Below are 65,252 nucleotides of genomic sequence, written 5' to 3'. Positions count from 1 at the left end.
ACAATGTGACATTTGATAAGCACTTTTCAACTATAGAAATAATTTTTTTCAAATAGCGAAATGTGTTCAAATTTCTACGGCAGTGTGTGTCTTAGTTTAAAAGCAGTAGACCTACAGCTAATAATTGTTGCAGTTTACGACTGGCTTTGGTCTTACAACTGTTAATATTGTACGCTTACCGCTCTACAACACAACTAAGTTCTTTACATTTTATAAATTTTATATCGTATGTAAGCTATACGTCATCACATTATTACCCAATTTATCCTCACTGTGTTATGCATGAAAGATCATAATCGGCACCGTTTTTAAACTCTTTGGTATAACTGGACCTGGAATCGAACCCAGATGTACCAGCGCTAAAGCCAAAGGCGATAACTGGCCGGCCACTCATCTGGTAATTTACAAATGTTTCCAGTGAGAATAACTTCTAGCTCACACTGATTAGTTCAATGCATTTTTGCCGTAGTTGATTGCAAGAATGTTAATCTTTCCTGAAAGTGGTAGCATAATAAGCATTGGAATGAAACCTTTCCTGACAAATCTACCAACTCGCCTGATTTGCTGTTTAAAACGTATCCAAGCTGCTGATTATAATGTGAACCCTGGGGAGAACATGCCACTTAGACCTTCTGAAAACGAATGATGAGGTTACCGAAGAAACCGCTGTTATAAAGCTACTTATAGTAAAGTAATAAGGTGATGTTTGCTCGTGTACAGTGTGTTTTTGTCACTAGTTGTTTATACGTGACAACAAAGAAGATACAAAGAACATACAAAAATACAGTACAGAAGGCTTAGTTTAATTTTATCTTGCAAGGGGCAACGGAAATTGAGCTGAAAGTCTATAAACTTGATTTTGGCATCTGGTTCTTTTCCCTATAACCTCATGGTAGTTTAAAATTTTGCCTCCTTTCCAAATTTGTTCTTCCATGCCTAGATTTTGTTTCAAAGCCAAGGTTTCAACAAAGCTACACGAACCAAATTTATAAAGTTTCTAGCAAAAATAACTACCACTAGGAATGTTCGTGAAAATGTTGTGTTGACCCCGTTGCGTATGAAAACCAGCTTGGTTTCGTTTTAAACTCGAAACAAAAACGAAACAATCTACAAAATTTTCAAGGTTACGTTATTCAGTAGCCCACATAAATGCATTATTTCATGTCGACAAATATTCGTCTGTGAAGAAAGGGGCGTTTCTTACGCTGGCGCTCAAAACAAAAAACTTGTTTCGAACAACTCTTCTAACAACTTGCCTAGATTTTCCAACTAACATTATTTTGCAACAAACGTCAGGCGCCAAACGACTTGCCTACTTCCTTTGCAATGTCGTTAGACCACGTGTTGCCACTTTATATGAAGCTGGTGTGCTGCTTCAGGGTTGCTAGGATTTCGAAAAACATTGTTTACGACTTATATAGGCTTGTGGTGGAATCTTCGCATTGTCGGTCTTGATTTAACGCGTGAAAATAGTAAACAATCGCTTCACCTTTGCTGTCAGAGCATAAAATTCTAATTGATAGGTTTTGAGATAAAGTTCAATTCTCCCGAGATGAAGCTGAAATTTAAATGACCTGTTTTATACTGATCCACATATTCTCGAACTTTTAGGCGTCGGCAACATCTTGACCGATAGCTAGAAACTAAATTGTCAGTAAATCCAAGCAGAAATGACAAGGCTTACAAAAGAACGTTGATGTGATTTTTTTTTGATGTGATGAAACCGTATTTTTAAACGTGTTACGACAACGATTTTAATCAGATTATCACGGCTCTATCTGTGAAACGCCTACAAACGGCTGCGTTCGTGTGTAAGATGGGCACGCAAATTGCAAAGCGAAAATACATTTTCCCAATAGAAATGACTGACATTATCTAGCTTCGTTTTTCCTGTTGCTTTGATTTTTAAAGGCTTCCTACCAATGCTACCATTTATTATAAACATACAAAGTTACAGGCTATAGTCCAATTGCTCTAACCCCAGTTTCCGATCTACAGAGTAAATTTTGAAAAGCACCATTTCGTTTGTCAAATAAGCGTTGCGAAAAAAAGTAAAGAAAGCACAAACAAACTAACCTGAAAAGCCGTTTGAGGTCTGAGAGCGTTTTTCTTTTTTTCATAAAAATGCTGTCAATTTAGCTTTATCATAGATTATTGATTTTTTCCTCTTTTTTCAAGGGAACACATAACCAAAAATTCAGCAGGGCACTTGGTCACGAAACCCACCAAAACCAAGAAAATGCATTAATATTCATACGCAGCATATTTTGGATTTAAAATTGCTTTTCTCCGTTGCTTCTCTCCACTCATTTCAAATTGACATAACTTCTATTTAACTCTCCAAACATTCATACTGGATCAAACTTAGGCCTACTGGATGTTTACAATTGAAATAACTATGAGGTACATATCATAACCAGATCTTCATCAGATCCATACCCGATCTGATGAAGATATGTGCCAGATAAACTCGTTGTCTGTGTGTACAGGCGAAAGATGAAGTGTGTTTTGAACAAGGATATCTAAAGAAGGGGATGCGAAGGCTTTTAATACGTCTGGCAGTAGAAGGGCTTCTGTTTATCGTAAATAATCTCTGTTTACCGTAAAATAACAATTGGCACCGGTAGTAGTTAACTCTTGTTATGAAAACCTGCATTGCGCTTTAAGCATCAGGCTTGGATACTCACCGCATGCTCATGGTTACTTGTTAATTCAGCTACCCGTAGGCTACACTTGCTTTACATCTAGCCTACTGCAAAGGATTTGTTAAGAAAAACAGCTTAGCCTACTGGTAACTTTTCAACTGTCTTTCCAAACAAGTATTCTTTAAATATGCTCTACGTAACATTCACTAACTGTCTTCTGCAGTAGCGTAGCCAGGAATTTTCAATGGGGGGGGTTTTGACGACCCAGCGGCGGGGGGTCTGGGGGGCCTCCCCCAGAAAATTTTGAAAAATTACTTTGAATTTGGTGCATTCTGAGAACATTTTCAACAAAAATGTGGGTATGAATATTCCTGTAAAATGGTGCTGTCCGGTGGCATAGCAAAAGGATAAGATCATGTTTTCTTCGGAATTTTTCGGAAATAAAGCTAAGTCTCTATGTTTTCTTGTTGCTAATTTCTGGCTGAGATGTTTGAATGTTTGGTATTGGCAAAACTCGCTCATTTAATGCAGTTTTGTTTAAAATTAGGCAAGTTTTTTTTAGACTGAAGCCATCATTCTCAATATCGTGACGTCACACGCGTGCCAAAGGGGGGGTTGTAACCCCCAAAACCCCCCCCCCTTGGTTACGCCACTGGTCTTCTGTAGGTGACTGTACCAGCTGCACTACAAAACTTTCTGCAATTATGAAAAGAACCTTCATCACGGACCAAGACTTCGTAAACACAGGGAATATTTTTCCAGCTCATCGTCATGCTGTGTATACCGTATACAATCAAACAAAAAAGGAGAAAAAAAATATCAGTTATAAGCTACAAAGCATATTACACAGAGATACTTTTCATTTTTGGACAAGTTAGTTAGACATAGCTAGTTGAAAAGAAAATTTGGTAGTTCTGACTGTGTTTACTTCTAATGTTTCCATTTTGTAGAACGAGATTTTATTTTGTTCTCTTTTCAATGCTGAATTTTATAAATAGCAACCAACCATTTCCACTATTTACATTGTTTTCTAAAAAAAAATCCAACGCTTCGGTAATTTCCCGACAATGCTGCTGCAAAGATTTCCGTTTTTACGCGACAAAATACTTTTTTTTCTAGGTTGAAGTGCTGAAGTAACAAATGATCAATTGGCAGCCTATTATGTTTCATTCTGTGGTAAACTTTGCAGTTTTTTTGAAGGTGTTCTCATGGCAGGCAGCAAATAACATTTTCATCAAACTTTTATGAAGATGAATCAGTTGGCTAATTACAAACACCTTGATACACTGCACGACACAGGTAACGCTGGAAAATTTGCGAGCTCAACATCTCAAATCTGGATTCCGATTTATCAAACGCCGTTTTGGCTATGACGCATATCAAGATGAAAAGTATCGTCACACGCTATGACTGACCTGGAATTGAACCTAAACTTTTGAGAACCAGAGAAGAAAACTTTAGATTTAAATTTAACTTAAACTTAAAGGAAAAACTTTTTAAATCCACAACAATTTTGTTTTTGATTCTGTGATCATGGTCAAATTTAAAGTGTAGCCTATGTTTAAACAACAAAAAACAATATTGCAGTAAAAACACTGTTAAAAAACGTCAAAAAATACCCTTTTTTATTTTCTAGGCTAACGGAAACTTTCCTCTTCAATATTTACCCTTTTACGACAACATTTTTGTTGACCATTCTCTCGCATAATATGTTGACTTTACGAAAGTATAGTTCCCCTCTTTCACTTAATTGCTGTTGTAGATTCCCCACTGCAAGTGTTTTTTTTTAACTGTAAACCCACTTGAAATCGTAGCCACACAAACAGATTGTTTACTGTTAAAAAACCCGATTTCACCAAATGTTATCTCCTCAGTTACAAGCAACAAAACAGATTAAACGTCGACAGCTGAAAGTAACCTTTTAGGTTTAAAATCAGGAATATAGGTTGAGCTTTTGCATCCTTCAATTCGACCTCTGATTGCAGTGTTTCTCAAGGTTGGAACAGAAAATCAATGCGTTTGCTAAAATTAAATAAAACTAAAGAATTACGGATATCTCACCTTCAATATATCTGTGTGCTGTGAGGTAGCTGTGAGGCAGCCATCGAAAAGGAGAAAAAATAATTGTCAAAAATTTAATTAGCACGCATGTGCAAGTGCAACAGAGCTTTAGAATTTTATTACTATCGACATTGAAATAAAATACACAGGAATCTACTAAGCCACAAAAACAAAGGTTAAAAGCAAAACAAAAAAATAAATTGAAGGTGGCCATGCTAATAAAAGCACCAAACATACATACAAACGACGTCTTCCTTACATTTTAAAGAACAAAATTTTTGATCACAATTTAGTTTTCTTCCACAAATGTCTGTTCAGTTTTGTATTGCTACCACAGCCTGGTTTGTCACATTTTACTTAATTTGACTACCCCTACTACTACAGTACTGTCTACCTGAAACTTTCAATAACTTTTTTACTTTTTGCTAACTCGTAATGATATAAAAGCTAACCAAGGAATTTCGAAATAAAACAAAAGTTGAAACATTTTTGTTTCGAACGTCTTTTTGTTTCGAACGTCTTTTTGTTTCGAACGTCCCTAATTGATTATTATTTCTTATGCTTTATTTTTGGACACACAATAAGGCAAAAACTTGTTACAAAGATCATTAATAGAAGGGAAGATAAACAGTAAAAGAAACAAAGGTAGACCAAGAATGATTTGGACATCAAACATCACTAAATGGACAAAATTAAGTTATGAAAAATGCAGTGCGAACAGCTCATGGTCGAGAACAATGGCACATTGTATCCAACCCTCAATACGAGGAAGGAACATAATGATGATGACGATTTCCATTACAATTAGCTCCCTGTTGTTCTTCCTCTTCCTGTGGATTCGGATTTGTTGAAAACAAATTTTTAAAAAACGACACAAAAGTTTTCATCGATGAATGAAATTTCAGACGAAACGAAATTATATCAAGAGAAAATATTTTACGTCAAAGCAAAATCCAAGTTTTTTTTGTGCTTGAATGAGTGAATGATTAAACTTATGATGTGCGTTTTATTTTCGATGTGAGTTTATACCAGGGCTACTCAACTGGCGGACCGCGGTCCGAATCCGGACCTTCTGGGTGTTGATGGTGGACCTTGAGCTTTTGGAAGAATAACCTCATTGCCACGTTTCAGTGCTTCTTTAAACAGATTTCTACTAGAAGCAAGCAATTTTTACTGTGATTATCCTAGTTGCTGGGGGGACTTTGACTCCCCAACACTTTCTCAGAAATCCGATTCGAGTTACATTTTACCTAAAAAAGTGGTTTGGTACAGATAGTTTAACATTCATGAAGTAACTTATTCACCGGACCGCTAAAAATATTCAACTTGTCAAATTGGACCTTTGTTAACATGAGTAGGCTAGCCTTGGTTTATACCAATACGAAAGTGACTTTTTTTCGAAACAAAACATTTTACTTCGAACACAATATTTTGTTTTGAATATTCTCACCATTTGTCCTCAAAAACATATCCCAACGTGAAATATCTTCTGTTTTGTGCATCTCAGATGTATTAACGTTTCAGCTCTTCTCACGAAGCATTAGCAATGCTACATAACAAGGCAGTTAGAAGACAAGGTGGGTCGTTTGTGTGTTCTGTGGTCTTTTAAAAGGTTTCATTGATTAAATTTTATGTTTGAAAGTGATCTGAGGAGGATTATATTGGCTTGAGAAACATCGATTTATAAATTTGCTAAGATGATTTTATGACATAAATTTAAACCCTTTTGTTCTTTTACTGTAGAAAGCAATCAATTTGAATAATAATAATGACGATGTTTATTATTTACGTTACGCCCATGATAACAATATACAGTGCGGTTGCTATGCAACACTACAGGAAGCAGCAAAAAAATATTTAGTCTTAGTCAGTTGTTCCGAATATTTAAGCTTAAGTGTCTTGTCAGGACACAGTTGCGTGCTCTGAAGAGATGTCTGACCAACGTTCTTTGGAGTACAGACGTTCTCACCCATCGGCCACCCAGCCTTATAAGGGTTATACATTCGTGTTAGATAAAACGGTGGAACTTGTTGCCACGTTTATTACATAAAGCACACATTGGAAACCTAAGTGGGGACTTGGTTACGTGCCCCTACACAATTTTAAAAAAAATCCAACTTTAGGAGAAAAACAATCAGTATTCAACAAGACACTATTGAAGATGCTTTGCAGAACACTCTCCTCTATTAGGCTGTTTAAGGCTTGTGTCATTGTTTTCCTTATTCTTTCTTGCACTGAACATGCATTTTGGCTATTTTTTGTTGCTTTTCATAACCCCACACTAACCAGAGGTGTATACGGATCCAAGATTTTTAGAATCGTGATCGGATTCTGGTTTTGCTTTTCGAAACCCGATCCGGCAATTTCTAGATATCTCAGTTCCGTATCCGACACAGATCCGAAATAATTTTATATCTAAAAATTTATGATGAATGTATATTTTACCACACGACAGATTCATACTTTTTTCTAAAAAAAAATTGCGAAATGCGTGCATGAAATTCTGTAGCCTAATACTTAGTACTGTTGATGTATAGCGTAGAAATATAGATTTTACAGTCTGAATCGCTACAATGGAATTTATAGTCTTTTACATCATACATTATCCTCTGATCATCTCTCATACCACTTTTAATCCTTAACAAGAATCCTAACTTGCTATAACTATGTTATCTTCCTTCAATCAAATGCGTAATTGTACAGTGTATACCACAAGACGCAACCACTATTGTTACTGAAATAACCATACATTGCATAGCAAAACAATAACAATAACTGAAACATGTAGGCTATAATGTAATAATTGAAAGTTATGGTCAACTTAATGTATGCCTAGTAGCCCACTTTATAAACTACATTACAATCCATGCATGTTTATCTCTCTAACATCAAAAACTTTCAATATATACTGCAGTAAACATGCAACGAAGAACTGTGATCTTACAACATCAACTTTGACCTGACTAGTGATCACAATGCATATCTGTGTAGCCACTAATGCAATCGCTCAAAACTTTCTCCAGGTTTGGAAACGTTGCCATGGGTGAATGGAAAATTCATATTTTTGCGTTTAAAATTTAAAAACAAAAAGCTTATGCAAATTTTGGATCCGGATTTGGTTTCCACGAAAAACAAGATCCAGATCCGATCTAGACCCAGTGAAAAACAGTGAGATCTGGGTCCGGATCCAGTTCCTATATACCTCTGCTACATACCCACTTTAAATGGCCCCTTCCCCCTTTATCCAGCACAACCTACACCAATCTTTTAGGATTGTGCCCGTATATATTTATTCAACATTTATAAAGACCAATTAACTTGCTAAAAAATTTACACAATTTCAGTTTTGTGAGCACGTTTAATAAAGTGATCATTGTCAAAACATCCATTCAATAAATTTTATGCAAAAATTGCAGCAAATCTTTCAATAAGCACATTCGCAGTTTTGTACATGAAATACTGCTCGGAAAAAATGATGCTTCACAAAAACCAAAGCTAAAGACAAACATTAAGTAGTTTTAGATCACTTTGCAAATTGACAATTAGACAAATCCGATTGACCTTTATCCTGCCTCCAAACGATCACGTGATATTGAAGCTATGACCCAATTATCAAAATCCGCCCTTTTACATTGCTGTTAAAGGGACACATGACTCTGTTGTAAAATTGATGTCTGCAGACGTTGAATTAATGCAAAAAAACAGATTTTGACGGCTAGAAAAGACCATATTGTCAAATGCAGCCATTAAAATGTATTGATCGAAAACTGTTCTAACGGCTTGATGTATTCCAGGATCACGTTTCTTGGATTTGTTGAGTTAATTTGGAAGCTAAAACACGTTTCTTGCTGAACTGAAACCATGATTTTAAATTTCGGCTTTGGCCAAATGGATGTGTTAAGTTGAAAGAAAGCATTCTCTTGCAGTTATTGTTACCAACGTTATCATACGTTGAACTGATATAAAATTATTAACGGCTTTATTAAAGACTCTAAGCCAGGGGTTCTTAACCAGGGGTGCACTCTCCACTAAGGGGTGCGAAACCTGTGCCTAGGCGATGCGGGGATGCTAAATTATTAAGGTTTGTTATATTATAACTTAAGAAGCAAAGTTGGTTTACCAGGCTTCAACAAAAATTTCGAACTGTAGGCGACTATTACTTTTCAGCCAATCGTAGGAGGGGGTGCGAGAACTGGTTTGTAATTTCAAGGTGGCGCCGACAAGGCAAAATGTTAAGAACCACTGCTCTAAGCCATCATCTTTTATTGTCTTGGCAGGGGTTTTGTTCAAATGGAATCTTTCTTTAAACCACTGAGCTACAAGAAACACAATGAGGATGAGCTACTAATTGAAAGAAAACAATTCATATACGAATATAATCCATAAAATGAGACTTTGCAGCATTTTCATGATGAAGCGTTCAAATTGTTTCAGAATAACAACAATTTGTGAAATCATGTAATACAAAAAATGTAAATGAATGTAACAGAATTAAACATGATCCGTATTCAAAGATCAATAAAAAAAGATTGGACTTGTCTCTCTTCAAAATTATTCAATCCGTAATCAGCCAGATTTTTTGTTTGTCGTATCCAGGCTTACACCAGGTGGTTGAAGATTTCAATTAAGTGGACGGGAAGGCAAGGAAGCCAATCTTCATGTCCACCTTCAGGCATGCCTTTAAGTGTCCTGCCAAAGACACAGCCGCATGCTCTTGAGCGGTGTCGAACCGGCGCCCTTTCGATTGCCGTTCCAGGGCTCTCACCACTCGGAGAAATAAAAACAAACTGAACTGATGTCCATTGCATTTTCATGAAAACCTGGATCACTTAAGTTGCCAAGATTGCCAGATATTAAAGCCTAAACATGTACATTTTCAAAATTGGCATCTTTATACCAAATTGGTAGCCTAACCCTGCCTGACCGAGGCCTCCAAAAACGCTGCTCCTCAATGAAATAACTACGAATTAGGTAAAAATCTTAAACATGATACAATTGTTACATAAAAAGTTATATTATATTTAAAAAGGAAAAAGTAGCCCAATTGGGCGCCAGCCAAAAAAGCGCGCCCAACGCGAATGTTTGGCGCCTGGAGAAATCAAAAGTAGCCCAATTAGGGGTTAAAGCGCCCAATCTAGCAACCCTAAGTATGACCACATCAAAAAGGTAACGCCTAGAACATCACACAACTAAGGCGAAAGAGAAAATTGAAAAAAGAAAAATAGATGTCATGAGTTACCAAGGGGGGTGGGGGGGGGACTTGTATACCTGGGACTAGTATACAAATCCCCCCCACCCCCCTTGGTAACTCATGAAAAAGATAGGACTCAATGGACATGGCTCTTTCGCCTTAGTTGTGTGATGTTCTAGGTTTTTCCCATTAAAAAGGCGCAACCAATCAGTGTTGTTTTAATGCTTCAGTTGATTCAATGTTTGACTTTGTTCAGGGCTACAAAAATAAAGGGGGCTCTAAAGATGGCCGGATACTTACGATAGCGTACACAGGATTCGATTTAATTTGATATTTTTTTGACAAAGAGTAAGTATCTTATATCTTAGTATCTTATTCACTAGCATGGGAAAGTTTAAGGCAGGTAGCCTACAGTATATATAAAAAAAAAAATGGGAGAGGCATGGACCAATAACCTCCTCTTCGCACGCCAAAGGATGCTTAATCAACTTAGGAAATCATTCTTTAGTACTTAATTATCGGGCAAGAAATGAAATTCTGCATCATGCTAACATCACATGGGACTGGGTACCTCCCAACAATCATAGATTGATTGATAATCGCGGCCAGTGCGTGCTTACAGGCTATTTCTCTCGACCTAAACCCTACGCACTTTTTCGTACGATAAACATCCAAAGTAGAACATTGGCAACCGACCAAGAAAGGGGTACCTCCATCATGGAACGCTCTGCATTGTATCTTATTACCGACGTAGGTCACCTGAAAAACGTAATATTAGGATTATTGTGCTGTTGTTCCTGCTCATTGGCTTTTTTCCATATTTCAGTCGCACAGCAATAAACAAAAGACTTATTTTTCATCGTTTGAGCTTCTTGGGCCACGAGTCTATTTTTTACCACCCCAGGTTCAAGATGTGACGGACTATATTGGACGGCTACTAGAGAGCAAACAGTCTTTGGTTTTATCATCAAAAACACTCAGACCCTGCACTCCGTTTGGTAGCTTGAATATGGTACAATCGTTGATAAGGTGATCTGCGATCTGTTCCACAGCACCACGTTCACAAGAAGAGGAAGACGCTATGACGAAGATAGTTGAGGCCCACCGACGCCTGTCTCGGAGGGGTGAAGCCGTTGGGGCTGATATCAACTTTCGACGTTTGAGATGAACACATGGAGGCTGATGGTATTTGACTTTAGTCTATGATCGGTCCAAATAGCTGCAGCCTGCAGAGATATTTTGGAGTGGGGAAAGTGGTTTGGCTTCAACTCTCATCGACCAGTAGCCTACCAAACAGCAGCCCATTGTTGTCGCTACTGTAGCCTGCCATATGTGGCTTATCACGTGAGCATTAGAAAATTACAGTTGTCTACCATAAAACAAAACTAGCAGTTACTAGGCAAGCTGAGACGTTTTATCAGTCCATGAATAAGTAGCCTAATTGAAAATAAGAATAACGAATAACTGAAATAAGAATGGAAAATTTATAATTCCTACACAAAATGTGATGGTAGGTTTAAATTTCACCAGCGATTCTAAAAACCGCTTTAGAGTCCACTTTTAAGTTGGTTCCCAAATAAGGATTTTAAGGAAGTATTAAGGGTTAAAAAAACAATTACCCCGCCTAAATGGAATGGAGTTAAGCTTAGCTTGATCAGGGGGTGGCAAAAGGGACAATTGCTCTACTCTCTAAATTTTGAGTCGGCTACTTCTCTACTTAGGAGCATGTGTCCTTTTAAACTATTTGGAAATTTGTCTTTATTTCAAAACACCGCTTTTTACTTATCTTTTTGAAGGGGTTAGTTGGCTAAGTATTATTAGGTCCGCTACTGATAGACTGCTTTTACCGTGTACGCTGTCCAAATGTCGTTCACCATCTGGGTCAGCAACGATCCCCAACTGTATTTGTATTGACAGTTCGATCCAATGCAGCAATATGGGCAAGAACAATTTGGAAAAGTAGAAGAGTTCCATACTTGAGCCGAGCTGCACTCCACTGCGTTTGGACCCTACAGTGCAGTTATTTGCAATTTCAAACTTGTGTGAATGACGTAGCCTATCTGTTGTAGTTTTAGAAAATAGTTTGCACATAGCCCAGGTCTATCATACATTTGGTGGGTTAGATTTAGATATAAACAATTGTTATACTGTATGTGCCACCGGAAAATAAAATTGAGGCCTCCTTTTTACGTGAATATGTTGTGACTATAAAATGAATTTCATTAATGTTTCTCTATTCTGAATTCCCAAACAAAATCTGGACTATGTTATGTTTGTCCGCCCCGTTAGCTCGGTAGTACGCACCCGACTCAAGATAAAGCAGTTCTGGTTCGGCTTTTGGGGTGTGCGCTTGAGCAACGCATTTCAAGGACTGCTCTCCATTCAGCGGCATCTAGTGGATGGAATAATTCTTCAGCATTAATATTTCAACAATCGGAAACTTTACTCTGCCAATCTCGGTAACCGGCCCTGAGTCAAGAGCCTCTACAAGTATGCGAAACTACCAGGAATAAACTATCAAAGCTTTGTCAATCCGAAGATAAAGATTTAAAACCAAACAAACTATTGAAACCAATGTTTCAGTTGAACTTACGCTTTGTCCTTGAAATAAGATTTGTGGACTTTTAAAGTTTATGTACCTACCTGTATAGCCTATTATAGACCTACTCATAGCTATATTGAGGTTTGGCTAACTTAATCACACAACCAAACTATACACAAATCATTTAATGCTAGACTTCACACCTTGAGCTTTTAATTTAGAGCCATATGAAATGTCACAAAGATTGCAAGAGCGGGATGTTTGGCTTAAGAATTGGGTTAGGGTAATAGAATCAAGCCTTAGGCTATTTACAATTGAAAGCCATATAGATCTTTGATGGCCATGGGCAAGATTTTTTGCTAATTTGATGTATCTGAGTATAATTCTTCGGCTTCAGGGCTAACGTTTAGCCTCCGGTTTGAAATTCTGATTCCACCGCTCGTCGTGAGCAGGGCCGTATTAAGGGTTTATGGGGCCCTGGGCTGAACTGAAAGTGGGGGCCCTTATCAAGTGACATTTTTCGCTAAAAATTAATGGTGAAGTGGGGCTACGACACGGGCCCAGTTGCATGTATCTGTGGCACCGAGCCCCAAACAGCGGACCAGTGGCGTAGCCAGAAAATAATTTTGAGGGGGCCAAATATTTGATGAATTGAAGAGAACAACAAAGTATTTGCTTTAAAGCCATCGCCACTTGATGTGCAGTGGCGTATCCTGGTGGGTTGAAGCAATAAAAGTGGTAGGGGGTTAGAGCGTGCCGAAGGCACGCGTATTCTAGGGGGGTTCGGGGGCATGCTCCCCCGGAAAATTTTTGAAAAATTACACTCAAATAATGGATTATAGCGCTTTCTGAAAACACTTTTAGGGTAATATTTGTATGAAATTTGTTAGCAGATAAACAGCTTTTAACTTATTAAAGATAGCTCTTACACACGAACGGGCAAAAACTGCGTCTAAAATTAGAGAACACTAAAAACTCAGCTACACAAAAACTCAATAACTATACAAAAACCCAACAGAGTAAGCCATTCTGAAATTGCTTCCATAAATTAGTTCAAAGAAACGTAAATCGCGTAAATTTTGCGCGATTTAAGATTTGCAAAATTTATTGGTGTCTTTCTGTGTGTCTAAAACAAGTCCTTGGGGGTGTTAATAGCCAGATGTCTTGGAAAACGATATAAATTTCTACAAACTTTATTATATTTTCAACAAAGGGCTCAACTTTGAAATCCAAACTTGGAAAATTTGGGGGGGACATGGCCCCTTTCGCCCCCCTGGCTACGCCTATGCAGCGGATCACCTTCTTGTTTGCCCTCGGCTTGCCACCCGGTGCAGTAGATGGGACCTGTCAGTGTATCTCCGTTGCGGAAGAATGTGTCAATCTGTAGTGTATCAACGAACTTTAGAAGACTCGATAGAAGAAGAACTGCATCATATCTAACTGACCATCTTGTATCAGATAATGTCTTCAAAACAGGCAAACCATCTAAGTTAGGAATTTTCGATGGACTTGCCAACGATGAGTACGTAGACGAGACGAGCCATGAATAAAGGCTTTGCAACAATTCAAAAAGCTCAGCGGCAGAACGGCATGTTTCTACAGGACATTTAGGCTACCGATTAAATTAAGTGAATGTGCTGTGCAAGGGACATAATGAGCTACACTACATTTCTCGCGCAGAAGAGCGCTTGAAGACCGTTATACTTGCCACTCATATTGGCAGCATTATCATAACTTTGACCCGTAATCCGTACCATTTTCGGATATGAAAGTATCAAATAAATATGTTTTTTGTTAAAAAAACGAAGAAAAATTGAATAACTGGGGTTGGGCAGGGGTGCTGCAGCACCGCAGCACATATGGGTGAGCCGCCCTTGCTTGTTTGAGATACGAATTAAAGCAGTAATCTCCAGCTGTGCAACTAAAAAAATTAGTAAATTTTTTTTTTTGAGGTGGGGGCCTCCAAAAGTGGGGGCCCTGGGCTTCAGCCCAGTCCGCCCCCCCCCCCCCCCTAATCCGGCACTGGTCGTGAGTGTCTTTTCTACAAGAAACTTCTCAAAGAAGATTACAAATTTAAAATAGGCTACAGCAGTGGTCGGCAACCACCTGGCTGTGAGGAATTTGTTACCAGGCCGAGAAAATTTAAGGCCATAAGTTGACAGATAATAAGATTGCATTGAAAGCCATAGCTTTCTGGAATTGTAGGAGGGGCGATTAGACAAAAAGATATCCGAAATGTTTTAAACATTAACAGGGATTTTAAATGACAACGTGCCTCGGCCAGCATTTTCTAGACTAGTGCGCAATTAGGTCTACGTATCTTCGTTTTTACAAGAGTTTGAGCGTTACTTCTCTAGCGCAAAAAGCTACGAACTGCTAAGAAATGGACCCGTAACCGGTTTGTGTTCAGACCACATGAATGTCTGTGCAACTTCTGGATCATCTTCTAGAAATTGCAATTGACGGAAACTTTAAATGTAGCCTACATTTGAGGCTACGACCTACCAATGTTCTGGATAAAATTCAAGCGAGAACACATTGACCTCGCGATAACAGCATTAAAATTTTTGCTACCATTTCCAACGATTTTAGGAAAAAATGGCACAAATGCAAAAGAGGAAAAAATGGCACTGTGACACGTCTTGGCTGAATTTGGAGATCAAGGAGACACCCCATTGTTTTGTAATTTTAACCAAATAAAGAAAAGGAATTAAGCGGCAAGCAAACTAAATTACCATAAAAAATGGGCAACTTTATGACAAACCCATTGTTTTGTGACTTTCCTTCAAAACCCTTTTTGTTTTGCCATGTAAACATTGCATGGCTAATGGCTTTGCAAAATTGGATGTTGAACAAATTTTTAATAGCTGTTCACACGTCCATCCAGAATTGCCAACTGTTCATATAATTTACACTAGGCATCTCCAAAGCGAATATTGTTACCGCCTCCAGACAAGATCTGTGCAATTGTCTTGGGTCCGCAATGCAGTCTTCACAGAGGTTATTCAGGCGTTGTTGTTGTTCTACGTAGACCCTCTTTAGGTTCTTCTTAGGAGGTTGGTTTACAGCATCTTGTGCCATCATAGCAGACACTGTAGCCTTTTCCTGCTCAAGTGCCTTAATACACTTCCAGATAGAAGGGTGGTGGTGGCCAACAAGATGGAAGAAACTATCAGTTCCATTTCACACACTAGTTGTTGGTTCTGGGGCAGTCGTTAACTGATCGTTAACTGAACTGGCAGTCGTAAACTGAACTGATCGAAACATTTTTCTGGATGGAGTAAAACCAAACAAAATTGTGCGTTATTAAAAAAATTCGAAATGTAGTATTCTTTGATTGCCAGAAAGAAAAGCAAACTGAACTTTGTCCTTTTTACCCATACAATATTTTCCTTGATGTCGCTAAAGCTCCGCTTTGTTGTCATGACAATGAAGAAATGACGCGCACTGCACTCAGAATATATTTTAGTCTTGTTGACTAAATGCCAAGCAAACTGCAGATAGGATATTCATTTTGTTTTTGTGCATTCCAAACTATTTACAAAAATTTCAAATTTTGCAGTCAAAATGTATATGCATTTTTAAACGTATTATTGCCAATTGGCTGTACTTTGATGGTTTGTAGAACTATTTTCTAACCTCATTAATTTACAGCTTGGTTGAATACCGGTACCTCTCAGTTATGTTAAGGTCGCCTTGTATCAAACGTTGATCAGGCAGTTTACTAATTTATGAATCCTAAGCATTCCAGCTCAAAGGTTAGTGTTAAGATACTAAGGTAGAAATAAATTAGGTTATTATTATGTCTTTAAGATGCTGTTCTGAAATTAATTAGGAGTTTAAAGTGCATTTGGTCAGGAAACCAGCATGAAATTGACTAGACTTTGAAAGGTAGATAAGAAGATGTGGTTAATAGATCTTTGTTGTAATAACGATTAATTTATAATGACTTTGTAAAAAATACATAAAATGTCATCTACGGTAGTTGGCTAATCATCTCATTTTTATTTATTTGTAATTGTTTCACAAACATTTTCACTTAATACGTTACCAATTAAACAAATTTTACATGGGATAAAAAATTTCATGCTCTAATTCACATGCTTGTTCCGTAACTTTTCATGGCAATGGCTGATGCTTTCATGTAGTTAATTGATATTAGAAAGGAATTGCTTTCAACTTTTGCATATTTATTCCATATATTATAATATGAGTCATTCCATTATAATACAGCAAATTTTCAAAAAATATGCAACCATGGTATCCCACTTTTTGCTGCATTTTTGATATGTTACTCTCTTTTAAATTTGCAATCCAACAAAAAAAAAATTTTCAAAATCGGACAAGCGGTTACCGCGTTAAAGACTTTTGAATTTTTGGACCGTCACTAGGTGGCGCACTCTTTTGTGTAACCAATTTTTGATTTTGGAGGGTATACTCAAACTAGAACGATGGTTGAAGTGTCTATTCTACCATTTTCGAGGATGCAGAATCCAAAAATGGCATTGTTTTTGGTCTAAACCAATTATTTTAAGAGTTATTGGACTTTTTCATGTTTTTGGGGTAAACCCCAAAAGCCCCATGTGGGAAACAAGATACTAAAAAAAACAAACTTTTTTACGGTTGTTCATGAACCACATTAACTATAGATAAAGTAATATAAGATGACAGTTCTACCCTTTTTGCAATACAAGCTGCAGATGTTGAACTTTGATTAGTAAAAGTCATATCAAATTCTGCTCTTGATGATGAATACATCATTATTATCAAAAATGATGAATTTTCAAGATTATTGCCAGGCTCCAAGGATTTTGTTAGTGTGGGCCACAAAGTTCATCAACAAAAGAGACTTCTTCTGTGTAACTTGAAAGAGTTGTTTGTCGAATTTAGAAATCTCAACCAAAATGTCAAAATAAGTTTTTCCAAATTTTGTTCTCTCCGGCCTAAGTGGTGTGTTATATTAGGATCTTCAGGTAGCCATGCAGTTTGTGTATGTGCTCTTCACCAAAATGCTAAGTTGTTGGCTATTACTTGTGAATCGGATTACAAAGAGATGATGCAGATTATTGTTTGTGACATAACTAACAAAATCTGCATGGTCCATCGATGCCCTGATTGTCCTGGAAAAGCAACACTGACTTCCAAATTGAAGCAACTCGAATGCTTGGAGGAAAAGTCTGAAATAAAATTCAAGCAATGGCAGTCGACTGACCGGACATCATTGGACACTCTGACACTTCATACTGATGAATTTATTGAATTGGCTGTATCAAAACTGGACAAATTAACTTCTCATTCTTTCATTGCTAAAAGCCAGGCTCAATATTTGAAAAATAGAAAAGAATCCATTCAGTTTGAAACTGCAATCGTCCTTGGAGATTTTTCAGAAAATTATTCCTTTGTTGTTCAGGATGAGGTACAAGGCTACCATTGGAATAAAGATCAATGCACTCTGCATCCTGTTGTTGTTTATATTAAAGATCAAAATGACCAATCATCGAATCCTTACTGTTTCTGTTTCATCTCCGAAGATCTCAATCATGATACTGGCTTTGTCTATGCTTTGCAACAAATTCTAACAAAGTACATCAAAGAAAATTTTCCTTCAATCAAACGTTTGGAATACTTTTCAGATGGCTGCAGCGGGCAGTACAAAAATTTCAAGAATTTTCTCAACTTAACATATCACTTGCAAGATTTCAACTTCGAAGCTTCGTGGTCATTTTTCGCCACCAGCCATGGCAAGTCTCCCTGTGATGGAGTGGGTGGAATGATCAAACGAAAACTGGCCCAAGAAAGTCTCAAGCGACCAACAAACAAACAAATTCTTTCAACAGAGGCAGTTTATTCATTTTGTGAAGAAGAAATTATTGTCCGCCCCGTTAGCTCAGTGGTTACGCGCCGGGTTCAAGATCACGCGGCGCTGGTTCGACTCTCGGGGTGTGCGTTTGAGCAACGCATTTCAGGACTGCTCTCCATTCAGCGGCACCTAGTGAATGGAATAATTTCTCGGCAACAACACTTCAACAATCGGAAAAACTTCACTCTGCCAATCTCGGTAACCGGCCCTGCGTCAAGAGCCTCTACAAGTATGCAAACAAGTACCAGGAATAACCTATCGAGGCTTTGTCAGTCCGAGGATAAAGATTCAAAACCAAACCAAGTGTAACTTTTTTTTTAATTTCCAAGGATACACTCCAAAACACAAGAGATTTTTTACAAGTAAAATACGCTGCAGCTGGCACTGTGCCTGGAACAAGATCATTTCATCATTTTGAGTCTGATTCAGTTGGAATGCTCAAATACAAACGTGTGTCAGATGATTTAAAATTTTTGTGGAAGTCACAACTTTTTAGGCAGTACATCTGCTTTCAATGCTGCAGATATATCCATGATGAGCTATGTTTGCTGTGTCTACGATTCTCACTGGTGGATTGGACTTGTAGTTGAGATTGATTCCCATGAAAATGATTTTCAAATCAACTTTCTTCATCCTTGTGGACCTTCTAAATATTTTTATTGGCCTTCTCATGAAGATATTTGCTGGGTCCCTTTATCACATGTGCTTTGTAAAATTGATCAACCAAAATTGGCTTCAGCTGCTGCAGCTATACGCAGCACCAGCTTAAAGTATGTAATTCTGGAATCGGAGCAAAAACACATCAAAAAATGCTACAACACTTTCAAGCACTAACAATTTATGTTTTTTTTTATGTACACATTTTTGTAGCTGCAGTTTTTGGCTATAGAACAGTTAAAATTAGCAATCCTGGGTTAATTTGAGCTTCAAGTTGTGTCCCTGTTATAGTATTGTGTGATGTTTTCCTGTCAAGTGTCCTAAAGTTACAAATCTACACAACTACACCATAATGTCTGTCAACTGTCAATAATAATACAGGTGCCACTTAATGTGTTGCACATCACTTTTTCAAGACTGGGTGTGTTTTTATTTATATCATTGTCATAAGACTATAATTATAGTGCTAGTCATTGTGTTCAATGTTTAGTATAGCCTTTCAAAATCAAGATAAATGATTCTTTTTCTTTCAGCAACAGTTGAATACTGTAGTTTCTGAACACAACATAGTCATGGTCATCATAAAACTATAATTAACAAACATACGTGAAGAATTTATTATTTCTGCTAACAACTGGCATCATTTATTCTGAAAATATTTTCTTTGAAATTGTGCCATTTGTGTCTGTTTATTATGATTTTAGAAAGCTATGCTTTTCAATGTTCTTAAAACGTGCTCGATAATGTGAATTAAAGGTCAGTAATGCAGTTTATTTAAGCACCTCACAGATATGGTTAAAAGCCCAACAGATTACCTTTCATACAAAAGTTTTGGGAGTAATGCTGGTAACTCATAAAATCATATGGTTTTTATGGCATCTCCAGTTACCAATGTTTCAATAGTACGGTAACAAATATTTAAATGAACCTATGTAAGCCATATCAAATTGAATCTATATGGGGTGAAATAGTCTGTGAGGTTTCTAATCATATCGAAGATATATCAGTACCAGTGAATGTGGTTCTCATTGTTTGAATTTTGAACTAATATTGAGAAAATTGCTAGCCAAGCACTACCTTTCAGTTGGAGATAAAGGAAATCTATAGAGCAACTTTTTTTTCGAGAGCAACTTTGCAATGCAATAAAACGAAAAGGATAGAACTGTCATCTTATATTATTTTATCTATAGTTAATATGGTTCATGAATAACCATAAAAAAGTTGTTTTTTTTTAGTATCTCGTTTCCCACATGGGGTTTTCGGGGTTTGCCCAAAAACATAAAAAAGTCCAATAACTCCTAAAATAATTGGTTTAGACCAAAAACAATGCCATTTTTGGATTCTGCATCCTCAAAAATGGTGGAATAAACACTTTAACCATCGTTCTAGCTTGAGCATAGCCTCTAAAATCAAAAATTGGTTACACAGAAAAGTGCGCCACCTAGTGACGGACCGAAAATTCAAAAGTCTCTAACTCGGTAAGCGCTTGTCTGATTTTGAAAATTTTTTTTTTGATGTACTTCAATTTTTGAGGGCTACAACATATGTTTGAACCATCTTATTCTGAAACCTAGTGGTTGCATTGATTTGTTGTACAGTATTATAATGGAATGGCTCATATGTAAGCCGCAAAAGAAAATGGGACAAGTTGAATAGGGGTAAAATTCAGATAAGGTTGTTTTGGTTTGTTTACTAGTTTGATCTTGTAGTTCTTTATAATCAAAATTTGACGTTGTTTATTATTCACATTATGAGACTTTCACAACAAAGTAAAAAATATTGTCAGAAACAAGTGGATGTGTAGAAGTCATTAAGCAATCAAACAAACATAAAAGATGCCATACTCGAGTTTCACCCTTGTTTGGGATCATTAGTGGTGCATATCAAAACAACATGGACAATTGGACATGCACTAATGCTTATCTCAAACAAGGGTAAAACCTGAATATAGCGTCTTCTACTTTCATTTTGATCATGACCATAATGTTTTCATTTTTGGCCAAGTCAATTATTTTGATGAATGGAAGTGAACAATACAAACTTTGACACATTGTAATAGTAATAGGCCTACCATAAATATAGTACCACATATACAATGCAAACTATGGATTTGGGTTGTTTTGGGTGCTGGACATGATGATGGTAAAAATAATTCGACTAGTCATAGCTAGAGCTCAACCGATATCACTTTTTCAGGCCGACACCGATATTTATGAAATTTTTAGGCCGATACCGATATATATCAACTACGAAAAATTTGTTACCGGTACCAACAAAGTTATTAAGCAACAAACCAGTCCAAAAAAGTTGATGCATTGGTTGCTGTAATGGAAAAATCATTCTTAACACTAATCACAAAAAAACACCAACCAAATGCAATATTGTTTTGTTTTCAATTCAATGTTCAAAGTAGAGGGCTTTTTAAAATTTCAACGAAGTCACTCTGAAAGGCTTTCATCGGAACAACGACGTGCGCTTGAAGAGTCAAAGCTCCGTGTAGCTGCTTAATACGCCGCATAACTGATTAACTTCCACCGAACAAGGTCGTGTGGCTTCTTGCGTCACAATGCTCTGGGCACGAATCGGAAAACTTCTACAATGACGCTACTATTTTCTTCTGTACAAAGTTTCATTAGGCTTTTTTTTGGGGGTTATTTTTGCAACTTCTACAATGACGCTACTATTTTCTTCTGTGCAAAGTTTCACTAGGTTTTTTTCTTTGGGTTTATTTTTGCATGTCATGTGAGCGAAAGTTAATTTTCCCTGGACCTTTTCTTTCTTACTGTAATACCAAAACTTGACAAATTTTGCTGCATCTTGCCGTGATAGCCTACTCGTATGATCTAATTTTGTAACAAATCTTGCCTTATCAATGTCACTCGGAGATCAAAGCCAGACATTGTGACGTAAGACTTGAAATAAGTTGCGCGTGGTTAGTGTAGAAGTACACCAGTACTCCCATCGATTCTTTGCGAAGAATTCACCTTTGTTACACTGATTCAATGTCATCAATCGTTGAAGCAACGTAAAACTCGAAAGTTTTCCTGCTTGAATGGAAGCTAAGGAATACAGTATTAACATTTTTTAGATGCGCGCACTAGAATGGGCGAAAAATTATATTCTTGCAACAATTGTTCGTGCTATGCAAGCACGTTTGAGCAACTTGCGTTTCTTCTAAAGGCATGTATGGCTAGTTTTGAGTGTGCTTTTGCTGGCCGATACATATCGTCTGACCGATATATCGGTCGAGCTCTAGTCATAGCATTCCCTATTCAGAAAAATAGTGTGTTCAAGAACGTTTTGAATTTGTTAAAATTTTCGACTACTTTTGTCCAAATGAGCAAACAATTCTAACAGTTTGCAGTAACACCTAAACATGGTACAGTACAGATATTGAACTGCATTGTATGTTGTGCGTTCTTTCAATTGTAATAGTTAACAATTGTTAAAAATTTGTTTAATTAAAAACATGAGCTTCTTAATTAGATTAGCATATTTTCCATAAAACATGATGTGAAAATGACCTGAAAAAACTGTTTAATAAAGCTACTTAGTCAGGTTATTCTAATGATCCTGCACGACAAAATTTTGTAAATGAAAACAAGTTGATTTGAAAAGCAAAATTTTTTCAAAAAGTCCAAACCAGGCTGTACATATGTGTTTGAACAACTTACGTCATCCAAAAAAAATATAACAGACCTGATGACATCACATCAAAGACAACACTTTTTGTTTACAATCTCCATTTTATCAAAAAGTGTAGTGTAACGCTGTAGCTAGTAATGTATATCCTAAGTAGTAGCTTCTGCCAAAATTTGACAAGGGAAAGCTGACATAGCCACATAGTTTACTTTGTATATTTAGGGAATTCTCATAATTTTACACAGTCTTTCAAGATCATGGTCTAAGCCAGACATGTGCATTGTGCAACCAGTGGCCTGCGGGCCGCACTGCGGCCCGCCAAGTTGTTCCGTGCGGCCCGCATGGTGCTCAGAAAAATGTTAAAAGTTTTTACTAGCCATCACTATTTGATGCAGTTTACATCAAAGCAATGGAATTTTTTGCACGCTGTACACAGAAATATTGCGCTTTGTGATGCAAGAATGCTGCGTTGCATAATTTTTCAATGCAAGATTACCACTTAGAAAAAGCTGTGTGGCATTGTACAGTACCGTAGTTGATATTTGATGGAGTTGTTGGTGCTACATAGATAGTCTACTGTTGAAAACGATTTGGTGAACTTTTATAAAAACCATGTTAAGTGGAAGCATCAGAATCTTGTCGACCATGCCTTAAAAACCATTTCGATTTTTGGAAGCACATAGGCTATTGCTGCGAGCAATTTTTCTCTAAGATGAAATATTGCAAAGGAAAGCAAAGAGGCCAACTATCGAACTAACATTTGAAAAGTCAACATCGAGTTGCTTGTAGTTCTGTGAAAGCAAATATTCCAAAAGTTTGCAAAGATCTGCAACAGTAAAAATTGCATTAATCTGTGATTAAATACACTTGATTGAATTTATAGTTTCCTCATCTTCCATTTACAATTATTCACAGTTTTTCAATAAACTTCGCACAAGTGTGTCGTGGACTGCATTAAATCTATTTCTTAACTACATAAACTACTTTCAAAAGTTTCATGATACTGTTTTTTTTTTAAATCATGTGGCCCGCGTTATCATTGAAAATTTTGTATTTGGCCCGCCAGTGAAAAAGGTTGCACATGCCTGGTCTAAGCCAACCTTCAAAAGAGAGATTTTAGCAGTGTTGTACGCGTCATTGAAATAATTTGACGGTGTCAGCGCAAATTGCCTAAAAACTTTACGGCGTAAAGGACTGCGTAAGCTCTTAAAGAAATTGACGGCGTCAGCGCTAATTTCTAGCGCTATTTTTTGCCAGCGTCTCATAAAACGGAAATATTTCAACCAAGTTCAGGCTAACAATAGCTATAGTATAAATAAAGAGCAGGTATTATGTTTTGGGACTGTATTGTAATTAGCTGCTCAGCCTATTAGTTATTTCCTTGCAGAAAAACAAGCATTTCAAAACGTTTGTCTGACAATCTGCTGCGTTTGGGACGCATATTCAGGGGCGCCGGAGCGATTTTTGACTGGATGGGCAGGAGTATGAAAAAAGGGCACTTTTGTTGCTGAAAGGCCAATTTTTTTTGTAAGTTTTAAGATAAGATATAGCGATAATGCTCATCTATCAGCTCATTATCGAGTAATGATACAAGTGTCCGCTATACAAAGAACAATGGCACGGAAGGGCATCATGCTATTTTATAATGATGTAATATAACTTAGCCTACTGTGATGGAGAATTTTGTGTCGTGAATATTATTTTGAGGCAAAAATAGAACCTTATAATTAGGCTAAAAGCGAATAGCATAAATTGCTATATTGCAAAGTGTGCAGTAGCTTACATGACCTTAAAAGGGCACCATTGCCCCCTCTTCCCTCCCCATCCACAGAAATTTGAGGGCAGGGGGGCATCCGCTCCCCCTGCTCCCCCCCGCTTCCGGCGCCCCTGCGCATATTGTCCTTTCCAAGTGAAAACATGCGTTCCACAGCAGCGCTGGTTGGTATTGGTGTGTTGTATTTCAAAAACAAGTTGAAAACGTTTAGTCGGAAAGGTATCACTGTTCCAAGCGTGCTGTGATAGTTTAGCACGTATAAATCTTTTAACGAGGTCCACTGCACCAACATCGCTCTTTTCAGGGGCATAGAGCTCTTGAAATAAAGTATATTCAACATCCGCGATGCCATTCATGGATTTTTCGCTTTCTGTCTCTGATCCCTCGTTCTCAATACATGGGTGATCACCATTTGGAGAACTTCTTCCGCATGTATTCCAGGGAGCCATTCCAACCAACGCAAAAGCCGGTAATTCGGATGAGTCGCGCTGGCCAGAATACATTGTGAAACGAGATTTTCCATGAAAACAAAAAATGACACTTAGCGCTTGACGCTTAAAATCGGCAAAATAGTTGACGGCACTATCACTTCCGTCAACTGAAAAATAAATTGACGGCGCTAGCCTCAGCGTTAGGGTGTTACATTTTTTTACAACTTAGGGCAAAATCTTTCAATATATCATTTATTTGATGGGTTTTTGCACAAAAACTAGTTAGCACAAAAAATAAATTAAAAATATTTATATTTTAAGGTTCCACGCTCTATGGTTAATATTGGATAAAATCTAAAAAATTCAAAAAAATGCAGGATTTTTATGCCTGCTATTTCTTGGATTTATTCATGTGTATTAGGGTGGTTCAAAAAAAGTGAAATTTTGAAATTGTAAAGTCTCACCCTTTCAAAAGTTTCCATTTACTACAAAAACACCCTGTGTAAAATATTTTTGAAAAATATTAATGTTTAGGGGTAGCTCAAGGCTTTCGAAATTTGGGGGTATTTGACGAAATGGGTCAAACTTTAAATGCCTGTATTTCATAAACCCTTGAAGGAAACATACATCTGTTTAGGTTCATTTTCATCAGGTTGGAGAGTGCTATAACTTGGTAAAGTCAAACAATGATAAATATGTACTTTTGGAAAATTGCGATTTTAAAATTTTTACAAAATGACTACAAAAACACTTAATACATTTTTTTAAACATTTAGTGGTAGCTGAAACATGTTGAAATTTCAGTAAAATCTGAAAATTGTTGCAATTGATGTATGTAAAGCACAGCACAATGCACATTTGCACATACAAAGTCAAGTGCCAGACAAAAGATAGCCATGAACCATTCAAGACTTTCTCAGGGAGTGTCTTTTTGTTGCTGTCAGGCAAAGCTTTTCTGTGTTCGTGCACAACCTGTGACTGTGACAGATACTGAATTTGTTCCTCATAACACGTTAGTAGGCCACTCAACTCCTGAATTAGAGCTACTCCTTGTTCTGCGTGGTTGTTGGCGATTTTCAAGCAGTGTTGACAATGTCACACGCTGCTTGAAAATCTTCTCGCCCTTTCCATGTCTCTGGATCTGCTTTGAGAAAACCATCAGGAAGGTTCATTCTCTCAAAAAGCATTTGGGATCTTTGTGTGACAAAGTCGACCAAATAACTTCGCTTGAATTCGCTTCGGAGGATCTGCATTCTGCATGTCCCTTGTTTTTGCAATGCGAGAACCATTTTTAGTTTCACTGCTGCAGGCGCATTCTTGTCAAACAAGGCCAGTTCAATCAACTTTTCTGATAAATACTACAGGTGGCCAACGAGCTTCACTGCTGCTGCTTTAGAAATGGCTGGGTTAAAGTGTTTGTACTGTACCACAGTGTACCAGGGACTGCAAAATCAGGAGGTCATTGTTGGGAGGCTGCGAGAGGAGCTGTCATCTAGGCTTTGAGATAAACCCGAATGGTAAAGAAAGTTATATGTCGTAACCCTTTCTGTTCTTTGGTAATTAGCTTAAACTGGCTTCTGAACAGCCACACCTTTATGCTATAGATAACTTTCGACATCCAACGAGTTTAGTGCACCGGTCCCGGAGCCCTGAACTTAACTACGTTGGCAGGAACTCCCCCAAAAAGATCATAGACAATTTCAGCATTTCTAGGTAATCATTTCTTGGGTGGTTTTCGGCTAGCTGACTCTCAATGAAACTCGGGATATCATCCTTGACGACAGCAAGGGATTCACTGACATATTCAATATTCATCCGTGGATACATCTTCAAAGTTTTTTAGATCTAGAAATTCCCAATGAGCCTGGAATTGTTTGAAAAGTAAGAGGGTCCCATGCAGGTCATGAACACTGCTCCAGTCACTATTTCCATAATGTGGTGACGACACGGAAGAAACAGAAGATCGGTACCAAGTTCTTGTTCAATTAGAACATGACCCCCCAAGTTTACCCGTATTAGCACTTGTTTCAAAACACAATGCTCGAACACTCTTATCAAGCAGTGAAGCTCGTTGGCCACCTGTAGTATTTATCAGAAAAGTTGATTGGACTGGCCTTGTTTGATAAGAATGTGCCTGCGGCAGTGAAACGAAAACTGGCTCTCGCATTGGCAAACGATGCACAAGCGGATCCTCCGAAGCGAATTCATGTGAATCCAAAAAAAATTCTTGAAAGGAAGTTGTTTGGTCAACTTTGTCACACAAAGATCCCAAATGCTTTTTGAGAGAATGAACCTTCCTGATGGTTTTCTCAAAGCAGGTCCAGAGACTTGAAATTTGGAAAGTGCGAGAAGATTTCCAAGCAGCGTGTGACATTATGCAAGCCATAAAAGTTGTCAACGACCAAGCAGAACGAGGAGTAGCTCTAATTCAGGAGTTGAGTGGCCTACTAACATGTGATGAGGAACAACTTCACTATCTGTCACAGGTTGTGCAGTGCGCACGAACACAGAAAAGCTTTGCCTGACAGCAACGAAAAGACACTCCCTGAGAAAGTCTGAATGGTTCATGGCTATCAATTGTTTGGCACTTGACTTTGTATGTGCAAATGTGCATTGTGCTGTGCATCACATGCATCAATTGAAACAATTTCCAGATTTTACTAAAATTTCAACATGTTTCAGCTACCACTAAGTCTTTTAAAAAATGTATAAAACTTCACATTAAGTGTTTTTATAGTCATTTTGTAAAAATTTTAAAATCGCAATTTTCCAAAAGTACATATTTATCATTGTTTGACTTTACCAAGTTATAGCACTCTCCAACCTGATGAAAATGAACCCAAACAGATGTATGTTTGCTTTAAGGGTTTACGAATTACAGGCATTTAAAGTTTGACCCATTTCGTCAAATAACCCCAAATTTCGAAAGCCTTGAGCTACCTCTAAACATTAATATTTTTCAAAAATATTTTACACAGGGTGTTTTTGTATTTCACTGGGTATTTCACTTTTTTTGTGTATTAATTTTTTTTCAGCAAATAGACTCTAAAAACATTAGTTTATGAAATCAAGTTGTTGTGTACTTATCTGGCAACCTAAAATATGAAATGATATCTTCACACGTCACTAGAAATCGGAGTAAAATCTTGGATTACGTTGGTTATCTAACCGAGTTACCTCAGCTTCAACTTCCTACTAATGGTGATGTAGCAAGAGCTTTCTCTTGGTTAAGAAATAAAATAACGCTTGATCAAAATACTGAAAAAATTTCTACATTTGTTGAAGTCAAGACATTGTTAATACAAAATATCCTTCAGTTGTGGGGAAAAGCTGGTCTGCCACATGTTAACATTGATCGTGTAACTCAAATGACGAAAGAACTTTTTGATCAGTTGAAAAAACTTCAAGCTCAGCCATTATCTCGTCTAAACTCCCCAGCATATTTAATAAAAGTAGCTGCATTTCAGAGTAAACTTGAGAACTTATTTGATGTGAGTTCCTGTAAGTGCAAAATAACAGTTGAGCAGCAATGGCACAAGAAAACAGTATGCAAATGTGATTTTGAAAGGCGCATTCCAGTGCTAGAAGCAGGGTTTTTTATTGATCAGAGAAATAGGAGAATACAAGTGATTGGTGGTTTAGATATTCAGGAAACTGAAGCTAATATGAAAAGAATTAGCAAATACAGCTGTAGAAACAATAGACCAGAACCATGTAGAATTCTTTATGAACAATCAATACAGGCAAGCAGTTCAGCAATTGATGAAACCGAGTCAAATAGTGATGATAATTATGAAATGGAAAGTGCAGAAATCCAAGTTGAAGAAGATGAGGCTAGGCCATCTAAGCGTACAGAAAGGTTAAGTGTTGTTAGCACAGATAACTGTATTATGGCGGATAAAAAACTGGCTTCAAACCGTTTATCATCATCACTATTGAACTCAGCTGCTGAAATATTTGAACATCCAGAAGCAAAACGATGCCATGTTACAGTTTATCGGCATAAGTTGGCACTGAGGAACAGGTTGAAAGACTGATTGGGAATGTTAAGAAATGCTTGGAGGAAAAGAAAATCAAGGATAGCAGTGATGACATGAGTGACGAAAAACTGAAAAAGATTGATACAGCGATCAGAGGATATGTTACTTGCATGACCATGACCACCAGTCTCGAATATCTGTAAGACACTTGGTTTTTTTGTAATATTTTGTATACTGTATTTAAAATATACAGATACACTAGTGAGTTGTGGACTGTGAGAGTTTGATATTATTTAGTAATACAGTGCATGTATTCAAGGGCGTTGGCAGGAGGGGGGCAAGGGGGCCTTGGCCCCCCTGGAATTTGAATAATCAATATGATTGTGAAACGCATTATTTCAATAAGAAATGCCCCAAATTTTCCACTTGGCCATGACCAGAGGTGTAAAGTAACAAAAGTAATTCTACTTATGTAGCTTACTCAAGTGGCGCCCCCCTAAAAAATGTCAAAATTACAAAAAAAAGTTAGAAAAACGCCCCCCCCCCCCTAAAAAAAATTCTGCCGACGCTCTTGCATATATTAGCCCATGTCTATGTTTCTTACCAGGACAAATTCAATAACATTAGTCATACTGTTACTGTGTTGTTCATATGATAAAATCGCCAATATCGGGTGAATCGTTAACGCAAGTGTGGAACCTCTAAATATTATTTTAAGTGAAAAATATTTTGACATAGTTTGTTTGAGTGCATTTCCCACCAAACAAACACTATATTGTAGTTGGTTTGAAAAAATGTAACACCCTACTCAGCGTCAACAAAAAGTTGACGCCGTCAAATGACGCCGTCAAATTGACGGCGTCAATGTACAACACTGATTTTAGATATGACACATATTTATTATAATGATTGCTTTTTATTCTGCTTGTTATTCTTTCTGCAACATGAAATTTTCAGAAATTCTGCAATACAAAAAACACAAATCTTTGTCTAGCTGCATTTCACTGTTCATATAGCAGTATAATTTTAAAAATCTCAAAGTTTCCCAATTTTTTCCTGTGCAATGAGTTGACTTTGTTGTATATGACAAAATCCACTTTTACTTTTTAGCAAAGATGTTAGAACTTGAAATTAGATCCAAATTAACGTGACAGTATTTTAAATTTGTTCATTTAATTTTAGAACGATACCCATGATGTGTATATACTTCATTTATATATATAAAAAAAATCACAAGAAAAAGTATTTAAGTTGCTTAACTTTGTAGCCTACTAGAGTCATTAACTGTGTTAATAGTATCGTACATTCACAACTGAACCAAATGAACCAACTAATAAATATTGAATATTGAAATATCGAAAATATTGAACCAACTAATTAAGTTTTAAATAATGCCTTGAAACTTTTGTCTTCGTTTTGTTGAATAAGATTTACAATGCTCATTTTAATGTATTTCATCAACGCAGTAATTCCATCAAATTTAATGAATTCAAAACTCACTTGAATACATTCTATTTGACTGAGCATTATGACGGAAAGTAGGCTACCGTATTATTTATCACTATTGTCATGTTCCGCGCCTGCCGCCCAGGAGCATAGTTTGCACTGTGAATGTAGCGCTATATAAATGTTGTTATTATTATTATAAACCAGAATTTTTCAAGTGGCAGCAAAGTTACTGTCTTGAAATAAATGCCCTCTATCAAAGGTTAATTCATGTTTTGCAAGTAAGCAAGGGTTGGTAGCGGCACTGTTAGTAGTAATCTTCCCATACAGTGCTGTAATGACTAATGAGTACAGCAACATCCCAAGCACGAAATGTAAAGCTAGCAAGAGCTACAGATTCAATAAAATAAAAAGATTGGATTGGGTTCTAAAAAGACAGAATGTCAGATGGCTTGGCCAATGGCTATGCAGAACATATGTTTCTCATGTGAATTTTACCATTCTAGATTTGTGTTTTATCTTTGCATCAAAGTTTGTTCATTTTAGCATACCTGTAGTTAGGAAGGTGTTACTTGGTTACAAGTTCTAGATTCTTATTCAAAATTTTACTTTAGAAATGCAGTGTTGTGTTTTCAGAAATTATCAACTCCTGTTTTTTTTTTTAATTTTGATCCATAGATCTCAATAATCAGCATTTTTTAGTCAAAGTAATGCTCTATGAGTCTATATTATTATATAGTCTTTTTTCAGTTATGATTAGTCCACACTACTTGTGGCCATCCATTACTTTTTTCATTTTGCTAGATTTACAATGCTATCAAAAACAAGTCCTATACAAAAGCAAGTAAAACGAAATTTCAGAAGAACTACATCTGAGGGAGAAGAAGTCAGGTATAGTTTGTAGGAGTTGCCTTGAAATTATTTCAATTTTTTTTTATGATTTCTGTCATCACTGTTTAAGTAAATGCTGGCCAGATGTTGTAAAAGACAATCTCATACAGCTTGCATGTGTTGTAAATTGTAATGCACACTTTGTTATACAACTTGATGCTACAGAATAATAGGAGGTAAATATTAAAGTAAAATTTTCAAACTAAACCCTGTTCCAGGATGAAAGTTTTGGCGGTATTTAGTGAAATCAATTTTGTTGAGCTCAAGACTAATTGAAATACAGTAGGCTACCTACATATTTGAAATAGTTTTAGTACGATCCCAGTGTATTTCAATAACTGTAGCTGAATTGTTATTCTTTGCGCAGTATCAGATTTTAATTAACCTGATGTCAAGTTTATGGCAACATGCTTAAAGGCCTACCATTGATTGCAGGGTAGGGCCCCTTCGACTAGAGCTCTTTATTTCTCTCATGGTATATAAACAGTAGGCTATGCTGCTCTAGAGAGATATTCCCACGGTCTTCTCAGGGCTATGTCCTGCTGAGCTGTAGTTGCATAGTTTCATTGTTATTTTTCATGCAGTATCACATTTTGATTGGCTTGATGTCAATTTTAGGAGTAAACCTTGGTGGAGTTTATTGTGATTTATAAAAAGTAGCAGTACAATACAAACAAGCTGTTGTTTATATAACTGAATGCTATTTTATCTGTACCAGCTTAGGCAATTGATAAAACGTTATATTTTCTGGTTTTGGTCAAATAAAAAAGCAAGATGAAACATAAAAAAGATAAGAAAAAGACTCCAAGCCCCCCAGCAAAGAAGACAGAAGATGAACCAAAGGAGGAGCCCATTGTTGGCATCGATGCTCAAATGTTAACAATGAGTAATCCAAATTTGCTTAACCCGAACCAGATACTTGGAACGAAAGAGAATATAGATGATTTGTTTATACCTGATGATGCTTCATCTGTTGCTGAAGATGAACGCGATGTTGCTAAGAAAAGGGGAGTGCTGACTCCGGAAGTCATCTCTGTTGCTCTTTCTAACATTGGTCCATCAGCATGTGGCACTATGCATGTATTTCTCAATTTGTCTTTGCCAGGATATGGTCTTAAAGACATAACTGCGTTATTGTCATATGTTCATTTGCAAAAGGTTGATCTTTCCTTTAACAACTTGCAAGACCTGTCACCTTTAAGCGGAATGAAATTTTTGATTGAGTTAAATGTTTCTCACAATCTTCTCACCAGTTTACTAGATTTCACTCCCCCACTCGGCTTAAGAGAAGCTGACTTTTCGTATAATCAAATTGAAGTTATGCCTGACTTATCAGCACACGATCACTTGGTAACGCTGCACTTGGACCACAATAATATTGTAACTATTGATGGGATATCTGATTGCCATTCTCTTCACGTGTTAACGTTGTCACACAACCACATCGAAAAAATTGAGAATTTGGAGAATTTAAAACTCAGAATATTGTCGCTGAGTCACAATCAATTAACTGAGATCGAGAATGTTGATACTCTTCACGAACTTCAAGAATTTGACTTGTCTGGAAACAACATATTCAGTTTGAATGGACTTACAAGTATGCACCACATCAATACTTTAAAGGTGGCAGATAACCAGATTTCAGACTTGCCTGACATACAGAGCATTGAAGGCATGAAAAGTCTACGAATACTAAACTTGATTGGCAATCCAATTGGTCAAGTTGATGATTATAGAAAAAATCTGATTTTTGCTATGCAACAGTTGTCAGAGTTGGACGAACAGGTGGTTAGTATTGCAGAGAAGGTAAGAGCAATTAACTTGTTTAACCCACCAGAAGAAGTTCAAGCGTCTCTAGATCACATAACACACACTGTGTATCGTTTTCTTCAGCCTAGCAAGATATATGAAAGCACGCTTCCAAGCGTTGGAATGCCTTATCCGATGTTGGTTCTCGCTGGGCCACAAGCCTGTGGAAAGCGAGAATTAGCACACAGGTTAGCTCAAGAATTTCCTGATTACTTTGGGTTTGGAATATCGCACACTACCAGAGTTCCTTATCCCGGTGAACAGGATGGAAAAGATTATCATTTTGTCACCCCCGATCACTTTCAGAGCTTAATCAGGCAAGGCTGCTTCATACAGACATTCAAGCATGCTGGTTGTCTCTATGGCTTGACTCTTGATGCTATTGAAAGTGTAGCAAAAGAAGGCCTGGCTTGTGTCGTACACATGGAAATAAATGGCATTCGAACTTTAAAAAACACATACTTTGAACCAAGATATGTTCTTATTATTCCAACGTCCGAAGAAGCACATAGAAGCCGCATGGTTGAAAGAGGGGTTTATTCACAGGAGAAAATGAACTTTATTGTAACTGAGCAGAGTAAAAAATACAAAGAGATAAATCAAGACCATCCAGGTTTCTTTGACATGGTCATTGACAACAACAAGCTTGCAGAAGCGTATGATCGACTGCGCCAGCTTGTGATGGATTATCTTGGAACAACTGAATTAACACCAGGCGATTCAGATGCTGTCCTTCAACCAAGATTATCCACAACTGAGCACAAAGATGAAACCAGCACTCACCACACCACGTTATCTGCGAATTTGAGGCGTACATGGTCTCGCCCTTCATACCACGGGGAGTCCTCAACCACTAATGATCCAACTTCTGCCCATAATAGACATAAACTTGAGTCTCGAAAAACTCCAGTTGAAGAAGCTTCCTTCAAACGACGCCAAGATGCTGCCAAAGAAGCACTAGAAGGCTTATCTCCAAGCATGTATGACGAGCTATTTAGAAGGCCAATGGTTCCTATGACTGCACCTGGTATGCTTGAAGGAAGCCCTATGGCACAAGCATCTTCCATGTACCAAGACCCTTCATTTGCTGTAGCTATCTTTCCCAACTTAAACGTCTCGAGAACAGACGAAATGAATGTGCACCAAGTGAAAAAAGGCTCAAACGAAACCAGAACTCACTCTTCTTCCCCGGATAGTTCATGTGCATCTTTGGCACCTAGTTCTGGCCTTTCCGGTTTGTCATCCGCTAGAGGATTTTCTGATCAAGGGTCGAGGCGAGGTGAACCTAAGAAAGAAACAGTGCTTGCTGCAGATGTTCATGAACAGCCTCTTGATTTAACTGCGCTTAGTGATGCTTTAGAATCTCTTAAAGGTTCATTAAAAGACTCTTCCAGAACCACTACTCCCCTTGCACCAAGAACGTCACTGGAAGTAACCAATTGGTTGGGAAATGATAGTGAAACCTCCGTTAACAACGCTAAAGCTTTATCTGGTGCTAATGTGAAACCAGTTCTTCCTCCTATTCCAACAGGAGGTCGATAACCACACTGGTGTTTTGTACATTGTATGTTCCTGTAGAAAACCGTTATCGACTTTAGTATACCTACTGAAAGTTTAACAAAACATTTTGATAGCACATGACTTACTTGCAAGTTACCTGTATACATCTGCTTGTAAGTTGGCGAAAATTGTGTTTCATTTGGCTTTTAATTGAAAAGAGGTTTTGATTAGATTTACTGATGGCCTACCTCTTGAAAGAATTAATCGGCTTACGAGATTGGCTAATATAGAATAATAATATTTTCTATATGTACAAAATGAAATAATGTAATTTAATTCCAATGAAATATTTCCCTCGTCAACACACAGTTGAATACATGGAGTTGTGGCTTAATTTAGTGCACTAAAGATATTTCTCGGTGTTTGGTGATAACTGTGCACTTTTAAACCTTAACACGCTTGCTCTTTCCGCCATCTTTGTACTACATGCATTTTTGTTGTTATTTTTCCGTTTCGTTTAAGCTATAAGTAAATATAAATAGATTAACTTCTGAGTATATTGTTGTGGTAAATAGTTATTTCCCTCTAATATTATGAAAAATAAATCGATAGGACTCAAATGAAGCTGTTTTGATATCAGGTCACAGCTTTATTATTATGAAGACACTTTCATTTCTCTTTTCTAAAAGTATTTTATGCTTTTCTATTTTGTTCAGCTGTATAATATTTTAGCATTGTACTCAATTGACATTTCTAATTCTCAGTAATTGTTCTAGTAATGTGAATTGTTTCATTAACTACCAAAACATCTCTTGATAAAAGAAAGATTTATCTTCTTGTTAAAAATCCTATGCATAAAACTGGATCTAACTACTGAAAAATTAATTGACAATGTTTGACATCCTTGAAGTTGAAATAGATCTCTGTTACAAAACGTGGCTTTGTCATAATTACAATCCATCTCACAAACCTGGTAAATACTGAAAGGTTTATTATTTTTTCAATGGGAAAGTTTTTTTCGTTTTTATTGATGAATGTTCAATTGTTCATGATACAAATTTAGCTTGTTTATATCAGAATTTTGATGACATTTAGTGTATTTTTGATTTTTGTCTTTATTGATCGTTTGTTTTATCTCACTGCTTGTGAATTCTTTTATCCGAACATTATTTTTATTATTCCAAATATGCAGCTCGGTCTGCATTGAATGAAATTGTTTACATGTCATCTGGCTTAAATTTGCATGGTGGTCTCAGTCTAAACTTAGTTTCACCAGCGACATCAGCTGGATTTACTGTTTTCATCACTGCTTTGTTTGTTTTAGCTTAGGATTGATCATCTGTTTAGGTAGGTTTTAGGGAGCCGGCCAAAATAATGGCGTAGGTCCTAGGATCTGATTAAAGAATACTGATAAAAACTAAAAAAAATGGACGAAATAATGGAAGAAAAGTTTGAACCTCACAAAAAGACGATTCTTGACACAAAACCTATTTCTGAAGAAAATAATTTTCATGATCGTAGCAATGTCTCCACGGTGGCTAGCTTTTCATCTTCCACAAAATCGTCGGCGAAATCTCATCGAGGTTCCAACAAAGAGGTCGTCCCTGAACCAGCGCCAGAAACACTGCCACCTGACGAGTTTCCATATCATGTCACTCTCTCCGTGACAGTCGCTATCGCATATCCACGACGTAAGTTTTGTTGGATTATGTTGCGTCATGTGAAACAGCTTTGAATTGTTCACTGTAAATGTCAACAAAAACTAAAGCAACAATTTAGTTTTTGTATGTAAACTTTGGACCTACTTCGTTATATTCAAAACCAAAGTTCCAACCATTGTTTGTTTGCAATTTTATTTATTTTCACACATATTCGAGTCTAAATTGTGATAACGCTGAACCGACAATTTCATCATTTTTTTCACAAATGAGGCATTATTAATTTTTCAAAAAAAAACACATAAATAAAATTGCAGCAACCGAGGAACACACCAAGATGATGGAAGAATTAGTTCGAAAAAACAAGAAAACTGTTGACGCTCCCCGCCCGAATCATTTCCTACACTGTGATTACGTCATCGCTCCCAAACACGATCCCACATTGACCGATGTTGTCACATACTCTGTCGCTGCCAAAATATTCACTGATAACGACTCAAGGGTTGTGAAAACATGGGACGATGGCAAAAAACTTTGGGTTGCTTGGATACACAGGTACCGAACTGGTTGTTATTGGTGATCTTATGTAATTTATATGTGCTACATTTTATTAAACATTGATCGTTGTCGTTATCTTCGGATGAACTTGATGTCGAGGGTTTATTCTTTTTCCACTCCATGTTAGTGGTGTTTTCGTATCTTTTTGTTTGTCTCCATGGATAGAGCGGATAGACGGAAATGAATAACCCAGGTGTGATAAGCCTCTTTGTATATAAATCAAGTGAAAAGGCGGAACAACTAAAGCGGAAACAAAACAATTAACCTAATATTGACAGTCAACCAAGTTTGAGATTGAGTTTGACGCAAAAGAAAAAAATACAAAAAAAACTTGTATTCAATTCAACAATCGTAGAAGGTTCTTTTGGCTTCTTCGCTGTTTTTACGTCGTATGCGAGTTGTAATTTTTTTTCCTTCTTGCATGCTTGGGCTTCTAAATGTTTTCTCAACAATCCTTAGAAGAACGCTTTCCTGTAGCTTGCGAAATAGCCAAGAAGCTTTATATTCTAATTGGAAGCACAAGCCTCATATAATTTCGCCCAGGTAACATTACTTATGCTACAAAAATATTATTTCAACAAGTTTTGTATTGTATCTTGTTGCTCAGCCATGAAGTGGTGATAACTCTGAAGAATGTCACTGCCTTGCATGACCACGTGGTGGACGTCACTTTGTGTGACATCAAAGACAAAATGTCCCAGAAAGCCAGAACAGATCGACCGAAGGCGTTTAGGCTACCATCGCCCACCGAGGCTAAAACCCCAGGAAGAGGGGTAAGTCTACATTAATTGTTGTGTTTTTGTACCAACTTTACTGTATAGGCTTTATATTATGTTATATTCAATAGTTACAGCAAAAAGTGAAAGGAAAATTTACGTGCATAGTTTTCTTGTCACATTTTGCTATTAATATTTTGGCTCTGCTTGCTACATCGAGCACTTTAGTCACAATGACTATATCTTATTTTTGGAATGGTATATTTAACGTATGAAATAGTCATTTTATTATATTGTTTTTTTTTCCATTTTACAAAGGGTAACACACTGCAATGTCATTAGAATTTGCATGAATCTTGTTATTTTTACTAGGTTTTTGAAATAAGCATTTCATTTCCATACAAATTGTTTGTCTTGTTTCATGTATGTTTTGTGTGATTTTGAGTTTCTTTTGTGCCATTGTTACCATACGAATACTGGACTAGATTCTGACACTTGAGCTGGAATCCGAAAAGCATCTGGCAACATTAGTAACAGGGCAAGATCTGTTATTTTTAACAGAAAAATAGAAATTTTGCTGTGATTTGAGATTCAGTGATCACATGTTTGCATTGTAGATCGGCCTCCAGTCATTAGGTAGGTTATCACGTTAGCAAGGCCTTCATATATCGATCACTATGGCTTAAACATTTCAAATAACCACCAGCAAAAGTTTTGCCATCTTTTGTATTTATGATTACTGTATGTATGTTCGCATAAATACGTTTGAGATGGTGCTTGCTTCTAAACTTTTCACGTTATACTCTAGATATGATCTTGATTGATTAGATTCCAGCAAAAATATTATAGGCTTCGTTTTGTCGTGACGTATGCACGTTGTGAATTTTATTTACCAAAACCAAACTTGTTTTCAGCGGATTGTATTAGATAATCAAAACCTAAAAAGTTTGAAACTGATGTTCAATAAATTTTTCGAAAGCGAAACTGTTTTCATCTGGACTGAAGATAAACGGAAAGAGTGCTAGACTGAAGGTGAAACCAGTCTAGTTTTCGAAACGTTTGCTGAACATAAGTTTAGTATCTATACTTGGGGTTGTTTCTTTTTGAATTAGATGAACTAGTCGTTCCAACCATTTTGCTCGTATATTAGTTTAATTTTTAAAATTCATGTTGAAACTCTAGGAATAGTGAAAAAAGTTTAATGCATAAACAATTGTACAACGATCTAGGTTGGCGGAGTGGTAGAAAAACAATCGAGCAGTTGGATAAACATGCAACCTCGTGACTCTGTAGGCTGCACTGTCACCAAACCAAAGTCGAAAAGTCTGGCTGCTGAATCATTACCGGAGTCAGACATTGACCAACCGAAAAAGAGGGAAATGAGGTATACTGTATACAGTGTATAGTGTATATACGTTTTCATGCAATTTTAGTTTATACAACTTATACGTTTATTTGTTTACACAAGCTTAAGTTGCTTTTAAGTTATGTACCTAACGTGCCTGTTACTTAACGTTCTTGAGTACATAAGTGTTTTCCTTCTCAAACAACCCAGACAGCCACTTTATCTGGTACAGATCTGGTCAGATCCGTATCCGATTTGGTAAAGATCTGGACCAGATGAAGTGGTATTCCGTAACATTTGTGGTTGTTTCAAAAACTTTACAAGAATGCCTGCCTGATATATCGCCTATTGCAGTTGACACTTTTCTTTTCGATTCGGAAACGTAAAAGGTAGAAGTAGTTTCGTTTGGCGCTTTCGCACTTAAAGCTCGTTGTCTGTTAGCCAGTTTTTAAATATATTTCTGCATTGGTAAACTATGTTGAAACCACCGGGTACAGCAGTCTGTGGACAGTCTAACGTAAAAGAAATGGTCTGGTATAAAATAATACATAGATATTGGGTAATGGGTATGGCATATAATAATGCAAATAAATCATTAAATTTAAGGAAAGAACATACTATACTTACATGGTAAAGACATATGCAGTTTTTCTCTATAAAAGGACCTTTTTCGTTAATAGCATGTATTTTTATTTTAAAAATATATAATGCATTTATTCAGTAATAAATATATTAATCCATAATGGCTATTTTGATTTGGAATATCTCTAAAGAGTTTCTAAACCGTTACTTTAAGTCACCACTGATTTTAATTACCACCATATAGCAGTCAAGGTGTATAAATTCAAAAATGTAAAGTGAACTGAAATGTCGCTGTTTGCAGAGCTCAAAGTTCAGTATCCAGAGCTGCCAGCTTTTTTATCTCCGAAGACGATAAAAAACGAATGAATGACTTGAAAAGGCATCAGGTAACCAAAAACAAACTCAAATCGTGAAATTTGACTTAAAAATCGTGTGTTTGATTGTAAGCAGGATAAAGCAGCAACTGCTTATATTTTGTGTACGTTTACAATTGAAACGTTTAAATTAGTTTAGACTTTTTGTGTCAAATACAACCACCAAATGAAAGTATCGCACCGGCTCGTATGTTGTTGCTGCGTTGTCACTTTCTAGTCTCAATGTCTATGATTTTGTCATAGGTCGCACCTTCTAAACTTTTCTTTTAAATTCATGCTTTGAACATGATTTCAGGCAAAACTTCAAAAAAACTTGAAACGAACGGAACTCCGAACAAGTGCTCTTGTCGAAGAGACCGAAAGGGCACGCGGTGGTCGTGGAAAAAGGTGCCAAAATAGATAAACAACTTAGTTACATCAAATGCTGTATAGTCACTACTCTCTAAAGTCTCTACAGCCTGTTTCACCCTAAAAGGGGGATGATCAGAAGGTCCTTCTGATGAAAAGATCTTATGATGATCACCATGTAGAGGTTTCAGAGAATAGTAACTATAGAGGTTTTAGAAAAGGCTGTAGAGGTTTCAACAGACCGTAGAAGTTTTAGAGAATAGTAACTATATTTGATGTAATTCGCTCTGCTTTGCTTTTTGCTTAGCATTGAGCACTTTTTGTAGTATTAATAGTTTTCATTGTTTACAACTTAGTTAAATGCTCGAAAGACGAGACATAGACACTCCGTATGGTCATGGCAAAGACAAGAATGACGAGGTGTCGCTCCTACATAATACTCAGCACCAAGAAAACTTCAATTTTTAGTGATAATGTGTTTGCCGAAAGCAACACTGGATCATCCTGGTCATGGTTCTATTGCTCATAAAATATCACTGTATCAGGGTAATATCAAAAATCTACCACTCCTGACGACGACTGTGGTTGAAGCTACTGGATAAAAGGGAAAATCTTATTTCTTGTCAACGTTTCGTCCCTCAGCACGACTGATATCTTCAACATGTTAAAAATAACAATAACGTGGTTTCCGCCCGCGTGCTGCGTAGATAGTTGTGTTGATAATGTCCATACCTTGTCATTATTACTAGCTACTATTAATATTTCACTTACATGACTTTCATTTGGCTGCAGCTTACATCACTTACATAAATTGAACTTACTTATTTGTCCTTACTAGCTACTTAATGGACTTAATTATTATACATGAGCCATCTATCAGTTTTACTGCGATAAGCACCATTTATCGCCGTAAAAAAGTTTCTGCTGTGCTTTGCATTAAACTTTTATGTTTTCTGAAGCCATGTGCAGTTTCCAACTTTTGCTAATAACATCTACAATGTGCGATAATTAAATGTTAATGTGTTTTTCCAATCTGCTACGTAGCGCGAGAATCAGGAGCGACACAGCGAGTCGGAAAAGCGAAGTCATTCACAAAGGGAAATCTGTCAACATCCAAGTGAAGTTGGAGAGATTATTTGCAGGTAATAATACTGGTGAAGCGATAAAGACGATCGCTACGTGGAAGGATTTGACCATTCCCACTAGTCGAGGCAAAGCCTAACTAGAATAATAGTAAATACTATTTTTCTTCGCATAAAAAACTAGGTTTGAGTGGCTGTTGTTATTCTTTAACCACATAGATTGACAACGTCTCCGGGACTACAGCGCAAAGCTACTACTAGAGAGTTGTCAGTTTTTAGTTTCATCGTTGAAGAAACGCTTCATTTGGTGAACGGAAGACGGTTTGGTCTGTTTCGCAGCACCGCGGTCGCAGGGAGAGGAAAACCTCACTCCTTGTTGGTGCATGGTTGAGTGGAAAATCCGTACCATGATGGATAAGACAGATGCAAGCCTGTCTCGGTTGGGTCAGGTCGGTGGGACACTGGGACGGGTGTTGGGGTTGAAGGAACGGAGCCTGGTGATGTTTAGTCTTCATTCCAGTTCTCCATTTTTTATATTGTTATTGATCCGAAATTAACACGATAAGTTGTGACGATAACACAAAGAAGTTAGTTTTTATCACCATGTTGAGCAGATTTTCAATTACCTCAGGAGGCAAAGCGATCACTTCTCGATTGAGCGATACAAGCGGATCCGTGTTCGATGGTTTTGTCACTGTGTCGGTAGACGGGGATTCTATAATTCCTCCTGAATTGGTCAAGACACTTAATCCTCTTGCTATCACACTGAAGTCCGTGAAAGATTTTCCCGAAACCCCTGTCTCTCAAGTGCAGTGAGTTGTTAAAGTGTTGTTTTTTTCATAATGTGCAGTTTGAATCAGCCGTCGTTGTCATTCTATTCGCTTGTTACTTCAATACAGATTAGTTGGACACTTATATCATAGGTTCTCAAACTTTTTATCTCCCTTTACTCCTTGCCGAAGAATCAAAGACCAATTTACTACCCCATCTACCATTTTTGGTTCAGAATTTAAGTATTTATCATGCAGTCTGTTTTTCAGGCTAAAGTGCGTTAATCATTTTGACAGATGAATTTTGCCCCCAAAGGATAAATCTACCCCTGAGCGGGAGTTCTCTATTAGGGTTTGCCTTTGTAGATTGATTTAAATTTGTGACAATGAACATCATAATGCAGTTCCTGCTAGATTGTCATAGATTTTTAATCCAATTCCATTGTTTCAAACAATTGTTATAGTTTTGTAACTAAAGAAGATACTACAATGTTTGAAGCTCTCCCAGCGATCGAAATAACATGGTGATGCTGAGATATGTTTTTTTTGCAGTCTTGATCATATTTGCAAGCCGGTATATTGCAAGTACGATTTCCTTAACCAGTCGACCCACGTGACCGAAGGCAGACCCAGAGGACGTCACGTCTACTTTGAAGACACCCACGTCATATTTCTTGGTTTGTTTATTGTTGCGCTACGTTTCTGTGAATTTTTTTCTATGATACCTTGATTTATTACCATCTTCTGTCAAGGGCCTGGTCATCATCCTGGACTATGAGTCGACCACCCAGACAGCAAAATCCATCATTTTAATATTGATTCAACATCTGCAGACGTTAAATCAATGTAAAAATGACGGATTTTGCTGTTTGGGCAATTGTTTGCAGTGACACTTCCATTTTCCTCTGTCATAGGCGTCATCGATAGTTAATTATTTTCTATGGTTCTAGTCTTTCAGTGTGTTATTTTGCGTTTTTATATAATAGATAGAACATTGATTTTTAGCTTATTTTCATTTCTATCATCTTCGGGAGTACGCAGCAATCTGTTCTAATCATTTATGTCTTAATCTTTTCGACTAATGTCGCGTACTTCATGGTTATTCAGGTCTGCTGGACGAAGGCATGCTACGCGAATATATCCAAAGCAACTCTTTCCATGTCGAAGTACATGACAGAGATCGTCTAGACAGCTATGAATCTGGGTAGGCATTTGCAGACGTACTGCTCAGCTACATAGCAGTTTTGTAAAAGGACTTCAATTTAAAGAAACGCTGATTAGATTGAGTTTCGCTTTTAGCAGCATGATCGTTACTTACTTCACAGTGTGGCCAACATGATTCTTCATTATTTCTTTTGTGACGATTCAATTAATTTTTTTGCTTTCCTGCTTCGCCCTCGTTTAATCAAGCTGTGTCTTTTGTATTCATTATAAATAACAGAGTTTGAAGTGAACAGTGTGTTACTTTATGATGGCTAAAGCAAGAAACAGAAACAAGTAAATAATACTAGAAAGACTTCTAAATCTATCAATTCATTAGTTGATCAAACTTAGAAGTATAGTGTGGTGGAAAAGAAGATGTATCACGTCGTGAGTTCTATGAATTGACTGGTTCAAATCCAAATAATTTTAACGTGTGCTAGTTTGCACTAAAGGTCCTTCTTTAACAGAGACCATAAATAATGTCTCCTTCTCTTCAAATTAACGCGTACTTTAAAGGGTAGACGTTAATATCTTAAAATTGATTCAAATATTTTTTTCACTATATTTAGATGCTTTAAGTATCACTTTACGTGGATCCCATGTGGACTTTACGCCCATTCAAGGTTAAAAAGTGTCGTAAACTCCCCTCTTTTTATTAACGACTAGTTTTAGCCTGTTGCTGCGAGTTCGCTGTGGTAATAGCGGTTTGCACTAGCTTTCGGAACGTAGCTCCCTAGTCATGTGATATGACGAAGATCCGTCATAGATTTTTCATAGCACATGACTAGAGAAGCTACGTTCCGAAAGCTAGTGCAGCAAACAAACCGCTATTACCATAGCGAACTCGCAGCATCATGCTTAAACAGGTCATTAGTATCTACATTCTGAAGTAAAGAAATAGTGTTTGGGATTCACAGCATGTTACTATTTGACGTCGATGTTGACTATACTTTTGCTGAAGCCGACAAGAAACAAAAATTTGTACGGGTCCCAGCTACCTAGAATTATTCTTTTTAAGTAAGTAAGAAAAATTTAAGCAAAGTAAGAAAATTTGCCAGCAGCCAGGTACCACGTCTTTGGTTGGAGACTATCACTTACCAAAACAATAAATTATTTTGAGTAAACTAAAACTTTTATTTCAGGGATTCGTCGTTATTTGGCAGCGAGCATACCGACAACAAGTTGTCAAACGTAGGCTTGGTAGCCGCAAAAAGAACATCATACAACGCCTTTCAGTACAAACACAAAGCATTCGATCCGTTCGGGATCGCGAAAGTGTCGCTGCTTGACATATTGCGTGGTCATACGACCACACACACTGAGGTATGTGGTTTATGAACATAGTCAGCCAACAAATCAGTCATTTTTGCATTGATTCAACGTCTGCAGACGCTTTTGAATCAGCTTTTGAATAAGTTTCCCAGCCACGTAATTTTTAACCACAATTTGATATCTCTGAATGTGATATTTTAGACCCGGGTAGACGACATGTATCTCAGCCCACGATGGTTCTCTGACGTTTCGCGTGCCATCGCTGTGTTGATACTCAAAGAAAATAGTGGACAATTTAAAGTTTTGCCACACATTCGCCGAACTTAATTTAAAAAAATTTCAGGTCGCTGTCACCTCTTGTCCCATTCCTGAAGTCCTGCAGGAACCATCTCCAAAAGAAGAGAAGGAAGCTTATTTGGTTGGGTTTCCTGGGGCTGTCGACCGGCCCGAAAGACCCCCTCAGTTGCCGGGTCATTACGTGCAAGCCAACACTACGTTGAAACTGAAGATCAGCCTGCAATGCCCCTTTGTCCCAAAGTCCGTTGTTCCAAGGATGCTTGCTTTACCTCAACAGGTCGAGTGATATCACGTGTTGAATGTAGTTGATGGCACTAGCTCAAGGGTTTTCAACCTAGGGGCCATGGCCCCCTATAGTGGGCCATGGGCCCATGAGCCTTTTTCAAAAGGGCCATGGAAAATTTTGAAAAATATTTTTTTTTTAATTTATCATCTCTAAGTCTACTCCAACAATATATAACAAAAGAAATAAATTAAACTTTAATAAAAATACTAATACATTTTGCCCAAATCTTCATGAAATGGTCTTTAATTTCCGGTTGTTTCAAAAATAATAATATAAGATTTCTATGTAAAGTTGTAAACAATTTTTTTCAAAAGGTTGAAAAAAATAAGGGGGGCATTGATTTTTCAAAATTTTCAAAGGGGGCCACGGTGTAAAAAAGGTTGGAAACCCCTGTACTAGCTAGTAATCAGAAGAAGCTGTAGGCTTACAGTATGGTGACATACGCAAATATGAATAAGACTTCGTCGATAAGAGATTTTTTTCAACATTTGATTAGCTGTGTATTAAAAATTACTCATTTGCTTTCTAAGGTAAGGGTGGTTACAACAGAAAAGATGGTTGTTTAAAAAAATCTAATGCTCTTGCCTCATGAGTTACTTAATTTAAGTAAAGTATCTTTCGATTTCCCGATATATTGCACATCTGTTCACATCTTGACTTATCCAACTTGGTGTCTTGTGGTTGAATATTTGAGTGGACGGAAGTGTCTACTTTCTGGCACATCACAATGCATCCTATCAATAATTCCAAACGACCATTCAGTCCCACAACGTTTACAGACGTTGAACCAAAGTAGAAAAGGACTTTGGGATCACAGCTTGCGCTCTCAATTGGAGTTGAACCCCTTCGAGTGTCGCGCAAAACGCTCTCAGCACTCCCTTGCGCAGCCGCTGTGTGTGTTGATAAAGCTCTGTCTAACGCTGGTGTTTGATACATTGGCAAAGTTGCTGGGATACTCTCAGCTTTTTTGATTATTTGTTTATCCCACTATGCATCCTTTTGGATCATTGCTAAGTTTAAATGAAGATTTGTAATGAAACCTTCAGGGACGCGGTTTTATTTTTTGTTTTTTTGACATTTGAAACCGTTGAAATTACATTCATAACACTTTTTTTGTACAGATGTGCTTATACACGAGAGTGATCTATTACTTCAGTTATAAAAACAAAGAGCTTCTGCACCGGATCGAAGAAGCGATCACAGAAGCCAACGCAAAGGCTTTAGGTCTCGACCATTTTGAAAAAGACATTATTGATGCAGCCATGTCCACCTACAAGTTATCTGTGTAAGCAAATGTGGGATAGTGTGGTTCAAAAAATAGCCGTTTGTTTCAGAACTTTGACTTTGAAAGTAATTAATGACGTTTATTATGACGTTCTAATTTAAACCGGATGATGTTTGAAGCATGTATCTATCATTATATTATTACAATTATCATTATCCATTATTATTATCCAGTATTACTGCATGCACCACCGTCCGCTTGGTTAGAAGTTGTTGTTGATTGCATGAATTAAGAAAAAGTTGCAATCACAATTACCAAGCAGGCTTTTACTTTTAGGAGATAATTTAAAAAAATGAAATAGGAATGTTTAATGATTTTATGATGTAAGTTAAACCGCATACATTTTAAAACATTTTCTTGCATTTCGCTGCAATTCAGAAGCTATTTGGTGACATCTTCATTGTTCCATAATTCTTCAAACCTTTTTATGACGTCATCGCTTTCTCAGGGAACAAAAACGGGACAAAACGTTGGACATCATTACTGGGTTCCATGTCGTCGATGGCAACCTACACTTAATGGTGCTAGAGGGCCTCAGAGAAGAAGCGATGGCGAGATTCCAAAAACAAATAGTAAAATCGAAACCTCAAGGTAAGTCGTTTGCATTTGGGGGTGTCTTATTCGACCTGAGTGCTTTACTCCCTCCAACTTTGAACTCGATTGGATGCAGCAGTAGATATGATTAAATTTCGCGGTGATATGAAAAATATATGAAAATATAATATCAGATATAGTTACTACTCTCTAAAACAGCGTTTCTTAACCTTTTCTGACTCTAGCACCCCTGTAAACAGGCCTGACCAGTCTAGCACCCCCTTACTATTGTTGACATACGACTACTACAGTGCCGACCAAAAGTTTAGTAGAGGCCGAAATTTTGACATGCCTTCCGATCTCTGGCGATATATTTTGTAATGAAGTCTCTTGTTGTTTAACAAACTGTGCAGTTGTTTTAACGAAGTTGATTCAGGATTTGGTATTTGACTTTCATTCACCAACAGAAATTCAATTATAAAACCATGTGAAAGTGAATCAACTCTCAACAACAGCATAGTTTGTTAGGCGACAAAAAATACAAAATATACTGCCAGCGATAAAAAAGCATGTCAAAATTTCGGCGCCGCCATTAAACTTTGGCCTGCACTATTGAAAGGAAAGCGATGTACAAATTGATCATTTTGTTTATTCTTCAAAACTACTGTCGTCATTGGTGATAAAAGAAATAGGAAAGCCCGAGAATAGTGAAAAAACATGGACAAACTTAAGCATACTTAAGTTACCCAGCTGGGTAACTAGTTAGCCTACACATGTATCAATGGGATTTCTGTTGTTGCTTATGTGTGACCAATTTCTCTATTCGAGGCTTCGTGTTGGTCAAAGCCACTCTCATATCGTGGAGCAACCCATCTTGGAGGCGATTCCTTTGCTTTTATTTGGAGCATGGTGGAAAACGCCTTTTCACACAGGTAGGTAGTCGGAAATGGAATGAACAATTCCAGTGTTGCTCGTGCCAATGCAGGATATGTCAACTGATCACACCAGAAATCAGCAAGCGGAAGGACCAAATTTTGTCCAACAACTCTGATTCACCTGCATGTCAATCAGCTCCTCCTTTAGTCTATTATCATCACTCATGTCTGCCAAGAAGGGCTGTTATATCCACTCTGGATATGAGTGACTCGTGGGAACGTATTTTGCCATGGTGGTTTGTAGAAGTGAGAGGTGAGCAACAATATTACAACAAAGCACCCACCAGATAAGTTCGCACAATCTACTCAGGATCAATTTGAGTACTTGACTGGGAGATATATACAATTACAGCAAATCATGTTGGCTACCTCGAAACAGCAATCATTGATATAACAACTGCTGATACTGGTAGAAAGATGAAAAAATGCAGAAAAGTAAAATGGCATTTTTTGGTATTATACTGCATGCATTTAGCACCCCCTACAGTCTATTCCAGCACCCCCAAGGGGTGCTAGCACCCCCGGTTAAGAAACGCTGCTCTAAAACCTTTATACTACATATTTGATGTAATTTGCTGTGCTTGGCATTGAGCACTTTTTGTAGTATTAATCGTATTTATTGTTTGAAAATATAATATGATTGTATAGTAGTCTGCAGAAGATACACAAAGCCATTTTCACTTCAATATTTTAGCACACGTTTAAATCGTATGTGAGTCATTCCATTATAATTCAACAAATGGTGAACACTACCACCTTTTAGATTTTCTTCATTTTTACATATTTAGTACATATTTTAGAATAATATTCATAACTGTTGGAATTTTTTTGATACCTTGCATCGTTTTCAAGTTATCGCGATTTAAAATTTCACATTTTTGCCACTAGTGGCGCCATTGTGCGTGGGAACATTTTGGGAAAATGCTCTAAAGTCACCATTTCTTGTCCAATTATGATGAACAAAGTGTCTATTCCCATGTTCTCATGAGTGAGGAATTCAATTATGCTATTAAAATATCAAAAAAACAATTGCTTGATATGAAAATCTTCATGTTAATTTTAAAAAGTTCCTCAAACTTTAAGGCCCCCCCACTCCCCCATGATTGCATAATTTTTTTTCTGATTGGCTCCATTTTGTAAAGTGATTGTTTAGTTACCAAGAAACTGAAAATCTTTCACTGAACTTTTCTCTAAGTGCTTTTATCACATTGACTGTTAGCATACCCATTGAAAGCTAATGATTGTATTTAAGCTATTGTGAAGTTAAGGATAACAATTATGACTTCACAAAGACATAAAAATGATGTGGTTAACCTCAATTTAAAATAAACAATATCACACAACATCATAAAAATCAATTTATTAAAATATAGAGCTTTTGCCACACATGTGTGGCTTCTTCAGTATAATCTTATTCAAATAGAATTATATTTGAATATTTTCAATCGCTTCAATCTTATTCAAATAGAATTATATTTGAATATTTTCAATAGTTTCTATTTGAATAAGATTATACTGAAGAAGCCAAACTTGTGTGGCAAAAGCTCTATATTTTAATAAATTGATTTTTATGATGTGGGGTGATATTGTTTATTTTAAATTGAGGTTAACCACATCATTTTTATGTCTTTGTGAAGTCATAATGGCTCTGCTCTGAAGTCATAATCGTTATCCTTAACTTCACAATAGCTTAAATACAATTATTAGCTTGCAATGGGTATGCTAACAGTTAATGTGATAAAAGCACTTAGAGAAAAGTTCAGTGAAAGATTTTCAGTTTCTTGGTAACTAAACAATCACTTTACAAAATGGAGCCAATCAGAAAAAAAATTATGCAATCATGGGGGAGTGGGGGGGCCTTAAAGTTTGAGGAACTTTTTAAAATTAACATGAAGATTTTCATATCAAGCAATTGTTTTTTTGATATTTTAATAGCATAATTGAATTCCTCACTCATGAGAACATGGAAATAGACACTTTGTTCATCATAATTGGACAAGAAATGGTGACTTTAGAGCATTTTCCCAAAATGTTCCCATGCACAATGGCGCCACTAGTGGCAAAAATGTGAAATTTTAAATCGCGATAACTTGAAAACTATACAAGGTATCAAAAAAATTCCAACAGTTATGAATATTATTCTAAAATATGTACTAAATATGTAAAAATAAAGAAAATCTAAGAGGTGGTAGTGTAAAATTTCTTTAAAATTTGTTGAATTATAATGGAATGACTCATGTCTGGCCAATACGTAAAGCATAAAAAGGATAAAGCGTTTCTATATGGCATCTTAGTTATGCATTGCACTCAACGCTTTACAAAGCATACAGTATCAGGGCAGTCGTTTAGAGGCGTAGCGTACATTGATAGGCTACCCTGAATGTATTCCTTAGCAAAACAAGAGTAAGATTCAGTATCCTTTTTAGACAATGTTTGAATTGACCCCACTAGAGTGTGGAATATGCGTTTACCGATTGTGAAACTAACACTCTAACCACTAAGCCACAGAGCTGGTCAATTTAAATTTACTTATTTTTCAGTTTTGATTTTTCAAGTTTGAATTGAACGACCGTCATACGTATGCTTTGCGCTTTGCAGATGATGAAATTCTTGTCCATCTTTACGATTCTTCAATGACGTTTAGTCATCGTCTATACACCAACCTCGACGTGGACTTGTGCCGGGTCCGTCTTCATCAAACCATCCCTGAAATCATGAGCCAACCTTTGCTTTACGTGAGAGATATGGTTCCTAAAGATTGTTTGGAGGGTCTTCTGAAGTGCCACCAGGTAAACTAACTAAACATCGACTTTGACCAAGTAGTTTCATGACCAAAATCATCTTCATCATCATCCCACTGTAGGGGATGGGGCAATTCTTTCCTTGCAACAATTTTCATTTACCCCTTTTCCCATCTTTTACTGTCAATCGCCTCTTCCTTCATCAGTCCGATCTTGTCTTCTTCATCTTTCACCTGCTTTTTCATATTATTTTTGGACGCCCCGTTTCCTCTTTCCATCTACTGTGTCTTCAAAATCAATTCTTTTCTGAGAAAATAACCTTCTTCTTGGAACTTTAAATAAATCATTAGATTTGATGTCTAAACTAAATGTCTTCTGTCCAACTCTGACTATACGTTCATCAAAGAATATGTATCAACACAAAAGTCTTTGGAAAAGAACTTCTACAATGAAACTGCAATTCCCTAATAGACAAATACGACCTAGCAACCACACGGTATTTAACACAATACTACAATAAACTGAAAGTAAACTATAAATTACGAACGTTTGCGGCTACACAAATGTTATCTCTTATGAAGTAACAAATATTTGATACGTGTTACTTGATAAGGGCTAACATTTGTATGGCCGAAAACGTTCATAATTTATAGTTTATTTTTACTTTATTGTATTATGTTAAATGCCGTGTGGCTGCTAGATTGTATTCGTCTATGGTTCCAGAAAATCATCTCTTCACCAAAGCCACAATTCCTAAATAGCCTGATACTCAGGAGTTAAAAGTGTATTTTTGTTTTCCACAGATAACGCAAGTAAAACGTCTTCGTGATGTCACCTACTCCAATCTATTTCCGACAGCAGAGATGGTGATAGCAATGAGCCGGGAGTTTGGCATACCTTTGACCTTTGAAGATTTTGAAGACCACCACAAACCAAGACAGGTTGCCACACCTATCAGTATGCCTGTCCAAGGTAAACTCTAGGAATTGCCTTACAGACGATGATTGTTCATCATTCATTGCATTAGAATAAGCTTTTTTTCCTATAGAGTTGTGCTTTTTAAAAATCTCTGATGAAATGACGTTTCACGTTATACTCACGTAGCCTCGCCCTCCGCCGGTTCGACACCGCTCATGAGCATGCGGTTGTGTCTGCGGCGGAACACTTAAAGGCATGCCTGAAGGTGGACACGAAGATTGGCTTCCTTGCCTTCCCGTCCACTTAATCTAAATCTTCAACCACCGGGTGTAAACCTGGATACGACAAACAAACAAAACAAGCCTTGCCTTCACGTTGTACTGACGTAGTCTGTAATCACAGTCCATTTGGCTACTTGCATTTTGCATTGCTTTAAATTTGTTTTCACGTCCTTACCTTAGCAATGGCTGCACTAGTTTACTTCCTCTTGCTATCCAGGAGCTGTACCGGTCACATTGATCAGCAGCTTCATCTGTTATAACTGTCTTCATATCATTTAGCAAGTTCTAAACCTGGTGTGTTTACTCATGAAATGAAGAACTAGAGAGCACCACACCTCAACAACGAATCGATAAATTTAAGCATATTGTAGAGATTTTGCCACACAATTGTGGCTTCGTCAGTACATATTGTTTTGTCGTTAGTACTTCGTCAGTATAGGCCTACATGGCTATTATTCTGCAGTACATATTTCAAATAGTGTAAGATCAGGCTAAGATGATTTAAAGTAAAATGTAAGTAAAGTTACGTAACAAAACTTCGTTACTGAACTTTTTTTAAATCTTCTTTTGACGTTACCGATGATCCCAAAGGATGCGTAGTGTGATAAAATAATTACAAAAAGTAGACAGTACCACAGTGAATCGGAAAAATTTAAGTTCATTACGTTAGAGCTTAATATTACATATGTAGTGATGTATTGTGTGATATTGTTTTTTAATCTTTCACGTCTGGTTGCAGGTTCATACGATACAATGATAGGTCCCCAGCCGTCGTGCAATGGCACAACGACCACTATCAACACTGGGCCTGTGGCGCAACCTGCAAGCAAGTCTACCAATCTTGACAACGAGAACAAGGCGTTCGAATCCTTGCTGCAACGTCGCCAGAATTTGCCAAACAAATCGGACTACATCACTTCAAACATTGTGAGAAAACAGAAAAAGCTTGACTTATGCTTGAACAGTAAAAGTTTGGCCTCAGTTTAAACAGTACAAGTTTTCTTGAATGCAAAATATTCATGCTCAAACTGAGAAATCCTCGGTTTAATTGCAATTATTGTGACCAGGATTGAATGACATAGCCTTTGTTTTGTTGGATTTAACTTCATTACAAAGATTAACCGTTTAAGTTTGCTCTTATGCTTAGTGTTATTGTCAGTGACTTTTCCACTGTGTTTACCGCGTTTTATTGAATAGCTTTTGTATGTATTTTAAATTAAATAGCTGAATACAACTCAAAACAATTGATGAAAATAGCTGAAAAGGCGTCGATTATTGAGACTTTTATTGATGCAATTTTACATCCAATTGTTGATATTTTTTGTAAAATAATGATATCGTGATATTGACAAGACTTAGTGTGTGTTCTCTCAGTGCGCCAAGCAAGATTAAATCTTATTCCTTTGTTCTTATGTTTTGAAAACAAAACTTTATCTTACCAATTATTAAAACGGTTGTTAACCGGATTTTACTGGTTTCAACAGGTTGCGGTGCAAGAAGCAGGCAAGAGGCGTAGACCATTCCACCCGGTTGTTCGAACGTTGCAAGCTGATGCAGCTGCGCATAACTACAGTTCGCAGACTATGAACACAACTGAAATTGCGAAGAATATCCTGCGTGAAATGCTGAGCGAAAGTGACCCCAACGGAAGGTAATTGTTTGTACTGCAGTTCGGTCATTATGGCGTTTCAAGTTTATATTCTAAATTCCGCGAAAGTGATGGCTTTAACTCTTGTTTATAAGCTACAGCCTGTAGTAGGCTATGTGTTATAACTGAAAGTTTTTATAGTTGATATTTACCAAAAAAACAAGTTGTAATTTTTAAAACTGAGCGTTTTCATCCAAGCTGCCGATACTTTGTGTTTGTCTTGCAACTTCGTCCCTTCACAATCGAGCTGTGAAGCAAACGCCGAAACGCGATGTCCTCTGTAGGTAATAAGCATTCGACTTGGTTGCTAAATATACGCCTGTTTTTACCCTAAAAGGAAGATCATCAGAAGTTAGAGACTAATAACTATATTTGATTCAATTCACTCTGCTTGGCTTTTTGCTTGGCATTGAGCACTTTTTGTAGTATTAATAGTATTTATTGTTTAAGCCTGTTTTTATATTCTTGTCTCTTTGGTTTGTATTTTCTCGTCATATATGTGTTTCTTCTTTCCAGGTACGCCTACCATCCTTTTTACAGCTCCGCGATGGTGGATTCTCGCCACGTGGACACCTTCTACAGGAAAGAAGATGCAGAATCAAAACGCAAATGGAAAACCTCCGATGGTTTTGTCTATCCTGGGATGAGAAGCAGCAGTGCGTCGAATCAACATCCTTTGAAACCAGATCCATCAAGAAGGGAAGACCTGAAGTTTAGCTTCAAGGATAATGTTCTTCACAGGAACATCATGGCTCCCATTTTAAGCAGAGACAGGCTGAAGTAATTGATTTTAAATTAACGAAATCGCGTTTAGTTCATATCTTGTGTACAGTTTGGTGTATCCTCCCTGATCGCTAGTCAACGGTTAGAGATTTAGAGATCACGTTTAGTTGTATAAACGGGTAGCACCTTCAACCATATATGGGTGTACACTACGTCGCTACCTGATTTGTTACAATCTGCAGACTTTTCTAGATTTTGCCGACTATTGGTAACCGTCTAAATAAAATTTTGTAAAAATAATTTTTTAACATCATCTTACTGTCTTTCCCAGGTGACTAATTGGGTTTTAACATCACCAGGCTTTGAAAAACAAACACATTTTGATACAGAAAATTTCAGTCAAATTGTTTGCCACTTGTTAACAGTTTAACAGTCTGATTAAACATTTTTCAACTTTTTATTTCTCATTATGTACTGCTTCCCCAAGGTATCAAAAGCTTTTATATCATTACGGGTCGGCAAAAAGTAAAAAATAAAAAACTTAGAAAATTTCATTCAGGCAGTAGCGGTAGTCAAAATCTTCAAAATGTAACAAATCAGGCAGCACCTGCAAGTAGCCAACTAGCCATGGGGTGTAGCACCTTCAACCATGTGTGGGTGAGGAATCTTTCCAGGGGCGTAGTCAGAGAGCAATTGCACCCCCCTCCCCGACATATTTTAAATAAACATTCTACCTGTCACAGCATCATTTCATAAGTTTTAGTATGGATTTTGGCTAAAAGTACTCTCAGAATGGGCAATTTTAAGGGGGGTTTTCTTCAATATTTTTCTGGGAATGGCCCACCAGACTTTGCTGGCGACATCCCTGCACCTTTCTAATGAAAAGCCAAGTGTTTACTTGGATAAGCAGTACTACGCAATAATCGGTAAATATAGTGAAATATTTTTTTAATGACATAGCGTTGTATTGCAAAAAACGGGCAGTGATTCCATTGGTATCGAAAGTCCTTGCGAGCTTTTCACGCAATTCACCATCGTTGGTTTGAAATGTTTCAGTTGTTTAATCAGAGCTTTAAATGTTCGAAAGCAAACTTCTAACCACATGTTTCTGTATAAATCTTCATTTTTCAAATTCATCTGCCCTCTTTTGCTAATTTTAGTTGTTGCTTAGATGGGACGAACGCGACAGAGATCTCAACTTGTACAGCCATCCTCCTCCTGACTTTGGTAGTCCTGTTCCGGTCACCATCCATGCGGCCGGAGACCGCAAAGAGATGGAGCTAACGGAACAACAAAAGTAAGACCTTTGAGCCAGATAAACATGTTTTGTCGAAAGGTTATGCAAATGTGGAGCATTTTTTAATCTTGAATGTGAAACACTTTATTTAAGGAATAGTATTTGTTGTAGAATGTGAAAAATTTTTTGTGAACTATTTTTGTGGATAGCTTGAACATTGTAGTAAAGTTTGTTGGCGTAGTTATAACGCTCGTAACGTATGTTTCACGTGCTAGTATTGAACCAGAATGTTACAACAGCATAAGCCTAATTGATAATTGTTATTTCAATGATTGTTTTGTTCATTTTGTAGATTATTGTCTTTTGTTAGAAATTATGACCTCATAGTGATGTATTGTAAACAATTTGGTTTTTAGTCAGTTGAACTGATGATCATTGATCATCAGTCTTCTGCAGTACCACTTCACGATTCAGACTAATTGCGTGAATTAATTTTTATAGATATGAAGCAAATGAATGGAGGAAACGTCTTCTAGTGGATGATCCATTGATGCGTTTCCATCGTGTCCTTTGGGCCACCGAGCAGAGCAATAGGTCCAATCAAGTCGATAAATTAAGTGGATTGTTGAAAGATAAACCGAACAAATATTCACTGGCGGCACCGCCAGTGCTTGTCGTTCCGCCATTATCTGTTGTGAGTATACTTTAACGATTCTATTTGAAAAAGGTTACTGACGAAAGTTGTAATAATAAACAGACATAGCTCAGCAACAATACGACATTTAACATTATCTGCAACACAAAAATCTAATTAAGCGAACGTTTTCGACTATACATAATATTATAATCCTTTTCAAGCTTATCAAAGAAAAAAAATAATTGTACATTGCATAAGAAAATACTAACCATACTAGGGAAACACAGTATAACATCAAAAATATTATTTAATGTAAACGCTGAATGACTGTCTATCCTGCTCACATACAAAATGACTACACAACACAAGGGATCAAGTAGAGAATTAAGTTCCAGAAGTGTATTATAAAGTTGTAACTGTAATAAAATACTTAGTTTCTAAAGTCTAAACTCAGTTCTTTTAATAAATCAAACAAATTTTTTAAACTAATAACGTTACAGCAGGTCTTGGGTTTCGTTTTAGATTTTATGAAGTTTTTAGAATTTACAAAAAAATTACGTAAGCAAAAATAAAGAAATTGTTATTTTTTACACAGTTTGATGACAACAACATTAAGTTGATGCGTTTATGCTTCAGGTTCTAAACCCAAGTGTTGATACTGCGGCTCGTGCCAAGGGGGTAAAACTCCCTCCAGCATTTGATCCTTCAAAGGAAAATAATGTTGGTTTTCACCCCGGACCCTTCGACTCTAGGAGTTGGTTGATGGAGGAAAACAGGATCCCAATCAAGGATGAAGATCATAAGCTGTTCACACAGCAGCACGGGCACGATATGAAGTACGTTGTTGTCGCTGTAGACTGCTGAGAGTATTTTGGGATTTTAAATGACCTCTTTGGCTAAAGGAGGGTTAATTTTATTTGATCAAAATTTTGATAGAATTACTTTGTTTTGAAATCTAGAAATCCTAGAAAATTCAACATATTTTCGAACTGTTTTAAAAAATAAATTAAAAAAATGTGATTAATTGCTCAAACTTATGGCGGTGTGTTAAATTGACCAGCCTAAATTGTCAGCCTAGAAGTTTGATACAAACTCATAAATGCTTGTTAAATTTTACTGCTAATTCCCCTTATCAAAAAAGAACGTCTGTCCTTTTCCAAAATAATTTATTGCAAACAAATTTAGCTGTTCAGCTGTTGTACCTCTGAAATTTGTCAAAATTTTTACCTTAATATTAAGTCTACAACTCTACATTGTTGATTTTTACTGTGAAGTTGGCTATTTTTTTATTTATAAAGTAAGTGTTTACCGTGTATCTCTCACAAAGTAGCCACAGCAAAGAAGAAGTTTTGTAATAGATGCATGCTTAGACAGTCGCTGACTATCTAAGTTACGTCTGACTATTAGTCAGGACTATTAGTCTGACGTAACAGTGAAGGTTAGACTAACCTGCTCTCACAATTTTCTTCAATTCCGAGTACCAAAAGTAAGCAAAAAATGCTTTTGAAGTTTTGAGAAATCTTTTTGAAAAATTTGTCTTAGTTGTGAGTTGTAACCCAGCCAAGACAGGTTTGAGTCGTCTGCAGCTTAGATAAGGAGGCAGTTGTCAGGAAGTCAGGAATTCCTGTTTCATTGATTGGCATCTATTTTCACAACAGATCAAAAAAGAAAGACCATGGTAACGTCAGAAAGACTCATCAGATCTTGAAAGAATCACGTTACAACAAAGTGACGTCATATGAAGTTGTGACGTAGAAGACCTTTCACCAATAGTGTTCAAGTTTACCAATCAAGTTTTGTTTTGTGCAATCGTTTTTTTTGTTTTTTTCAAATACAAAGTACCGAGACGGATGCCACTTCTGTCGAGCGTTAAGTTAAGACGTTTTATTGGCTACGTACTGTACTTGAAGCTAATATTAAAGAAAATCCAAGACAGGAGAGTAGTAGACTGCTTTCAAACACGTTTGGCTGCCAGAGTTTCAGTTGAAAACCCACAGATCTCATATCACAGCTAAAATAGAATTGAGTTGGAGCCGCTTATTTGTAGTAGCTTATGAACTAATCTCAGCATATCTGCATTATTTATTTAACGTATTCTAAACAAGAAGCCGCTGATGTTTAAACTGTGATGCAGTGAATGACCATGGTGCAATAACTGCTCAACTGTCTCCACAGCTTATACCACATGGAACGAACATTGCTTTCAAAACGAATCCCGCCCAGACCTCTCATTGATGAGGAGCTAAGATCTCATCTGTTCCGAATTCCTCCAATCACCTCCAGGAAAGAGGAAGAGAAATTGGACAAAAATAAAGTGAGCACAACACTATTCCTCTATCTATACGAAATATATATTTTATTTTAATTAAAACCTTCTGATGATCCCAATAAGCATGAAACAGGCTTTAAAGGTATAGTGTATAGGCGATTAGCAACTCAGTGACGTAACCAAATCAATCTTATAGTGGCCAGGCAAGAAAGGGGCAAGGATTTTTCTAGGAGGGGCAACGTTTTCAGTGATGTCATAAACGAAGGCGATATAAATTGCTTTAAAATTGAGGGTAACCTTAAATTTTAATTGACGATAAACTTTGAAAGGATTTTTTGTACTGGTAATGTGCGGGGTGACCACTGTAACCAGCCCAGAATCCTGGGAGGAGGGGGGTCTGGGGGCCACTCCAAGAAGATTTTTAAATAAAAGCCTTAAAATTGTCCATTTAAGGGTAATTTCAGCCTAAATCAATAGAAGAATTCTGTCAAATAATGCTGTAACTGAGGGTGAAAAGTTTATTGAAGTTACACAAAACCAAAGCAGTGGAACAAACAAACTGGACTAGGCGTATAAATGTTCGGTTTAATGGGAGGCTTCAGTACGTCAATACCTTTCGTACAAAATGCAACAGAGTAGCCCAATTATCTAATGTTCATATTAGATCTGAGGTTTGCGTCGAAAAAAACATTTGACATTTCATCTGGCTACTGATAAGTAAAACGTTAAACAACAAAATTGCATATCACTGCCTCTGATTACTGTTAGCAGCGAAAGTGTTACATGGCTAAATGTCGCATAAATTTATTTAAAGCAATACATCTTTTTAACTTTTTAACAAACTTTTCTACAGCTTTTCAATAGCTTGCAAGTTTGTCATTCGATTACATATACGAAAAAATTTCAGGGGGGTCAACGCCAGTTTCCCTGATAATACGGATTGCACGTGCTGATTCTGGTTTAGTTGTAACTGAAGGAAAGTTGACACAAATGACGTTTCCAAAGAACGAATATGCTGAATCAAGATAATTGTGACATATATATTTAGGCTACTGTTTTCAGCTGAATCAAGGAAAACGGATGTGTTTAGCCCAATCTGGGTAAATATGCGAGCTAAAGTACTGATGTACTGCACTATGAGATAGGCCTGCGGAATTCCAATCAAAAACTGTTTTCCCTAATAGGTCTAAGCGTTTTATTAGCTGCATTTTTACAGGGGGGAAATTGCTACCTCCTTGGCAATTGACCCCCCTGATTACGCCACTGTAGCAACCGTATATTTGATATAGCAAAATTTTCTTAATGTGTAGGCTGCGGCACTAAACAAGCTGTATTTGTAGGCTATAGCTAAGCAATATGATTAGCCTACAAGATTTCAGTTTATTACTTTTTTCTATATATACTTGTTTGAGTCCAGATTTTCGGTGTGTTTTTATTCATTCATCCGTCGTGGTAGGCATTATGACCGATGCAACATTTGCAAAACTACATGCTGAGCTTGTAAATCTCACCAGCGTTTCCGTTTCCTTGCAGTGTCGAAAAGCGCTCTTGGTAGCCAAATGTAGGCTAATTATCTTGAAAATAAGATAAAGGTGGTTTTCGTTTGAATGACATAGTTGCTCTTCCCAGACACATCTCGTTGTTCAACCTAGGTGCATGTATAATGCAGACACAATTATGTTGAAACAATTCACTTTTTAGGTTAAAGCACCAGAAGACATTGCTCGGTATGGTGAGGGACCACGTGGCAGCAGCGAATACCGCGTCATGTTTCCCGGCTATGACGTCAATGCTCGGGCGAAAGAAATTTACCCTCGGCACACATTTGATGGCTTTGGTCCCTTGACGAAAGACGGCAAACCCGTAACACGTGATGCCAGTATTCATTTCAAGCATTCTGACAACCCTCTGACGGAGCGTTCAGATGTAGATGAAAAACTGTCAGCTGGTGCTAGACCTTCACCAGGCACCATGCTGAAAGACGAAGCGAGCATTGAAATAGCTCCACTTGTGCCTCTGACTAATGCCGCTTGAAAAGCCATTTCAATTCTCAAGTACACTCTTTGGAATTGCATGCATCACGTGTATACAATTCCAAAAAAACAATTTTTGTTCTTTCCAACTCACATTAGCATCAATCCAACATGGTAGCCATGGCCAACTGCACAGGCGGTTCGATTTGTTAATTTGGCGAACTGTTGCTAAAACTGAAATTTTCTAAAACTCAAATCTTCTTTAGTTTTCACTTTTCGTAGCTATGCCCTTGCACTATCTGGGAAAGACAGCAAAGGAGAATGTTTACAAAATTTCAATCAGACTGTTAACGACAGTCAGGAAAATTCGCGATAGTCAAAGCCACACCTCTAACAGCCCAGCTATTAATGACTTGCAACTTGAGGTTTGTACCAAGGGGGCATTGGTCGGACTTTTGATTCAAAAATTAGCAAAAAAAAGTGTAACTGTTTTTTCAGGGTGAAGTTTGTTGCCAACGTCAGTCGTGTCGCTGCCAGTCCTCTTGTGGCTAATTATTGTTGAGCAGTGCACTTAGACTTGTTAAACCAACATTATACGCTAGTTACCTGTTGCCCGATTTACGAAAAAATGTGTTTTCTAAAGACTAATATGTATTTCAATTCAACACTAACCCAAATTAATATAGACTAACCTACTAAATGGCCTATCGCTACTCTAATGTAGGCTGCAGTAACACTATTCTCGATTGCTTTTGCAAGGTATTTGATGATGAATCAACTATGGTACACTTACACAAGTCCAAGTCTGTTAATCATGACACTGTGCTTATGCGAGCAAAAATAATGCAAGTCCTTCAAAACAATAGGCCATCGAGACAATCCAGTCTTTTTATTTGTGCTTTAGTGGATGTTCAAACTCCGCATGATACCATTGCGTCAGAACTGTCCAGGGACATCTAAAGAAGAACTGTCATGACAAAACTAATCAGAACTGTCATGTAGAGTTCTAACTGACACTTTCATGGCAAACTTTATATGTTGCGTCATATCCAGGAACGTTGAAAAAACAATCTGGGCTCGATTGGCTACTAATGAGACTCTCGGGCCCAAAATTGAGACTCTTCTAAGAAAAACGCCCCATATCCCACAAACACGAGGGGTTTCTTCAAGTTTTCTGGCCCTTGGAATGGTTGCAGGACCCTAAAATCACTTCGGGTCTTGGTTCTAAAGCACCCTCTGCCAACTGGTCATATCTAGAGATGTAAATGGTATTATATGACGTTTGAACATTCTCTTAATATTTTTGCTTCATTGTTACGATTCTTGCTTGATTTCCAATGAGTTTATTGCTTAAAATCACTGTGGTTGCTTTTTTACCTTTGATCACAATTGTGTCTTTCAAAATTCGTCTTTGGTGTAGCCTACATTTTAACTGCACAGTGCACATGTTTGTGTTTTCATGAATCGTAAAAATTTAAAACATTGACAAAGCAGCGCCATTGCAGCCAAAAGTTTCTTTTTAATCTTAAAACAGTCACTTGCAGGAATGGAAATATCAATGGCTCGAAACGAAAACATTTAAGACTTAATAAATTGTTAAAGTATTTCCAATGAAATTAGTGTTTCAACACAGAAAATCGTTTGCAAAGTGAAGAATACAGCATTTCCTTCCCCCAAGGACAGTCGTTCAGTGTGACGTAGAGGCAACCTTGACTAATTAGGCAGCTCGTGTAATTTGTTTCAAGTTGCAGCCGATATTTTCCGAAATTGCATTACAATAGCTATCGTACTTTACGTTTTGCCATGAACTATTTATTAAAGTAGCCTATCTATTATGAACCTACCTGTCAGTTCAGTTGTTTCATTGCGTACGTGCGGCCACGAACTAATTGTCTTAGATGTGGATTGTAATTAGAGCTTATATTAGAGCCCAGACTAAAAAGATGCAATCCCGAACAGGAAAGCAAAGACCGCCTTATAACTCTACTGCGTTTGTATCCTGTTGGTACCTTTACCAAGCAGGCCATATACCCCGACAAGTAGACCCACGGGTAGACCTTGTTCTACTTTGCAGCTCTTACGTCGGACACATATCCAAATTGAACTACTGTGCATGTTGTCTTGTTATTCTTTTACGATGGATTTTATTTTATCGTTTACATATCTCGCAACTTTGAAAATAAACATGATAGGCGTATCTATCATACCAGTCGTTTCAGGCTTCATCTGAACTGTAGCAGCTTTTTGAGTTTACCTCATTGACTGAGAGAGCACGTATACAACGTCTTTGAGAGGCTGCAAACCGTCCTCATTCCTCATGACCAACATCATGATCCGAACACGCGTCGAGTCTGTAATAAAAGTAGCAACAATAAGACTAGCACAACAACCGACCTATACTACAAGGCTACGACTTAATTTTAGTTAAGTTTCAGTTGTTATTTTTCTATTAACCGCAGTAGCGCAATGATGATAGACAAGTGCTACTTCTAACAAAACAATTCACGTTTTGACGACACAAACCAAAATACGTCAGACTCAGAAACCGAGTCAAGTGGAACTCCAATAACAGAGTGGCAATTCGAAAGATTTTTATGTTTTATAATGGATTGAGTTTCGCTTTCAGCAGCATAATTGTTGCTTATTTCACACGTGTAGATACAAACGACCTGTTTTATCATAATCTAATCATTGTACTCGTCATTGCACAGATATGAAGAAGAAACTGTGTTTCGAAAGCTTGTGACAAGCCGTTACTGCCACAGTGAACCCGCAACATCAGGCTAAAACAGGTCGTTTACATCTACATTTGTGAAGTTTCTATGTTTGAACTGAGCTTTGGTTTGAACATGGCTTTTCACCACAGCCAATATGCTGGGCGACAGTGAAACGGCATTTAAATTTATGCAAATGGTTATTCAGTTGCTCACGAGACGTGATAATAACCGGGCATGCAAAAGTCATAGGATTCTCTGTTCTGGTTAGTATTGCACAATACTCAACCATAGACATGTGACCTTAAAGACAGTGGTTTCCAACCTGTAGCCTAGTTACTTACAAACCAATTTCGACCAATTGCTAGGTTTGCGGACCCCTAAACGTCAAATAGTAATCCTGATAGAAAGTTTGAAAATTACCCTTAACTTTGCTCTTGGCATGATCATACTGAGGACGCTATGATAGCGAAATCGATTTATGATTAAAAAATGAGGCTGGTAAACTGTTTGTTACCTTCAGTAACAGGACTATACTAATATAAAAAAAAAAACTAATGATACGAGACAGTCAACCGCTTCAAGTGAACAGTTTGCTGGGTTAGTTCACAAAAACAGAAAAGTTTTATTAGTCAATCTGTTAATGTTGAGGTAGCAGCAGGGGGTCTAGTTGGTACTTTTGGACCCAGGCCCGGAATATTTATGGGGCCCGGATTTAAAAGATTCCCCGCGACTTCAAACATTATCAAGCTGTTAATATAATCAGATCTAAAGGAATTGCCATCAGAGGTTAAAACAGCCGCTTAAGCCGTCAGATTGTAAAGTATCGGGCCCCCTTCCGGATACCAGGCCCACTTCAGCTCTCTGGTGGTTAATTAGCCACTTCAGCCACCAAACAGTAAAATAAAAAGTTAGTTTAGTCTAATCTGTAAAAACAGAATATAGTAGGCTATCATGTTTTTGACTGTTTGAGCGTAGACATTACATTTATCGATACAAAACATTGAAATAAAATATATTTTTCTTGTATTAGCAACTAGCACAATATCCGTGATCCCTCTTGGAAATGGTTGGTCAATGGTCATGCAACCAATTTCATGTGCAGTAGCCTACTGGTAGCCTATACGCTTCAAAGAAACAAATTTTGGTTTCTAAACAATAGTCTGCTTTGCAAGATAAATCACTAAGTGTTTAGTCTACTGTATAGTGATTTCCTTAACCACGAATATTTAGTGAAATAACCCGAAATACGAATTTCAAAATAAACAGGTTAATGTTTGTTTAAACTCAAAATTGAAATGGCACAGGTAAGAAGATTGCTATCTCTATTTCTACACTAAAAATTAGACTAAAACCGCTTTTCAGATTTCAGCAATCAGCAAATATTTGACCTAGGTCCAAAAACCTTTCCCAAATCAAATTAAAAAATTTCTGACCGTCTGCACTAACTTTGCTGTAAATTCTCTTCTGGTGAACCCAGTGAAACATCAATGGAATCAGAAAGTAATATTCTAGCGCCATGTGCCAAATAAAAGTTCAAAAAAGAAACCGCAAGATAAAAGATAGTAAGTTTTGCGGTTAATGAAATTTTAAGATTGCGCAAAATTTGTTAAACGGCCATGCTTTTGGCATATCGGGTTTGATCAATCACATGAGCCACCTGTCGTCTTTGAGAATATAATAATATATATAAATGATATTCCTCTTAATTTGCTACTTTGAACGGCATGTGTCATCCTCATTTTAACAGCACATCAATAAAAGTTTGTACACAATTTTTATATTCATAACATTGTCGATGAAGGGGCCCGAAAATAAATTGGTACCGGGCCCGAAAAATCCTGTCAACGGCCCGGCATGGTAAAGAAGAATCTGGCATAAACTTTATGTTCAAAACAAGGAACACCAGTGTGTAGCTGTGGTAATTCGAAACCTATTGCAAGATTAAGTGTATCGTCGTCGTCGTTGTGTGAGCGTCTGGGGCCGAGGCCCGAGGGTCTATCTTTTTACCACACCAGATTAACGATGTTCCCGGACTACACCGAAAGGCTACTAGAGAGCAGCCAGTCTTTGGTTTCATCATCCATGACAGACAGACTTTCCACTCCGTTAGGTGGCTTGAAGATGGAGCAGTCATTGATGATGTGGTCTGTGGTCTGTTCCTCGGCAACACATTCACAGGAGGAGGAAGAGGCCATTCCCTATTGGTGCATGGTTGAGCAGAAAAGCCCGACGCCCTTACGGAGACGGTTGAGGTGCACCCATGCCTGTCTTGGTAGTGTTATACCGATGGGGCGTGTGTCAGCGTCGGGGATGAACGAATAGAGTCTGGTAGCGGTTGACTTCCATTCAGAACTCCATTTATGGTCCGCCCAAACAGCCGCAGAGATGTCTATTGTCTTGTACATCAGCTTCGTTGATAGAAGTTGAGCGGCTG

At 37.2% G+C, this 65,252-nt stretch overlaps 2 protein-coding genes across 4 annotated transcripts; both read left to right on the top strand.

Annotated features, from left to right (window-relative positions):
* The first annotated feature begins 15,955 nt into the window (after positions 1-15,955).
* Positions 15,956-62,303, top strand: LOC145774605 (uncharacterized). Of its 3 annotated transcripts, XM_082585879.1 has the most exons (26): positions 15,956-16,197; positions 31,034-31,120; positions 35,951-36,120; positions 36,405-36,642; positions 37,253-37,418; positions 38,591-38,745; positions 39,590-39,674; positions 39,958-40,049; positions 41,055-41,152; positions 41,724-41,904; positions 42,415-42,539; positions 42,970-43,066; positions 44,208-44,388; positions 44,681-44,911; positions 46,042-46,205; positions 46,654-46,796; positions 50,273-50,463; positions 51,219-51,387; positions 52,354-52,541; positions 53,099-53,265; positions 53,779-54,042; positions 55,157-55,282; positions 55,724-55,916; positions 56,496-56,695; positions 58,035-58,173; positions 59,830-62,303. In XM_082585879.1, the coding sequence occupies exons 2-26, from the start codon at positions 31,041-31,043 to the stop codon at positions 60,160-60,162; spliced, it is 4,176 nt and encodes a 1,391-aa protein (XP_082442005.1). In that variant the 5' UTR covers positions 15,956-16,197; positions 31,034-31,040; the 3' UTR covers positions 60,163-62,303. The 3 variants fall into 3 exon arrangements, with proteins under 3 accessions (XP_082442005.1, XP_082442004.1, XP_082442006.1); XM_082585878.1 differs by lacking the exons at positions 15,956-16,197; positions 31,034-31,120 and having other exon boundaries at positions 35,769-36,120; XM_082585880.1 differs by lacking the exons at positions 15,956-16,197; positions 31,034-31,120; positions 58,035-58,173; positions 59,830-62,303 and adding an exon at positions 57,518-57,710 and having other exon boundaries at positions 35,769-36,120.
* LOC145774606 (leucine-rich repeat and guanylate kinase domain-containing protein-like) lies at positions 31,249-35,753 on the top strand. Its single transcript, XM_082585881.1, has one exon. It carries the CDS (start codon positions 31,895-31,897, stop codon positions 34,469-34,471), a length of 2,577 nt encoding a protein of 858 aa, XP_082442007.1. The 5' UTR covers positions 31,249-31,894; the 3' UTR covers positions 34,472-35,753.
* Positions 62,304-65,252: the final 2,949 nt, after the last annotated feature.

This window comes from Aplidium turbinatum, chromosome 7 (assembly GCF_918807975.1).
Source record: "Aplidium turbinatum chromosome 7, kaAplTurb1.1, whole genome shotgun sequence".
NCBI classification, from domain to species: Eukaryota; Metazoa; Chordata; class Ascidiacea; order Aplousobranchia; family Polyclinidae; genus Aplidium; species Aplidium turbinatum.
Note: the sequence above shows the minus strand (reverse complement) of the source record. Positions and strands in the feature narration are given on the sequence as shown.

Bases quoted from the DNA above. Each gene is read 5' to 3' on its own strand.
- LOC145774606 (XM_082585881.1), top strand. From the start codon at position 31,895: ATGAAACATAAAAAAGATAAGAAAAAGACTCCAAGCCCCCCAGCAAAG.
- LOC145774605 (XM_082585878.1), top strand. From the start codon at position 35,856: ATGGACGAAATAATGGAAGAAAAGTTTGAACCTCACAAAAAGACGATT. The intron at 36,643-37,252 runs GTACCGAACTGG...CTTGTTGCTCAG, and splicing joins TGGGTTGCTTGGATACACAG to CCATGAAGTGGTGATAACTC. The intron at 46,206-46,653 runs GTAAGCAAATGT...TCGCTTTCTCAG, and splicing joins TCCACCTACAAGTTATCTGT to GGAACAAAAACGGGACAAAA.